A 62,552-nucleotide genomic window follows, 5' to 3' on the forward strand; every position below is an offset into this window, starting at 1 on the left:
TCCCCTTACTCCACATCCCCTCCAACATACATAGCCTGATCTTAGGAAGTCATTTTCTCAATTGAGGTTTCTTCCTCTCAAATAACTCTAGCCTGTGTCAAGTTGATATAAAATAAGCCAGAACACATGTGTGTAACATCAATGATTAAAGAAGAAGTTATAAATTTGAGAGGGAGGGGGCATGAGAGGATACAAGGGAAGAGAGAAGAATGGAAATGGCACCAATAAATTATTCATGTATGAAATTTTCAAAAAAAATCAAATAAAAAAGAGAAATTAGTCACAATCCCCTCTTTGGTACTCTGAATTTATGACTGCTTTCAAGATTACCTGTCTATGTAAGCTTTTCATATGATCCTTTTAATTTTCCCACCTTGGCATTAGTTCTGACAGTGATGAGCTTTGTCTTCCATTTGCTTCTGATGCTTGCTTAATTTGTAGGGAATCCAGGAATGCAAAACACAGGATTTCTTTTCAAAGAAAAAGATGTATAACCTATTTTCTGCTGAAAGGGCTGGGAATGGAGGAGGCTGATAGCCTAAGCAACCCTTGCACTATCTGTAAGGCCAGGCCATACCTGGGTTCCCTCAAGCTCCCCAAAACCAGAACCAGAGGTGACGAATAGTCTAGGTGACCTTTGAACTATCTGTATGACCAACGACTTCCTCAAGCGCCTAAAAGAAGAACCAGGTGTAGCTTATGGTCTAGATGACCTCTGTACGAGTTTCATGACAAAGACCACGCCAGATCCTCCCCTAGGCCCTTAAGACAGCACATGCGACCTATCTTTCGAAACCATCTTCATGAAAGAAGTGACATGTACTTTGAGAAGAGTTTCAATGTAATTAGGCCCGATTGTGCACTTGGGATTGTGTCACACCAGGAGACCTCCCAGACTGTACTTAAATATGCCTAAAATAAACTGCCCAGGGTCAGACTCCAGAAGTTCGAACCAATACCTGCTGCTGAGCCGTGTGGAACCGGATTTCCTTCCTGCCTCACTTGGATTGTTACACTGCTGGTTGTGATATTTGCAGAGATCCCCCCCCCCACACACACACCTTCTGTTCAGCTGACTGTGTGTGTGTGTGTGTATGTGAGTGTGTGTGAGTGTGTGCTGGGTGTATTCTATGCCTATTGCCTTGGGTTTCTGAAATACAAGCTGAGTCACACTTTCTAGTATCACCCCACGCTCTGCATGTCTTAGCGTGCTTGTGTGAAACGCTGAAGGGTTTTCTTAAGGCGGTGTTTCACCTTCAGCTTCAGGGTGCCCTATGCACGCGCCTTTCACAGTATCTGCTGACTCAGTGGTAGCTTCAGTTTTTATTGTCTGGTCCAACTTTAGCCTCAGAAGGGCCTTGGAGACAGGACCCTCTCCGGGATCACACCCCTCTGCAACATTGAAATATCACCAATGGCCTTGACCTAGGACCATTTCCTATTTCACACTAAAAGTGACAGAGTTGGAGTGTTGCTCTCTACAAGATGGTTGAAGGATTCTCTTCTTTAAGGGAGAAGTGTCTGTCCTCCCCTTGACTTCTGGGTAATCATTGACCCTGCAACCTCAGCTCTCCTGTGCAGGAAGTCATGTTTTGGGTGGTAATACAGGTTTCGGCGCTGTTAGGATAGAGCGGGGCTCCTTAGGGCACATGTGTCCCAGCGAATCCAGAAATCTCTTCTCAGAGTTTTCTTGAGGCCATTTTTGGAATTATACTTTAGGGAACTACTGCAGTGGTCTGCATGTGGATCAGATGTTCTTCCAGATACAGAAAGGTTCAGAATGGTTTAAAAGAGAGAGCCAAAAGGGCTATGTTCAGGAAGGGACTGAGGAACTATGACAGAGTCAGGGGACAGATGCAAAGGTGCCACAGTCAACACAGCCTCTATCTTCTCCTTGGGAAGGAAGCTAACTCTGGCGGGGATTTACCAAAGGTCCCAAAAATGTACACAAAGAACTAACTATAGGGGGCTTTCTCAAGACACTAACACAAGTTATAAAGATAACAGTGGTGGTCAGCTGGTCACTCAGGACAGGCCAGCTGAGGGTCTTCCAAAAATAGAGTGTGAAGAACAATAGATGTGGTCTCTGGCTGGATCAAGGATTTCCTCACTAGGGCACCGTGGGCTGAGAGCTGTAGCCCTCACCCTAGTGAACTTTAAGTCCCTGTACATACGTTTCTGTCTTATATGTTTACAAGCTGAATTCTGGAAAAACAGGTTTTCAAGAAAAAAAAAACATCTCCTTCATGGAAGTGTCCATCCTGGAAGAAGCAAGAGAGAAGGGGAGAGTGGGCAGAGGGGAGATGTAAGCGCCTTGCCTGCTGGGATTGGGGCCATTGCGGCTGAGCTCACAATTTTCCTAAAGAGTTTATTTCTGTTTCTTTGTTTGTTGTAATTAAAATCTTGACTACACGGTCAACTCTTGTAGTGCATCTTGTCTGAATTAGTCTCTTTGGGGAACATGAGAACAGAGAGAGCTGCTGAGGTCAAGACTAGAGAACACTGAGACTATCGTCATTCTGTCCGTGTTCATTGTTCATTGTTGGGTATGTCCAAAGTCCCCATTAGCGTCTCAAAGCATGCTGGAATTCAGCACATATACAGGCCAAGCTATTCCCACAGGAGTGGTTTCCCCGCTGGTGGTGACCTCTCCATCTCTCTGAGGAAGATGGGCTTATCAGTAGTTCAAGACTCAGACACTGATTTGATTCCCCCCAGTCCCCCCACCATAAAAAAAACATTTCACTTATTTTGCAAATTGAAAGCAAACTTTTTTTTTCCTGGTTTCTACCCACCCCAGACACACAGCTCTCCAGCCTCGGTGATGAGGAAACTCTGAATTACAAACACCTGCAGTGGAAAAGCCTTGCCCTGGCTGCTAAAAGCTTCCAGGGCTCCACCGCTTCCTCCTCATCTCTCCGTGTCTCCTTTGGATGGCTCCTCCACCTTCATAGCTCGGAGCTCAGTCCAGAAAGCCACTTCCTTGTTTTTCAGCTTCCTGGCTTGCTGAATGGTGTCTCCAATCTGCAGGTACCCTTCCTTCTGGTCATACTCTGGCCAGTGTGGCAATCCCTCCCCATTGGGGTTCCTGAGAACAGAGTCAAACAGAGGGCCTTAAAGCTGCTGTGTGGTCCTCACATTTCTCTGAGGGTTCTGGGAATTTCTTGGCCAATCACTGCTGAGAGGTCATATAGCCCCAGAGACACTTCCCATCTTCCGGGGGCAGCCTGCCCATTCTTAGGGAATTCTCCCTGTCAGAACACTATGGCTGCTGCTTTGGTCACTCAGACTTTAGAAACTACCCCTTCCCATTTGGAGTCTTCCCAGCACCCCACATCGCCCACCAAGCCTGCTCCATCTTTTTCATCCGCCTCACCCTTTTCGAGCAAAATTGCCCCAGAGCTTCATTATCGTCTTGCTGAGGTTGATCTCCTCCTCCGAGGCACCCTCTGAGGGGAAGAAGACAAGAGTCCCTTCTTGACCATGGTGAAGTTCATGGGCAGTGGGAGCATAGGTTGGGAGTGTTTAGAGATACAGTCTGCACTTTTGCCTGCTGACGGACGCGCAATCCGCGTTTGCAGAAGAGTTGGACTGAGTGTTCTATTTAAGCCTGGAAATCTGAGTCTGGGACTCACAAATGGGCGTGTAGTCTGTCCACGAGCTGGCTACCTTTATTTCTCGTGGTGACCTGTTTTTCCCTCCCTACTCAAGGCACAGGATGTTCTCGTGGTTTCATAGATTTTGAAATATACCTGAACTATTAGTGTTCTAAAGTGACACCTAGTAGGAGATACTCGGAGAGGCTAGTGTCCTCTGAATAGCTGTGATGTGAGTCACGGGTCACCTACACACATGTCTTTTCTTATCTCTGCCTATATATCAAAATACCAAAAGTTTAGAATTTTTAATAATAGTATTTAAAGAAAACTTCTCACAAATATCCAGCATGTGTAAGTGACCCTACCCAAGTTTAATGACAGCATTAAGTCTCTCTTCTCTCACACTCTATAAGCTCAGGTGATTAGGAAATAAAAGAGCGGCATTCTTGCCTGAGGCCGAGCTGTGTAGATGACCCTCCACTTGGCCTACTGATACCATGGGTTAGGCTCATGAGCGTGACCACTTTGCCTAGGAGTATACCTTCCTGTGCGCCTGTTAGAGGGAACTGCTTGTGATAACTACATCTTTGCTGTGGTTTGCATGTAAAATGTCCTTGTTGGGTTTGCGTGTTAGAACACTAGGCCCCCAAATGGTGGCACTGTTTGGGAAGGCTGTGGAGCTTTTAGGGGGTAGGTCACTGGGGGTGAGCATTGAGATTTATAGCCCAGATCCACTCACTCCCTACAGCTCCTCTGCTTCTTAAGTCCTATGTCATGTGACCAGCTAATGTTATGCCCCAGCCACCGTGCTTTTCTCGCCATGGTGGACTGTGGCCCTTTGAAACAGTGAGTGGGAACAATCCCATTCTCCTGAAGTTGCTTCGGTCAGGTATTTTGCCATGGAAATGTAAAAAGAAACTAACAATCCTATTAGGAAATGGGGATTTGGAGAAGAGACACTTAAGGCCACCAAACCAGGTCTAGAACCCAAAGCTCCTAACTTGAAGTTCAAGCCAACAGAGAGGTGTTACCTTTCAGAAATGGTGTCCCCCAAACAGAGTACACTTCATCACCATGGTCTGCTATCACCATCTTGGGTCTCATGTCAGACACGAAACTTGGACGATAATTAAATTCATACACGTAGGTGGGGGCTCCAGCATCTAAGAAGACATGGGTTCATGTACAGTACATGTTACCAGACTCACGTAGGTGATATAAAGTCCTCTGCCTGTGCAGGAAATCCCCCAGATTCACAGCTGGAGGAAAACAGAACCTTAGGGGATCCTAGGGACTTGCTTGGTGGGGCTGCTGGGGGAGAGTAACTGGGATTTGAACAAGTTTTCACTGCGAGTGAGTGAGCACAGTTGAGGCGGTGTGTGTGTGCATGCATTTCAGTGATGACACCCTGTGCTCCTTCATCCTGAGCAGACCTGCACCTGGTACGCATCTTCTGTCAGCCTGGTTTGGAGCACCCCCAGTGTTTTTCTTGATCATCCAGAAAAGGGGGATGCAAACCCACTCTGCCTGAATATGAGGACATTTGAATGCAAGACCGTGAAGACAGCGAACACTCTGTCTTATAGGCTTCATGAATCCTTGAAACTTGGGATTCTTATTTGAGACATGCTTGGCTAGGAGTGTTAAGACCTTCGGGAATGAAGGGAAAGTGAGCTTGCCTCTCCCCTTTGCCTTCTTCTCTCACCCCCAAAGATATCATGTCTTAGGTCTATGGCAGCATTGCTCCTGCCCAGTGGATCATTGTGTCAGCTAGTTACTCCTACCTATGTACTAACCCCTAGATCCCAGGAAACTCAGTACCAGTGGCCATAGTAGGTCAGAGATACCCACAGAGGAGTGAGTGACTCTGGGAAGAGAAGGATAAGGCCCTGAGCCACAGTAGTAGAACAATCTCACTCCTTTGCCTTGCTTGCATTCAGTGAGAATCTTGGCAAATATAGGAAAAAAAAAAAGAAAAAAGAAAAATTTCCCTCATAATTTCACCACTGACAGTCCCTTGATGTTTTAGTACAGACCCTTCTGTCTATAAAACTGGGAAGATATTATCCAAGACATCTTGTAACGTACTGTAATCATTTTTCATATTATTAAATATTCATCTCTACAATGGTAGGCAATTGTGTCACTTTAGCATGAAGACACAGAGTGCTTTAGTTAATTGCCTTCTCAGCCTCCACTGCTGTCCCGAGACTTAGCAAGAATTGCTTTGAACAAGCATCCCTCCGTGGGCTGTGATCCACTTCTGAAGCAGTCACTTCAAGGTCACGCACAAGAAGAGTCGCCTAGCCTCAAAGACTGAAATGACTGTGGAAGGAAGCCAGAGGCCCTGCACTTTGTGGATGAGAACATTTTAGTCAGTGTGATTGGTTTTCAGCCTGTTACCTAAGACCCTGAGGGGAGATCAGTAACATTTGCGAAATTATAAAACTAGTCTTCAGTGGAAAGCCGGACAGAGACACTTGGGTAACAACAGTCAGGGACAGTTTAAGAGGTAGAAGTACATATACAGACACACAAATGCTCACCTACAAAGACACATATATACACATGCACAATCACAGACACACACATAGATAGACACACACACCCCAAACACACACGTACATACATATACACATTTACAACCAAATACAAACACACATACACAAAACATACTCATATACATATATGTACACACATATATGCACATACACACATGTGCTACACTAATGGGGAAGGTCTAGTCTCAGTATGGACAGGTGTCATCAGACCTGCTGAACATTGCAGAGAAGAAAGCAGAGAGAAGGTGACATCTTCTCTCCTGGAGCTTTTTCTGCCCCTGAAATTTTGCCCAGGACTCCAGGATGTTCTCATTTGGATGTTCAGACTTACATCTGGGGTTCCCCAAAGCCTCTGAACTTCTGAACTAGACCCAGAAGCACACCATTGGTTTCGGTGGTCCCGAGGCTTTCTACCTTGTGGAGGTCACTTTGCCAAAACCCCAGAGTCTCCATTCTGTTTTGGCCCCAGACTTCTTGGCCTTCATAGTCCCACAAGTCTATCCCCCCAGCATACCCCTTCTCAATTATCTACCTGTCTATCAGTTATCTTTCTCCTATTATCCAGTCTCTTGTCAGGCTTTGCCAAGCTCTCTATGTTTGATTTAATCTCTGTATATAGCAGCATAGCTTCAGATGCGGAGCCCTAAGAAGATTCTTTTTTTTTCTCTCTCTCTTTTTTTTTTTTTTTTTTTTTTTGGTTTTTCGAGACAGGTTTTCTCTGTAGCTTTGGTGCCCGTCCCAGAACTAGCTCTTGTAGACCAGGCTGGCCTCGAATTCCCAGATATCTGCCTGCCTCTGCCTCCCGAGTGCTGGGATTAAAGGCGTGCGCCACCACCGCCCGGCCCCTGAGAAGATTCTGCTGTGCCTCATACACACCATTGTTGACAGGCAGGTCAGCTCCAGCATCTTTGCATGGGCTCTGTCTATGGCTATGGGTTACCTTGACCCTGTGTGCAACAGGTCTAAGTGGCAAGGAACTAACTCACTGAATAGCTTTCCACTGATGGCAAGGGTGTTACAGTGGATATGAGTAGCTCCTTTGCTACTTAGATGGGATAACCCTGAGGTGTGTCCTCTACATGATTCTAAGAGCCCAGTTCCATCCATCCACAGTAGACACATGCTTGGCAGTGGATCATTGGCTGGCCTCCTTCAAGTATCATATCCTTACCTCCTTAGGAGTGTTTACTGAGATTAACTCCCAATTGGCGACTTGCATTTGTGTCCTGTTCTAGAGATACATGTGAAACAGCACAATGTTGACCACGCCCCACATCACCTCTGGGCCATATGGAATGAGTCTCTGAGTCCTGACCCTCAGCAGTTTCCACATCTAACTGTATTGGGGAGTCAGTGACCCTCTTTTGTACAGCCCCCGGGACTCACCTCTATGATAGCGGGCCACAATCACGGATGGCACAGCAAATAACACGTCTCCCATCATATCTAAAAAGAGGTTTTTATTTTTGTTGGGGCAGTGTGATCCTCCCAGATATTTCTCAATGGCCACTGGAGTCAGTTCCTTAGAGATGTTCTGAAATACATCAAGAAAGAGCCCACCCCCACCAACGAGCGATGTCATTTTCTCAGCCCATTGAGAAGACTTCAATTGACTATGACCAACTTCAATGCTATGCTAATCCTTACTCTGGGATGGGAACTCCAGATTCCAGCTTTCTTTACCCTACCATTTAATTCACCTGTGACTGAGGGCAAGCTCCCAGCCCTTCCTTGAATTCAACTTTTCTCCACGATTGCCCTTGTACTTACAGTAAGTGGGTAGGACTTCCATAGGAGGGACGTGGCTGTCTTCTGGTCCAGTTTGCCTTCAGAGAGTGGATAGCCCATCATCTGTTAAAGAAATAGTCAGTCATCTATAAATTTTCGAAATTAATCGGGATAACCAAATAGACTAATCAGTCAACCAAACTGAAGCACAATGAAGGTGTTTACAGGCCTTGGTGTTCATGGGTTTTGAGGAATTAGACAATAATAGTTAGCTTGATGGACTTTTCCAGAAAGTGAATGAATGCAAAAGAGAGATTAAAAACAAGGTTAGCCGGAGGTGACTGTGTGTGCATGTACACGTGTGTGCAGTGTGTGAATGTGTGTGTAAGTGCGTTTGTGTGTGGGTGTCTGTTTATGAAGCTGGAATATGCACAGATTCTCTATGCAATGAGGGAAAAATTAAGAGCATGTATTTAGAAGCTAAGAACTGAGGGACAGAGGGCACAAGACATCCCACCACTCATTTCATAAGTAACCACTATGACATTTGATAATCTCTGAAAACCTGTATCAAGAACTACAGAACTCTTACCATGTGTCAACGTGTGCAAGCCTCTGCAGCCAGAGACAAGCTACCATCAACATGGCTGTAGAAGCATGACCTAGCCCCCTGCCATGCTTACTTGAGGAACTCAGTGTTGCCAGAAGAAAACCTGGGGCTGAGAAGATTGCCCTGATCTCTGCTAAAGCGTCTACCATAGAGAGTTCACAGTTAAAAATCTTTACGATGTCCTTGAGATATTAATGCCTCAATGAAAACAGTTTCCTCAAGGACCAGGGAGCGATTTGGGGAGATTGCTCTTGTTCTTGCTACTAGGTTTTTTTTTTTTTTTTTTTTTGGAAAGAAACATCCCTAACTTTGGTAAGCGCTCAACTTCAGTTTCCAGCTGAGTCCTTCCATGAAGAGAAGGAGGTTTCTCCTGCAGGTGGGTGCAGACTAACTCTTCTCTATCTAGCTCACCCTTCCTATCACAGTGGCTCTTTGAGAACATCACAGCATTGAAACCTCTTCACTACTGGCGCCAGGGATCAGAGTTAACTTTGTACATGAACTTTCCCCTAGCGTGTTCGTACTATGAAATGAACCCTATCGTTCTACTTGAATGTATATTTCTCATTGTTTATTTTTAACTCAAGAAAATCCCATTTTTCTTTTGCATGTCAGTTTTCACTTAATGTGAAACCAGTCTTTCCTGGTCTTGGTTAGTGTGCCCGTGGCAATCCCGGACATGTGAGTTCACCATCAAGGTGGAAGCTGCTGCGCCCCAGCCTGACTCCTGCCCTCCAGCTTCCTCTCCTTTCTAGGCATCCCTAGTTATCCCATCTGGACAACTGCCATTCCTTCTTGGCCTTGGGGCTAAGATCAAGAGCAATCTGGACAATTCTCATCACTACAGATCTCTCACTCAGCTTTTCAGGGTTCTTTAGGAAATGCAAAAAAAAAAAAAAAAATCAGAGCAGAGCTCCGAGGACTGCACTCCCCAGGGTACAGTTGGACTTGGAGAATGTTTCCATGGAAATGTTCACTTGTGACCATGGGAACAGCTTCCTTTGATTCAAAGAAAGGCTCAGGAAAGGGAGAAGTCCTGGTCACAGGTGATGATGGATTCTGGGATTAAGTCCGTGGGATCACTACTTTCTCACCGTGGGAATAAACCAGCCAAACTCTTGCTTGTTGATCCCCACGATGTAGGGCACGGTGTTGAAATTCTTCTCAGCCAGAATCTCTTCCGGTGCCTTTGGCAGAAGCACCCCATCAATCACAGTGGTCAGGAAGGGGTAGCTCTGGAGAACAAAGCGGCCCGTGGTTAGTTGCTTCACAGAACACCCGTGCTCCCTTTGCCATCTGTCTTGAGGGTCAAGCACATACTATCAAACTACATAAGCATGGGCAGTGGCCGCAGATGCTCAAAGAGGGGATAGAACTCTGACCTGTGGGTGTCTCTGGTAAGGCGATGGGGCAGTGGTAAGTTCTGGAATACTTGTGTATACATAATGAAACTCTGTAGAGATGGGATCCACGTTGAAACATGAAGTTCTCTGGTGCTCTGTTTAAAGGCTTATTTTCATTTTAGTTAAGTGCATGCGTTTGTGTGGAGGCATGTGCAGACAAGTGCAGGTGCCCACATAGGTCAGAAGAGGCTGACCTATGACCTATGACCTATGACCCTGAAGCTGGAGTTACAGGTGGTTGGGAGCCACCCAACACTGTGGCTAGGAACAGAAGTCAGGTCCTTGCAGCACTAGCAAATGCTCTTGATCTTAAGCCATCTCTTTAGCCCTCTCACTGATGTCTGATGATGTCACATACATAACATTTTGACTGTCACTTGCCATGGAAGCCCATTTGTGGCTTTTTTTACTCCTGGCACCCTGTCAGCACTCAGAACATTTGGGATTGTGGAGCAGAGAGCTAGTTAGAAGCAGATCACTCTGCACTGCCATGGGAAAGGCGCCTTGAGGAAGGGCTTAACCTGCTCCTGACCCCGAGGAACATAACTGTAGGTTTCTCTGGCTTCGTTTGCACAACCGTATTGTCTACTACTTGTTTCTAATATTCTTCCTCATGTCATGAACTCACAGATTCAACCTCTTTCTCCTTTTTTTTTTTTTGCAGCTTCATCAGATGTTACAGGTGTCATATTGACATTTGGTAGAACAGCCTAACCTACATGTCTCTTCTTGTGGATCTAATGCATTGCTGACATTGTCACCTAACTCATATCCAATAGTCCTACAACCGAAACCTGAAGGGGGCTCACTTCACACACACACACACACACACACACACACACACACACACACACACACACACACAATGCACATTGTAGCACTGGTGTGTTTAGTTACACCTTCTTCCATACTCTCTAGCTTTTTAAACAAGAAATCAGTGAGAGCACCAAAGTGCGGGAAATGATGTAGCAAGCCCACCGGGGAGGAGCATTTCCTCATGAGGGAGATGGAGGAAGCAGCACACTGCTTTGATTTAAGATGGAATTCGGGTACCACAGGCCTCAGACATTCACCACTCCCTGCCTCGCCTGTGAGCAGGCACAAAGTACTTCGAGTTTATTTGGGCACTTAGAAACACATTTTTACAAATAGCTCAACCCATAAGCACAGAATCCACGATGAAGACAGACCAACTCCACCCGTCTGTCTATATTGAAATGTGAGCTGTCTCCCCATGAAGACAAAACCCCCTTACTTTCAAGATGCCTGCTGCGAGACACAGAAGGCCATGACATCCATCAGACTATACTGTCAGACATTTTGATTTTATGTTTTATGCTTGATGAAAAATATCTGAAAGATTAGGTGGAGCCTGGTTTACACGTTGCCAGCTGGGAAGCTGGCTGTGAGTTTGGTTAAATGCCTGGCCTAGAGCTGTGGTATGGTGGGACCCACATGAAGTGAACAACTGAACAGGCAATGCGCTTGTCCCTGGAAAGAGCTCAGTAGGCACTAGGGATCATTTTCACTGGCAGAGTTATTTTTCTCCGTTGGGTCATTATGGCACAACTCTTTTGTGCCATATTACTAGCTCCAGGTTCTGTGCACAGTATTTCCCTCCTTGGAGAACAGATGGAGCTGGAAGATGCCTAGACTGAAGCTCATGGTTCCAAGGACCTAGCCCCACTCTGAAAGGATGAACGAATGACTGGTTAGGCCTCGCTGTACGAGGTTCAATAAAACAAAACAGACCCACCCCAAAGATCCAGAATCTAAACCATGCACGTTAACAGTAACAAGTAGGTTCTGAGTGCAACTATTACTGCCTTAGACAAAGTGTAGAATGCAGAGAGGCTGATGAAGGAGGTTGCAGGGAAGCAGGTGATACGAATGGTGCAGGTGCTCTTCTCTTTGGCAGTGGACTTTGGTAATGAAGAGAGCCGAAAGGTGAAGAAGGACTGGGGTTTCCAAACAGTGGACAGGGCACATGGACACATAGTAGAGGTGTCACTATGTAGGGCTATCCCCAGAAACACTGAGAAGCTTGGGTGTGGACGAGTGTGAGCCCTAGGGAGAGGGTCACAGGGCAATCACATTTTCTGCACAGTATCTGGCAACTCACAAGCGCCCAGATCAGGCATATTTTGAACAAAGATGTTTCCAGGGGAGGCAAGAGGATGCATGCTATAAACAGGTCTGATTTTAAGAAAGGAGGTGGCATATTTCGGCTTGTGCTGTGCAGGGTAAATCGGATGATACTGTGACATGGGGCAGGAGGGAAAGTGGACAGAGAAAATAGAAAAGGGCCAGAAGACAATAGTGAGGGTCCTTTTGAAGGTAGCATCTTCAGAGGGGACATCAGCAACAGTAGGAATCAGAGGGATTGCTATGGGGATCAGCGATGCTGGTGGCTATGTCATGACGTCCAGACTCCTTGCCAGCTTTGGTTAGAAGAGAGGGGCATTCTTCCTTCTTCTCTATCTTTACTCTAGAGCTTCCATCAGCAAATCCTGTCAATTATCCCTGCAAATATATCCCATCACAAGTGCTTCTTGCCACCCTTCTGCCGAGGCCTTGGTAGTTCCCAGGATCTTTTTCTTGGTAGGCTGCGGTGCAGCCCTCCTGCATGGTCTCTGTGCCTGCCTGGTCCTTGCCTTCTGCCTGTTTCCACTTTGTCATCAGCGGATACTGGTAAAATCTAAGTCCACATCACTCTTTTCTATTCGCTCTGATGCATGCAACCTTAGAAGGTTTCAGGAAGGTCCAGAGTGCTATCTGCTTCACTGCTGTATCCCAGCCACTGAACTGCTTCTTGCCTCACAGTAAAACCTTGATAAATGACTGAAAAAATTTCAAACCATCCTACAGGATCTTTAGTGAATGGCTGGGATACCCAGGGATAGAGCATAGAACTGGACCGTAGACAGTACACAGCAAATGTCACAAGACAATGGTCACTGCTAGGAGGTGGGAGTGCAGGACAAGGTGGGAGGGCAAAGTTGAAGTTTCTGCTGAGTCCTCTGTGAAGTCTCCTAAGATCCTTACCCAAACATCTTTGCCCCTTGACAGTGGAAGGTTCTTGTGTACTCTCCTTTTACAGGACCATATTATGAGCAGGGAAGGTGAGTGAGAAGGGAGTTACCTGAGCCCAGTAGACTGGATTATTTATTGGGCACACTCTGTAAGAACTGTGAAGAACAGCTCTGTTTGTGATTTTCCTGGGTACACTACTCTGGCAAGGAACCACCTCCTCTGGGCCTCTGCAGCATGCCCACAGAACAGGACTGACATTTCACACGGGGAACTCTTGCCTTCATAGTTAATTGAAGCTTAGTACCTATCATGGAAAGGTAGGGATCCTTACCTCTCTGGGATCTCCAAGCAAATCAAGAGCAAAGAATTTCTGTGAAGACAAAGGCAGAAGATATGGTGAGCAGGTGTCCCTCTCAAAAGACCAACCTCTAGCTACACTCTAGAGTAGAAAAAAGATAGAAATTAGGAAAAATATTTGCAACGTTCTATTTCATAAAATTAATTAACCAACTCTTAGACAAATTGTAGCACTTCTGAGAACCTCTGTGCGTAGTATCTCCAGCCCTAAAATTTAGGATGGTTGTTACTTTTGTGAAGAGAAAAATGCTTAATTTCTTACAACACATCCACCTATAATAAGTGATTGTTTTGATAAAGCTGGGGCACGGTTAAGCATTTTTTTCAACAAGTTATTTCTAGACATTTGATTTATTTCACAATAAAAATATCTAGCTTGTATCAGAAAGCTGACACTGTCCCCGAAAGGCCCCTACATAGTTTGTTTGGGGCGTAAAGACCCCTGCATCTTGGCCAGCAGTGTGGAGGCCACCGGGATAGAAACACCTACCATTTTCAGTGTCGTGGCCAAGAGCTCCTCCTCCGTCTTCTCACGCAGACACTGAACTATACCGACGGATGTGGTGGTCTCACACCCTGCAGCAATGGCGACTTGCTGCAGAGACCACAGGCAACGCGAGAGTTAAATGACATCATCACTGCTCTCCATGAATACAGAGAGAGGGACTCTATCTCAGGACTGCTGTTGTGGGATGTGGCTGCGGAAAGTGCTCTAGGCCAGCAGGTGAAGTTGCTGGACTGAGCAGCATTGCCCCTGTTACCAGCTTGGACTGTGACATGAGTCGCTTACACATTTGTGTCTTGGTGGCCATTTCTCTGATAACATGGGTATGCTTATCTGAAAGCTGACCATTTTAAGAATGACGGTGTGCAATGGTCGCTAAAAAAAAGTACAGAATCCCAAATTCTGCCTTTTGATTTCATACCCCATTGACACAAAGAATATCAAAGCAAAAAAAACCAGTCTTTCCCCTGCTAAATCACAGGACAAAGCTACTCCTCTTGAGCCAAGAGAAAGTTTGTAATCTCAGTGGCGGATGTAGCACCCGTGTGACCTGGGAGTGAACTGGCTAGAGGAGGAGGCACAAGAGGTGGTATGCACAGGCTAGGTGTGAGATCAAAAGCAAGAGACCCTTGACTCACTCTGTTCTCTGCTCGTTCTGTCTGTTTGGCACAGCAGCCCTCCCTCACTCTCATACAGGATTCCCCTCTGCACCGGACGTTTGCCTGTGCTGCTCCTTCTTGGGCTATCCTTTGCTCACCAGGTAAATATATCTCTTCTTTCTGATCTTTCTGCTTACCTATTGGTCACATTCTCACTAAACATTCCTTTCGGATTCACGTGGTTTCATCAGATTTGGTTATTCTCTTTCCTTTGGGCATCTTCTCATTGATGAAATGGTGCCATTTGTTTGATTACACAATTAAAAAAATTAATCTCTTTTTTAAGAATTGGATGCTTTCTAGGTTACAAAGTACATAGGTATATCCACTATATATATGAACAAATGAACCAATGCATGAATGTGCTGGGAACCAGTCCTGGCTGCCAGGGCCTCAGGGAGGAATCATCCCAAGTCCATAACTGCTTGCAGAGCACTGGAACCCAGGCTCCGACAGAGATGTACTGTAATGACAGGCCACCAGTCACGTCACTGTCCAGTGTAGCACTCTGCCTTGTTACACTGGAACCAGTGCGCTCAGGGGACATTGCACTGAGCTGAAGGCCATTGTCTGGAGCTTGAGTCTCAGCGGCCCCGATTACTCGGTTCTTGGAGAGCTTAAACTGGGCTACCCAGGTGACCTACCTCAGCCCCACGCCTGGTATTCTCCCTGAAGAGACATGGAGTGAGGGCCACACCACTCTCAGAAATGGCCCTGTGGAAGAGGTTCTTGGTCAGGGGAGATAATACCTGGAAAGGAAGAGGAGGAGAATTAGTACTCAAGGGAGATGGCCAGTGACTTGCTCATCTTGTAAGGTTCCCTCCTCTTGCAGACTTTGGTTCTCACTGAGGTTACAGCTCCTTACCTGTCTCTGATCGCTTCCCAGCTTTCCTTGGAGCCAGGGACAGAGTAGGGAGTATGTGGCATGCACCTACTATGATAGTTAAAAACACCGGAAGGAAAGGCTTTGCTGTTCCTAGCTACAAATTCTGTGTCAGGGTCTCTATTACTCAGAAAGTGTCCTAGGGAAAATGATCATGAGCATCCATAGAGAACTTTAAAGACATTTCCTTGGTGAATATACTTCTCTGTGGCTATAAGGACAGATATTTAGAATGCAGTTAGGGGAGCATGCTGGTTTAGTAAAGTGATATCTGTGGCTTTTCCTTCAAGATTACTAGCCCTGGGAAGTTGGCTAGGTTTCCAGTACCAGACATGATTTCCCTTTTGTTAAGAAGGTCTTAACAGGGCAGCAGAGACACAGGTCTTTAATTCCAGCACTCGGAAGGAAGGCAAAAGCAGACAAATCTCTAAGTTCAAGGCTAGCCTGGTCTACCAAGTGAGTTCCAAGACAACCAGAGTTACACAGAGAAACTCTGTCTTGCAATAACAAACCAACCAACCAACCAAGTTCTTAAGTACAAAAAGAGAGCCAAAATTTCTCTTTTCAACAACAGATAGAGACAACTACAGAAAACTACAGGCAATCAAAATGCAGGCATGTGGAGCCCAGGGGATATATCTACAAAACAACTCTGGTGTTTAAAACGAGGGACCAGTGCCTAGACGGGGTGGAAAGATGGAAGATTGGGGAGTTTGCTGTGAGACTGCATCTTCTAGCAAAGTCAGAAACAACCCCTGTAATGTCTCATCCTAAACATGAGCTGAACAAGGACAACAGTAGAGATGCCAAAGTGGATGGGAAAAGCCTATGAGGGTTCAACCCTACACAAAGAGCTACCAGAAACTAAGGAATTCTGAGAGGGAGAGAGACAGTCTTCCACGAGGACCAGTACATCAACTGACTAGCCAGCCTTCCTTTCAGGGAGTCAGCCTTGAAAATAGACATACAAGTAACATTATAAGGAATGAGCAGGTTGAGTTTAGGAATGGACTTGTATATACATGTACATATATGCATGTAAAAACAATGAGAAAAGAGGGCATTAATTTGAACACTTATGTTTTTTTCTATTTTAGATTGTGAGCCTAGGCTTTAATGTCTGAGCCTCCTCTCTAGCCCAGCCATTAATTTGAAAGAGAGCAAAGTGGGGAGGGAGAAAAGGGAAGGAAGAAGTGATGTGATTTTATTATGATCCCAAAAAGCAAAATAAGTAATAAAAACCAATTTGAAAAAAATATATTTAAATAAATCTTCTATTTAAAAAGAATTTCTTAAAAAGAAAACTCACAGCACTGACAAGTTCAAGCCAGACCAGGTCTGAGCACAGAGAAGAGGAAGTGGGTACAGTGTCCCACCCTAATCAAGAGGCTATTCACCGTGGAAAGCTGCTGGAAGGGACACCAGATATATATCAAGTGCATGTCCGGCACACTCAAAGGCAGTTGGCCAGCAAAGAATGGATGGCATGATTTTGTGTGTGCTTTTTATTGATGTTTTTTTTGGGGGGGAGTGTTCTTCACATTTTTGTTTCATTTTGTTTTTGCTTGTTTGTTTTGATTTTTTTCTTTTGAGAAAAAAACATAGAGTTGGGAAGGGAGGGAGGTGAGGATTTCTGGGGAGAACTGGGGTAGGGGAAAGAATAGGATCAACATATATTGTGTTAAAATATTTTATAAAAACCAATAAGTAGAAAATAAATAAAATAAAAGTAAAGAAAATTCATAGTGTATTGATTTAGTATAAAATGAGAGCCCACCAAAGTTTCTAATATCGTAATACTGCGTAATAAACAATGTTTTATGGTTACCATAGGACACTATGCTGTTGTAAAAGCAAGTATTAAGGAAAGGCTTTTAGTATCTGGGGAGTGTTCCTGACAGTCTAATAGTGAAGAAAATTGTTCTTTAAAAGTTATGTGATACATACAAGAGACAGAATAAACACAGCCCTGGGAGACAGGGAGAATTGTAGGAGAAGACAAGGGAAATACAGGTTAGGACGTCACAGTGACCGTGCCCAGATAGGGGGAATCATGGATGACTTGTTTCTCCTTCAGCATTATTTGTTCTTTTTCCTTTTTTTTTCATCTACTTTAAAAACATAAAATATTATCCTGTGGGTATTTGACTATGAAATCAATACATGTTTAAAAGATAATGGGGCTGATCTACCTAATTCTGGGCTGATTGGAGGGTTTTGAGCAGCCCCAGGAGCCTTCTAGAGCATCCTTCAATGTGTACCCATCTATAAGCCAGCAAAACCACTCTCACTTGTAGGTGTGACAGCCTTCTCCTTTCCTAGCCCTCTCTGTTACATTTTCTGCTCTTTCTCTCTCTCTCACTGACTTCCCCTATAGCACAGTGCCTTAGGCCCAGAGACTGCTGCCCACCCTCCTAGGCACAAACAAGCCACAGGACAACCTCGGAGGAAGCTACTTTCAGTGCTAAACTCTCTACCTGTGAGTCTGGTTTCCAGGGGGAACAGGGACCTTCTAGTGAGCACTAGCACCTGTTTATTGATATATCACACCTACCCCCATGTCAGGGGAGTGGCAAAGCTAAAATGATTAGAAAGAGGAGAGAGAACACAATCGAGATGACTAGGAACACCATGGTCACAGGCTCAGCTGGAACACCATGGTCACGGGCTCAGCTGGAACACCATGGTCACGGGCTCAGCTGGAACACCATGGTCACAGGCTCAGCTGGAACACCATGGCCACAGGCTCAGCTGGAACACCATGGTCACAGGCTCAGCTGGACGTTCTTTTGGCTTCAGGACACAAAACGGAGCTCTGAGCTTCTTGGGAGCTCCTGGTATTTATTTCTACACTGACTGCTGCTGAGCCAGGAGTTAGGGTCAGTCTCAATGCAGGTCTTGCTGGCCAAAGTGCCTGTGGCTGGGTTGAATGGTCTTCAAGGGGACCCATCAGCACCCACACCAACCCTGGACATGAGGCTTGGTGCCAGCAATACTTACAAGGACAGAGACACTCTCTCCTCCTGCTGACTCGCCAAAGAGGGTCACAGAGCCTGGGTCCCCCCCGAAGTTAGCAATGTTGTCCTGGACCCACTGGAGGGCAGCTACTTGGTCGAAGTGACCCCAGTTCCCTCTGCTGTGTTCATCTCCTGTGCTGGAAGAGAAGGGTGAGAGCAGGAGTCAGAGACGCCGTAGCTGGGCTATGATGGGTCGAGAGCCATGGCTACGGGAGGACCATCCCTCGATGTTTTATATGCTAAAGGTTTGGTCTTCCATGGGGCAGCACTGGGAGGTGGTCCAGCCTTTAAGAGGGGGAGTCCATTGTTAGGTGACTGGTCTATTGAGGGCACTTGGATGAACTTAGTTCTGGCAGCGTTCTAGTTAGTTCTTATGAAAAGGTTATAGACGACCACGCCTGCACCTACGTGCTCTCTGATTTCCTGATAACCCCTTTGCCACAATACTCGCTGCCCTAATATGACACTGCCCAGATGTCTTTGTTACAGCTGATACCAGGCTGCTTGAACTTTTAACCTTTGAAGCTGTGTGATAAATAAACCTCATTTAAAAATTTACATTTATTTTATTCTTAATTGTGTGTGTGTGTCTTCGTGCGTGTGCACACATGCATGTCTGTGCTTGTGAGGATGCTACTGTCTGTAAGAAGTCAGAAGCATGTGATTTCCCTGGAGCTAGAGTCACAGGCCACTGTCAGCTTCCCAATGTGAGGGCTAAGAATTGAACTTGGGTCCTCTGTAAGCTCAGTACTCACTCCTACTCAATGAGCCATCTCTGCAGCCCAACCCCAGCTTTTACAAAAGAGTAAGCTTCAGGTATTTGTTATACCTGTGGAAAGCAGCCTGATGCAGAAATTTGGTACAAAAGAGCTGGTCTGCTGATACCACTGTACCAGGAAACGTGAAAGTGACTTTGGGAAGATTCTAAAGGGTTCGCAGGAGCAGGCTGGTCAGCCTGAAGTGTGGGATGTGGAGTGCTATAGATGACTCAGGAGTGAATTCTGAAAAAGAACACTCTGTGCATCTTTGCAGAGAAGGGGAGAAAGCCATGCGCATGCCCTAAAGCTTTACATAAAAACGATGGAGGACTTGACATGGTGGAAACAATTTCTAAATAGCAAAGCCTTCAGGACACAGTGTGGGCGTTATTGGCTGATGGTAGTGAGATTTTCAGTGACGCTGAAGGTCAAGGGGAAACAGACTAGAAATATATTAGAAATTATCCTGTGGTTAGAGAAGGATCAGAGAGAAAGCAATTAGGGATAGACCCAAGAAATCACTCGCTAAAGGGATGAGCAGGAGGTTGATAATAGGTTAGCTGGAAAAAGACTTTGGGGCCATCCATTATAGACACACAGGCCTTCCAAGACATGATGAATTCAAGAAAAAAAACTCAAGACCTCTCCTTGAACTTCCTACCCAAAGCTGTCTCAAAGTTTTACTCCCAGCTGGCAGAATCTCCAGCCATAAGAACTATAAACACACTCGTTAGGAAGGTGGGAGTCCTCTGTGGATGCGTGTTTTATACAAGCACTTTGGCCCAATGTGGAGTAACCACTGTGTGAAAGAAGCAGAGAGGAAACTAAATGATCACTACAGTAACTTAGGCCAGAGACACAGGGCTTTGATTTTGGTTGGAGTTAGGAATCAATGAATACCTGAGTTATGAACGTATTTAGAGGGTGGAGCTAGGAAGTTTTACTGGCCATGTAGCTATAGGGTATGAAATAAAATTGAGTCTGGACTTTATTATGAACAATCAAAAGTATAAAACTGAATACAGCTTCACAGGGGGCCTTATGTAAACAGGAAGCTAAATGTAGTGGTCTCTGAGTTGTCAAGGGCTCACACTGGCGCTGTGAGGCAGTCCTGGTTAGACATCCAGGGAAACAGGAGGACATAGTTAAAGATGCTATCTTGGCTTCAAAGGAGAGGTGGGTACCTTGGTTACTGTTCTGTTTCTGTGGAGAGATGCTATGATCAAGGCAACTTATAAAAGAAAAATATAATTGGGCGCTTGCTTACAGTTTCAGAGGACCAGTTGCTATCATAGTGGGAAGCAGGACAGCAGGCAGATAGTCATGGCACTGAAGCAGTAACTTATACCATATTAACAAGCAGAAGACACACACACACACACACACACACACACACACACGGAAAGAGAGAGAGAGAGAGAGAAAAAGAGAGAGAGAGAGAGAGACAGAGAGAGAGAGATTGATTGATTCATGGGCTTTTGAAACCTTAAAGATCACCCCCAGTGACACACCTCCTTCAATGGACCACACCTCCTAATCCTCCCCCAAAAAGTTCCACTAACTGGGGACCAAGCATTTAAATGTATGAGCCTATGAGAGCCATTTCTCATTCCAACCACCATAGTGGGGAATTCTGGGAATTACTGGACAGGGAAAGGGAGGCATCCAGAGGCTTGAGGATGGGGAGAGAAGGAACAAAAAAGGACTGAACACGAGCAACCAAGGAGGTAGAAGGTGGCCAGGGAGGGGGAGGGTCGCTAAATCGGTGGAAGAAGGCCAGGGAGGTGGAGGGCAGCCAAGGAGGTGGAAGGCAGCAGGGAGGTGGAGGGTGGCCAAGGAGGCGGAAGGCGGCCAAGGTCAGAAGAAAGGAGCTCAAAAGCTCAGAAGCACAGGTGCTCACTTGGCAGCTGCTGAGGGTTCAGAAAGTTGTACTGGGGAGAGTAGGGGACATTGGTGTCTTCAATACACACAGCCTGCCAGGCATGGGTGGAGGGGAGAAAGGGAGAGAGAAGGTGGAGGGACCACTTGTGGCAGGCTGAATGAAACAGAAAGTAGAGAAACCGAACCTAGGGAAAGAGACCTGGTACCTTAAGGGATGATGTCTTCGTTCCTGAGGTAGAAGCCTAGAACAACCAGCGGAGAGGCAGACCAGAACCATCTTCCAGCTCCTCAGTCTCCTCAGCGGTGGCTGAGGTTCAGCTAGACTACTTAGCAACCATCTCAGGATTGCATGGAATATGCAGAAAAGGATCCTAGAGCAGGAAACCTGGTCCTGATCTCACAGTTGATGGAGACTCTAGCCTGGACTCCTGCATGTGCCAGCCGCTAAGGAGGAAGTGAGCGGTGTGTCCTCTACCACCCTCCAGGGCACACTGCTCCCTGGGTCAGATCCTCTGACGGCTTCCATCCCCCCCCACCCCAGACACTCTTTCCTTAACAAACAAGCGTTCTCTGAACTCCTTTGTGCCTCCTGTCCTAGGAGGAGACTTGCAACACTGAACTTCTTAGAGACTGCTGTAGGCAATGCTGTGTGCTTGGCCACAAAGGTGAAAGGAGACACGTGATTTAGAACTAAATAAGAGTTGGCTTTGGAAGATGGGTGAGTTTAGAAAAGGCTGTCCAGGCAGAGGTAACAGTATACATAAAAATCCAGAGCAAAGGCAAAAAGTGTGGTGAGGAAAGAGAAGACAGGACAGAGTCCAGCCTCAAGAAACACAAACGCTTTAAGGAATGCAGATGAATGACCAGGCATGGGTCCTACTGTCCTGATTGGTGTTCATGTAATGGGAAAAAGGTCCAATATCTTACCTGAAGAATCCCAAGATGCCCAGGCGGTATTGAATGGCTACCACCACCACTTTTTCATGGGTAGACAGGGCCAGTCCATCAAAAGTGGATGCCCCACCAGACAGTAAACCGCCTCCGTGGATCCACACCATCACCTGGACAGGCATCAAGAAACCATTCAGGTTATAAGAAGTAGAGAAGTAACGACATTTGATGACCTAACTAATTCTTGCTTATGACTAAGGAAGCCATTATCCAAGCCCACGAGTGTCTATCATGGCTACAACAGGCCTCTCCTTCCCAACTCTCTCAGCCAGGTCCCAGACCACAATTCCATTCAATGCAGCCTAGGTATTCATTGTGTAACCCTTCTCTCCAGTCTCAAGGACCGTGTAATTTACAGGTTCTTCCAAACAAGAATGTTGTTATGGGAACAGCAAAAGTCAAGGATGTCATTTTCTCCCCAGGACACCACCCATCTCACACCTGGACATAGCAAAGGACAGAGCTTACATTTTGACTGTACCTCAGTTCACTGGTAAGCTAACTTTCCCTGTGACTGAAGAAGTATCTCAAGAAGCACACATGTCCCCAGTGGTGCCCCTTCTTGAGGTGTCTCTCCTTAGCCCTCCTCAGACCTTCCCATCTCCTAAACCCATCTATCCTTCCAAGAAGTCTTTAGATACTGACTTTATCTGAAAGGCCACTGCCCATCTGGTGCTGCCGTATGAATTAAAGATCATGAGAAAAGGGGGTAGGTACAATTTCTGATTAATGGCTCCAGACATCACATTTCAAGGAAGAACTGAAAGAATAAAATTCTATAACATTGCTAATAAAATATAAAAGAACCCACAAACTGTGAACTAATTACTGTTCAGGGTACTTTAAAATACCCTATCCATGTAACAGGCAGACAACCTGCTTGAAGTTCCACAGCTCATGAGAGGTGGAGATAAGACTTGACTCAAGTCCTGACTCTTGTAGCCCACAGCTGCAGTTCAGTGAGGTAGCTGTTGGGGCTTCGAGGGCAAAGGGCAGATGCTTTGACTGCCTTGTGTATCCAGGACTGAAGCATGGCTTGAATGTCAACACTGCATGCTCACATGGAATGGTGCCCATGAGAAGAAACAGAGGTCCAAAAAGTTAGAAATAGCCCGGGTCTCTCATCTTCTCAAAGGCACACCCAGGATTAATCCTGACTCTGTTCTCTGGGACCTGTGTCCATAGTTGGAACATGTCCTGCCTTTAGACTCCCACAGCCCATTTCTCCTCCTCCTGGGCCCCTACCACCTCGAGGGAAGGACTGAGGAATGGTCATCTCAGAGGGAAGGCTGAGGGCAGAGGCTGGTGGGCTGTGACAAAAGGAAGAAGCTACTATGAAGTCTTTGGCCCGAAAGATCACTTTCTCCAAGAAGACCTCTGTCCTGTGCCTTGTAACTAGCAGCCTGTCCCATCTCTGGGCCTTTGTTTATATGAAAATGCTGACTCACTGGGTCAGTGGTCCTTGCCAAAGGCAACTAAGGAGAGAAACAGATTAAAGTGACATCCCAGATGTTTGGCAAAGGGGAAAGCTGGGGGGATTGCTCCAGTCTGCATCCCACACACCTTCGTCATGGGACCACGAGAGTTTTCACAGACGGATCTTGGTGTACTTGAAAGGTCACACACTTGTTTGATTTCCAAGTCCATGTTAAAAGATGTGGTTTGAAGGTCTGGGGACCCAAGTTCTCGGTCCATTAACCCTAATTTATAGCTTCCCTCCATCTTTGTTTTAGTTGCTCTTTATATAAAATTGGGACTAGGTGAGTGCTGGGTTGTAGATCCTTTCCACTTCTGGCTTTAATGGAAATTATGTCTTAATTCCTCAGGGATCAGATTCTTAAACAGAAATGAAGACAACCATCATTGCTTTCCTAACCTTAACGTGAGAAAACACAGACTAATTGGGAGATACTTACGGATACACTGCAGTCTCCCACATATGCCTAGTACCTGAATAATTTTCCTGCAGTCAAGGGAAGTCAGAGGTCTGGCTAACAATACCTGTACATCAAGCATCCTTCACCCCCTCTAAACTGCCTTAGAAAATCCGGGATGCTGAAGCCCCAGGGTGCCGACTTCCATTGCTTACCGGCAGCTTGCTTTTGCTGGTCAAGTCAGCAGGGGAGTAAATATTTAAGTAAAGGCAGTCTTCAGAATACTCAAGAGGAACATCTTCTAGTTGGTTGGCGAAGACGGCAGAGAGCACTGGTCCCACCCCTGTAATTTGGGAGCACCTGAGACGGGGAGAAAGAGCTTTGAGATTCAGACAAAGCCCAGGAAGGGCTTTCTACTGGGTGGTTTAAACTCACAAATTGAATTGTTATTACCAGACTTGAGACAATAACGTGGACGGGAAGCTATCTGGGAGTCCTGGCAAGAATCCTGGAACCCCACAGAAACCATGCAGAAGCAGGGGCACTCATTACAGTCACACAGCAGATCCAAGGGGGACCTAGCATCAACTCTAGGCCTTATTTTTGTAATGAAATAGCCATCATGTCTGTACAGGTCACTGTAGGGGGATGGGTACCCATAAGATCCAATGAGTCAGAATCTCCAGCATCTGCCTCACACAGGCACTGAGGTGGCCCAGTCTCACTTCCAGCTGTTCTTACTGCAAGAGGCCTCTGCCTCCTCCATGTAGCGAAGTTATGGTTGATAGCCTTGCCTGGCCACTGGGACGTATTTTCAGGCTTGAATCCCTGGGGAAGCAAGGTTGTGCAGTCCTGGAATTTTCCTCATATATGCTCTGTTGCCATCTATCTCATCTGGAGAGCCTCGGGACCTACAGCAAGCCTGGATCAGCGTGCCCTGCACTGCTGAGATGGATACAGCTGTCCTTGGCTTACGGAACACGGCATCCACCCTACTCTTGGAGAGTTCAGGTATGAAATCAGCTGCAGAGACTGGTAGAACCTTGGGCCTTCAATGTGTAGATATTGTACAGTGACCACGAGCATTCAGAGCAACATAACCTCAAGAAATATACAAAATAGAGCACCTGAGACAGTCCCCACAATGACAGGGACACGGGATCTCTCAGAACTCTGACTCGTTTCAAACAGTGTTTCTCTGTTTGTTTTAAGGAAGAAAAATAGACTTTAAGGGAATATAAAGACATGATTCATAAGTTCATCGTAAAAGTTTTATTTGGAAAGAAGTTGTCTATAGAGAAATATTTCTAATTGCTTGTTGTAGCAGATACAGTTTTTTGCTGTATGATAGAAATGTAATATTGAGACTAAATGTTAAAAAAAAAATCCAACGGGGACGCTGAAGCTGAAAACTACAATGAATGAGGTGAAAAATGGACCAACAACAAAGGCAGCAGACGGCAGAGCAGTGCTTAAAGATTGGCCTTTTCATGCTTCTGTTTTGTCATTTTTATAGCACTAAAGGCTTTTGAATTTTCCAAGCAAACAGTTTACCGCTGAGCTATAACCACCGCCCTCGCACAGTGAGAAAAGAATGCGGATGAAGGAAGAAAACCCATGAGACCCATTAGGAGCATCAAAAGAGGAAGCACAGAGGTTGTTAGAGACAATGGACAAAGACCAAGAGCAGGGGCACTTATTCACAAACAGAGACAGTTTCAGCCTGGAGGGAGCTGCTAAGATTCAAAGGTCACTAGTTCCATCCAACCCAATAAAATCACCTATGACATATTATAAACAAACTCAACAATCAAAGGCAAATGAAAACAAACAGTAAGAAAAAGCAAACAGCACACAGAGGAGTTCTCATATGCCTGGACAAACAAAAGGGAAGGACCTTATTGCTGCCAGCTCTGCCTCACATGAACTGCTAGAGTTTCCCAGATAGAAGCCACGTAACAGGAAGTGTAACCTTTGCTTGCGGGAGACACAGAAACGATTCCAACTGCGTTAGCACTATCATCACGTTAAGTATTCACACCTGTCTTTAAACTGACCAAACTATTTTACTTAGTAAAAATCATATCTACTGAATTTGGTGATAATATGCAAGATAGAAATGTAACATCAAAAACTCAAAATGTCAGGAAAGAGTTGAAATTTAAAGTGTGAGTTGTCTTCGTTGTCAAGAGGCAGGGTCCTCTCAGGTTAATACTGTAAGCACAGGTGTTTGCTGATAACTATGCAGCTACTACAAAGCCAAAGCTTATCTTGGGGGCAATGAAAAAAAGTCAAAGGATCAAGGGATACCCCTTGAGAAAACCATCTGACTATAAAGGAAGACAGTGGGGTGGAGAGATGGCTCAGCCATTAAAGGCTAGGCTCACAACCAAAAATAAAGGAAGACAGCGAGAGGGAGGACAGGGAAGGGATGTGTAAAAGCTAGGCGCCTTACCTGAGAGGCTGCCTGGGCTTTCAGGCCTTTGGGGCTCAGCTGCAACACTCCCAGCATCTCACCCCCAACACTAGCAGCTTCATCCACAAAAGGTTCAAGACAGGAGAGGTACAAAAGGTGCCTTGTCTTCCTATCAGCAATTTTATCTAACGAGTGAATCGCTAACCATTATAGAACACCACACAATCCATTTTCTTGCTTTGCAATTATTCTATGTGTGTGTGTGTTTGTATGTATGTGTGTATGTATGTGTGTGTGTGTGTGCCTCTTTCTCTGTCTCTCTCTGTTTCTGTCTCTCCTAGAATAAAACTCTAGGGGATCTTTATTGTGTTCACGGATACATTATCAGAACCTAGAATATGTCTGGATATAACAGTTGCTCAACAGATACATTTTGATCAAAGATTCTAGAGCACTCTGACAGGCGTGGAATGTCTTTGAGATCTTACAGTATGTTAATACATAAACAAAGTGCAATCAGTCAGACAGCCTTCTCAACTCTTTCCTACAGCTCTCTGAGGCAGATACCCTATTGAAAGAGACCCAGGCCCTCCCCAGTGACTTACATAGGAGGGTAGGAGGTGGCATTCTTCACGAAGCTCCAGGGCTCGGCGGGCTGTGGTGGAGCAAACCTCAGAGATCCAAGAGGGGGCTTGGCAAAGGGAACTCCCAGGAAGACGGCCACAGGCTGTGCGAATCCTTCTAAGCTGACATACTTCCCCAGGACTTTGCCATGAACAGTATCCACCACGGGTGGTGAGGACAGGTGCTCTGATGACCATGGAACAGAAATAAAAATGTACCAAAAGGGATATCTTGTTTTTTGCTTTTAGGTATGTAGCCATGAATAAGCTACCATAGCTATGTAGGCATCAATCGTTTCTAATATAAAATTAGGGTGAGAAAAGCCATCCTTCCCAGTTCAGTGGGATGTCAGAGGGGTAAACCCGAACGGAAAGCAGGAAAGCATCCATCCCATGGAGGTCAGGAGATAGCTCAGTCAGTGAAATGTCTGATGTTGGTGTTGGACGCTGGGTGAGATGAATGCGAGGTGGGCCCTTGTTACTTCATACTTATGTTCCTTACCACTGAACGGACCAAGAAAGGAACAAGTGTCAGTAAGAGAGTGAGGCAGAGGGATTGTGAGACAGGAGGAGGAAGAGAAGCAGAGGTAGAGGAGTTGGCACCATTTTTAGGAGCTTGTGGGCTGCCCTCACCTCAGCTCTGAGTAATTAAATCAGATAGTGGTAGGTTAAAAGAACTTGGTACTGGAGATGGCTGTGGTACAGGCTCTGGAATCGTTGGACCCTGTGAGTGACAGCATCTCTAGATCTGCCAGGCTTTGTGTTTTAAAGCCTTAAATACAGAAAGCAGAACCCATGCTTATTGCAGGACAACTCACAACTTCAGTATACATTTGTGCCATTTGAGGGGCTGAGAAAGTAAGACTCATTGGACATGTGGTACCCCAGCAACAGGGCCAAATTGTGCACTATTTATTTCTGAATCAAAAGCTTGGCCATCAAAGCACATCTAGATTTTGTCTCCTTTCTGGCCCAGAGACACTGTGGCAGATCTGAAAATGAACATAAGGCAGAATGAGAACAAACAAATCTGGAATAGAGCAGTCTCTTGGTGCTGGAAGAAAACCAGAAGAAAACTCTAGAAGCCTCACCCCAATTCCATCTTCAGGAAAACCGTTCATGATTCTTCTAATCCCTCGGTTTCCTCGTCAGTAGCATGGTGATATTAGAGCCCCCTTAGCAAGGCTTCTCTGGGAAGTAACGCCAAGCGATGAGTGCACATCCGGCAAATGCTCTGTATGCTTACCTCCATCTGACATGAGTTGTAACCTTTGAACTCCTTTTTATATCTCCCATCCCAATTGTTCATCTTCCACCCTGGCTACTGGCTTCTACCCGCTTCATGTTCAGAAGAGCATCACTGAGCTAACAGAGGCCACATTTAGTGATTTTGGCTCAGATGTTGCCTCTTTCAGCCCCTCTTGCACTTCCCCCTGGACTTCTATGCTGCTTCTCCCTTCCTTCTGCCACCACTTTGGTAGGTGTTCTCAGTTGCGACTGTTTTCATGTTTTGGATTGGGCATTGTTACTACTTTGGAACCTGGTTTCCTATAAAGACCTTCTTGGGCCATTGACTATGCTTTGGTAAGACCAATTTTGAATTACTATTTTGTTCTGACCACACACTTGAGTGGAGATGTTGATGTATTATCTGTATTCAATGGGGGCCACTGAAGGATGGGAAAACAGAATCATGTCATGTTCTGGGAAGGCTGCTCTGAGATATTGGTCCCACCCAGGAGCCGTATAGGACAACATACGATCCATGGCTGTCATCAAGAGTAGCAATCAGGACAGAGGGTCATGCTGGATTTTTATAGTGCCGCACCAAGTGGCACCAAGACAGGAATGGAGCTGCAGGAGTTGGAGGAATGATTGTTTTCTCCCCAAGAATGGAGCCCACAGGATAGACAGCAGCCTGGTTAGGTGACTGCGTTGAGAATTACCAGGAAAATATTCTTGACTCCAGAATGGTCCCTGCTGTTTACTTGTCTACTAAGCAAACCTTAGTCCCTTAGCTAGGGATTTGCTATCCTTCCTATCATGCACCTGTATATTCCAGGACTCCCCTCCCCTTCCCACGGACTCCACTTAGCAGCATTTGTAGCCCATTTTTCCTTCCCGGACAGGACGTGTATTTTGGCATCTGAGTCTCTCAAGACTCCTCTCTTTCACTTATATAACTCCTTTCCACCTTCCCTTAGTTACAAGTCCCAGCTCCCATGGTGATCTGAAGACCTCACTTCCTCCTCCAATTCCTTGTAGCTCCTTCCTGTTCCCTCTCCCATCTAGGTGTGTCTATGGTCCTTCCCCTACAAGGTCAGGCCCCTGTGCCTAAGGGCTACCTCTGTTCATCCTCTTACCTAGCTTACAGCTAAGCCAACACCTCTTGCAAATTGAAGAACAAATTATCTTTTCTATAGCCATTGGCTCTTAACATGTTGACTTGACCATATTTCAAGCTTTTATTAATATAACCCATCTAAATCATAACCTATTTAAATCCATCCATATTTTGGTGCTTCTAGCCTAGGCATCATGCTAAAAACATGCTAGAAACAACTACCTATTTCATCTCCACTACAGTCCAGGGAGGAAGGTACTATTGTTTTTTTATAGTCCAGATTCAGAACCCAGGCACTGCATAGTTCTATTCAAAAGGCACAGAGTTGAGCTAGACTCTATCAAGTCCTGCACTCTGAGCACTGCTCTGTCCGATGTTGTTAAAACTCTGTTGAGTTTTCTACCTCCACATCTGACCAGGGCTGGAGTAAGACAACTTGGGGCTCCCTTAACTCCTTATGTTGAGGCAGGGGGGTTGCTCATGGGCTTCCTGGCACCTGCAGTTGGGGTATCACGGTGTTTTTCCTTCCTGCATCTCTGTGATGGGCAGAGCTTGCTGAGCTTTGGTGCTCTGAGCCCATGTCAAAGTGCAGCTGGTGAGCACTGGTGCAGAACAGAAGCTTTCATGCATCCTCTGATACCCATCTCTACCTACCTCATCCTAGGCCCCGGAGCTTCAAATGCGCCCCCAGGGTCTGTGTATTAGAACAACTCACCAAAAGCCACGCAGGGGTTGAGGGATGCCAGGACCAGAGCAAAGAGCCACATGGTGGAAGGCCAGCTGCCCTGGGGCCCTGTGAGTTGGTCTCGAAGCTCTACCGGTAGAGTATGCATATCCCTCTCAGATGGTGAGGTCTTGTGACCTCAGTTATTTATGCGCAGTCCTGTTGTCTAATCGTGAGATGAAAGGTGCTCTAACTGTTCCACAGAGTTCCCAGGGGTCCGATGGCAACTCAGGCCACACTCAGCCTGAGTTCAAGCTCTTATAATTGGTTCCAGAGTCAACTATCAGATTACGGATGATCTCAAACTGGTCCACCAACTTCTTACATAAAGTCTCTCCCCGTAACTCTCTAAGGTTAGAAGTCCTTAAAGGTGGGTTCAACAAATGGCACCTTCAGGCCGGGCTCAGCTTTGGCCTGAGACCCCCAGAAGGCTGGAAATCTTAGAGGAACTCACAGCTCCTGAGCTGCTGTCCTGGGAGTTTAGAACAAGTCTGCAATGTCCCTGTGCTAGTGGGTCAAAGAATTCTGTGTTCTCAAGTGTGCGAAGTGAAGCTAAATTTCACACAGTTCTCCTTTTGATGCCTAAATTATTTTTCATGTGTTAGGAGCTGTGAACCCCCAGATCCTGAATTTCTTGTAAACAATTTGTTTTTCCCTGATCTGAGGGCCTACAGCTGCTCTGAGCACAAGACCCTCAGGAGTTCCTGATGGCAGGGGAATGGTTTCTGGTGTGTTTGGCTGGGGCATGGCTATCCCTGTATAAGCTGCCCCTGAACACAATAAAGGGTGCGTTCTTGGGGCATTCCTGTTTCAAGGATGACCCGTATCTCTCTGTGTCTGAGAGTCTTTGTGTGTTTCAATCTCCAGCCCCTTGCCTGGCTCACGAACTGTTAGGTAGCACATAGAGTACAAACGGGCGTGGTGCACCGCAGTCATGTCCCTGCCTGGTGTACAAACGGGCGTGGTTTGGCCTGGTGACATTGACTTCTATAATCAGAAAGAGTAATACTACTCTTTAGCATGTTTAGGAAGAATGTTCATATTTCAAAAAAAAAAAAAAACTCCATCTCTTCTGCAATCTGAAAAACTTCTTCTTAGGATGTAGGCTGTCTACACCTTTCCCTACTTCCACATGTTCCAGGGAAGACAGCAACACATTTGATATTGGTCTCTAGTTTTTGTTTTGTTTTGAGACTGGATCTCTGTAAGGGACTTGAACTCCTTCCCTAACTGACAATGGTTTTAAACTTTGGATTCTCTCGCCTCCACTTCCTAAGTGCTGATAGCACAGGTGTGTGACACCACACCCAAAGATTAGTTCTGTCTTATCTATGTATATAGGCTTCTGTTCTCACCCTGGTCTGTACCTTCTCAGCTAGAGTGTCAGCCTCCAGGAACCTCCTAGAGAAGAGTGTTCCTTTCTGCCTTTGCTGCCCTCTGCTGGACAATGGGAAATACTCAGGCCAATGAGAGTTGGTGGGTCAGGGGGAGCTTTCTGAGAAGAATATTTTGCAGTGATGGAAAATACAAATCATTGCTTGGTGAAGTGAGGAGGCTCTTTAGGGTTCCTGTGTCTGCAGGATTTAGGAGTGATTGAAGGAGGGGCTGGCCTTGGATACACCCCATCTCTTGAAAACCTGAATGCCTGAAGTCGCACTGAAAAATGAAAGGACCACTTCCAAAGTTGTTCATTACAGAGCATCTTCAATGCCAAGAACATTAAAGCAGCAATGTGGACAGCTTCAATAAACTTAGGGAATATGTATACCATTCAGTTCAGCGAGTGATCTTCAATAAGATGTTTGTCTCAGAAGCCCTGAAAGCTAAAAATAAAGTGCCCAGGTCCTATTCAGGAAGATTCCAGTCAGTTGGAATGGTCTCTGACTTGGCCATTGGGATTTTGGGAAAGCCCCAAAGCAATCTTTCAACTTGTACCTCATAGAAAAATCGTAAAATGAACAAGAAAACATATATTGGATGGTAAGTGTCGTTTATATCTGGACACCCAGTAGGACACCTGTGAAAAAGAGAACCATGTTCTATGCCTAGGGCTGTGAACAGCAACTACATGGCATGTCTACATGGGCTGCCCGGCTTTCCCTCATGTGTCTTGGTCTTCTTCCTAAGGCCATAAAACAGCCCTTGATTGCATGTAGGTGGGAGCATACGTACATCACACACCTTCATCTCCTCTCTGGAACTCCATTTTATACTATGTCCTGTTGGTCCCCTGTGGGCTGCCTTATCCTTCCACTAGAAGCCTGCGCCCCTCACCTGCAGTGGCTGAACCCTGGGCTATCTGGTCTCTCCCCTCCTGAGTATTTCCTGAAATTACAACAGCACTCAAGTTTGTCTTCAGAATGATGTGTGTGTGTGTGTGTGTGTGTATGTATCTTGCATGCAAAACTATCATGTAAGATCTATGTGACACTATGCCTCTGTAACCACATACTGAGGACTGCCGTGTCTTGCTGGTGAATGGACCCTATTTGTATTCTATGATGCTCCCGTTCCTCACAGTATCTGTTAACCAGATACTCACGTAGCCCTCACATCTTCTTTCACTATGTGTTTGGTACACCTGTCTCCTGCTTTCTCCCATCTCTGTCTTTTCCAGTGCGTCCCCACTGGGAGCGAATCTAACCACGCCTCCCCTCCCCCAGAGAAACTGTGCCGTTTTCTACTTGTGGAGTAGAGGTCTTGGTTGAGGTGTGGGGAACAGAATAGAGCTTTCAATCAGGAAGGAAGGGCTGCTGGCTTAGGACTTTTACATGGCTAGGGTGGGGCCAGGGGGAGCTTAGGAGGCTGGGATCTTATCCTGGCACCAAGGAAGGAAGTGCTCAGGCTTTCTAATCAGCGTCTCCAGATAAGGGGCTAGAGGGGAAGGCTCTGTGTGAGGCTTAAAAGCCACCAGCAGTCAAATCTCAGGAAGTGGACCCAGATTCCTTATTACTCAGCACATAACTGGGTTGCGCTTTAAATTCAAGTCTCAAGATCTTTGTTAGCTTTGTGTTTAAGGCATTTCTATTTAGTGGAATTATTCATAATGAGGATCTACTCATTATTTTTCTGAATGTTTATTTATTTCTTGCTCCTTTTGCCATGTTAGCTTCCTTTGAGAATGACAATTCCATTTTATCTCCAACACTGAGTTACTATGAAGACCTCTTTAAAAAAATTCCAATACCCAGCAACATAAAAAAATCTTTAGCAGTTGTCTCTTTTTCGATATCACACTTTTAGATACTATATGTTCTGTCTTAAAGCAGCTTCGTATAAATTACATAGTTAAAAATTGTATGTGACTATATGTTATTCTCTTCCATCTCTGACCTATTTTTTCCTGTTTTCTTCAGCCTGCTCACCTGCCCCTCACAGAGTCTCTCTCTGTACTCTCCCTTTCTACTACAAGTAGACCTTCGGTAGATGGGACCTGGTATCTGCTGACTCAGTGGCAGTATCTGGGGACAGTCTCTTCAACTCTGACCTAATCCCAATCTTAGGGAGAACTTGTGTCCCTAGTCTTAGGGTGGGGTCTTCTCAGCAATCCTGGCTCTTTCTGATACAGAAAGACATTATCATCACCCAAGACCATGTCCTCTACTCCACCAAGGGACATAGACCATCACAGCTTCCTTGGCCTCAGTGGGCCCTCACTGGGAAGACAGGATTCCATCCTTTTTCTGCAGAGGTTGTAGGATTTGTTTCTTCATGTAAAAGAGTTTGTGTAGTGTTGTGCGCTGGACCCTTAGAGCCAGGCTTGGTCTAGCCTTGCTATCTGCTGTCATTCTTGCTCATGAACACCTGGTGGAAGGCCATGGAGAAGAATCTGTGAATGATGCAATCTCCCCCTGGGGTTTGCAGTTGTGTGTGGGGGGGGTGTTATACTCCCACACTGGCCAAGAGGCCATTAGCAGTGCACTGTGACAATGTCACCGACTGGGTGGTAAATCATAAGGCAATAATTCACATTCCCACCTTCCCACCAATCAGCTGTCTTTCTTCAGATTCCAGCAACCATTCTCCAAACCTTTCCCTAAAAGGGGGTCTTTCTATGTCAGCATCTTTCCTCATCTTTCTGTCCCCAATGATGATAGATTCATCTGTGGCCCAAGACACAACTCCTGATTTGACTTCCAAAAGAAAATTTATTTTTCACAAATATTCCCCCTCCTTGGTCACTGCTCATCCCCCACTATCCAATCCTGCATTTTCCTCTGTAAGATCCGTCTTCCCTGAGCAACATCTTTTGTAGAATAGTCCCATCTTGGCTCTTTTGGTCCTGAGACTGGCAGAGAGCCCATTCATAGCTCAGTGTGTACTGTCTGAGGTGACTTCTTAGCCAGGAGCTCAGTCCAGAAAGCCACTTCCTCCCCTTTCAGTCTCTGGGCTTGTTGGGTGGTGGCTCCAATCTGCAGGTACCCTTCTTTCAGGTCATACTCTGGCCAGTGTGGCAACCCCTTCTCATTGGGGTTCCTGGGAACAGAATCAAAGAGAATTCCTCAGAAGGGCTATGTGGCCCTCCATTCCTCGGAGAGACTGACAACTTCTACAGAAAACGAGCTTACGTCTTTGTGACAGCCCATCGATTCTAGAAAACTCTGTAGAGTGCTATAGTCACACGGAATGGTCAGAGCTTTGTCACTGTGACTTCAGAAGTCATCCTTACCAACAGCTATGCCCAGCCACACCCTGTCTTCCCTTTCATATTTGTCATGAGCCTCACCCACTGCGTGCAAAGTTGGCCCAGAATTTCATCACCATCTTGCTGAGCTTGGTCTCCTCTTCTGAGGCGCCCTCTATGGGGAAGGGAAAAAATGGTTTTGTTACTCTAAGTGTGGACCAGATGGATGGAGCATCATCTGGGAGCTTGTGAGAAGTGGTCACTCTTCAACCATTCAGTCAAACGCTTCAGTGTGCAAAGATCCTGGCTCTTTACTGTGCACATTTGTGGGGAGAGACTGATAGACGATTCAGTAGTGGGAATGTGTGTACCATGAGGAGCTGCCTTTCCCTCCTTCCTCAGTCTCCAAATGTCACATAGCAGGGTGTCCTCTGTTCTGGAGAGTTGCTTCTGGGTCTTCTCTCAGTCACTCAGACACAGTATTATCCACAGGCTCTAAGAGATGTCAGAACTACAGTGGACTAAGGAGTATTCCAACCAGGAGAAGCCATGTGGTGGGTCATGAGCCTGTGCAAGTCCTGAGAGGTAAGGCTCTGAAGACATTTGTGAAAGGCTTTCTTTAAATATCACTCTGTTTGACTGGGAAGATGGCTTAGTAAGTCAAGGCACTTGCCACCAAACATGAGAATCTGAGTTCTATTACTACAACTCACAGTAGAAGCCAGGGAACTATTCTCATAAGGTGTTTGCTGATCTACACACACACACACACACACACACACACACACACACACACACACAATAATAAATATATCATATATTCCCTGGGAAATTACCACCTAATCTCCCTAGGAAAGGGAAATAGAATAGATAGTTATGGAAGGATGAGGGCACAGACTGGAACAAAAGGATCAAGTGAAAAAAGGGAGAAAAGAAGGGGAAGAGGACATGGAAGGAAATATGAGCAAATGCAGTTAAATTGAGGGCTATTTGAGAGATATGAAAGCCTAATACAGTAGAAAAGTCCTAAAATATATAAGAATATATAAAACATATAAGAATCAAATATAAATGAAATTACTGATAAGGGGAGACAGAGCCCCATCTGGCCATTTCTTGTCACTAAGTGAAGCTTACATTATTGGGATTGGGTTACATCTAATTGAGATATTGGTCAGAGAGGTCCCATGGGAAATCCCAAATGGCCCAGGCTATAAGTTGCTCTCCACAGACTGATTTGTGGCTCCACTGTTGAAGACATCACCTATACAATGCATTGAACCTGGATAAGTCAAGCAGGTGCCTCCAAGAGACTTTACCCCTACATTGTAGGGCCTTTGGTATAGGAAGGTACTCCAGACACTTCCAGAGGAGCAATGGAAACACCAAGCCAGTCACTATCCCTTTGATCTACAATGGTGTCCTGCCTGCAAGATGACATAAGGCTTGTGGAAGCAACCAACCAACACCTGATTTGACTTAAGGCCCATGACAGGAGGTGGGACCTATGCCTGACACTGTTGGAATGATTAAGAACCTAAGAATACATAGCCCAGGGACATAGGGCAAAGCCAAATAATAGTACTGTTGTAAGAAATCAATCAATAAATAAATAAGAATTAAAATGTAGCAACAACATGACTCCTAATGACATTCTGCTATACTCATAGAGCAACAGCTTGCTCAGCTATTGCCAAAGAGGCTTTCTTCTGCTGACGATGGGAACACACACAGGGACCTACAGACAGACATTAAGCAGAGGCTGTTTTGTGGGAAATCAAATTGTGGTATTCTAGTCCTAGACGGGGCCTTGTGGGTGATCCACCACCTCTCTTGATGGTGCCACAGGTCAGATTCAGAGAATGACCATGACTGGGACACGTCAGTCATCTTTCATGTGTGTTAGAACAGGAGAAAGGTTGGGAACTGCCTAATGTAGGTCAGTGGTGCTGTAGAGGGCCAGGAAATTAGCACAGGAGAGAAGGAGAAATTGTTGAAGGTCCCCAAACCAAGACTGGAACCCAGTCCTCCTGATACCAGGGTCACACCCGATATAAATCCATTACCTTTTAAAAACGGAGCCCCGAATACAGAGAATATTTCATCACCGTGATCTCCCAACACCGTCTTGGGTCTCGTGTCAGATATGAAGCTTGGGCGGTACTGAAACTCATACATGTAGGTAGGAACTCCAGCATCTGGGGAGACATGGATTCGTGCAAAGTTTATGTTACCAGAGGGACCCCTGGGTGGCACTGAGGCTTCCATCCCTGAAGGAAACTACTGGTTCCTAGAATGGGACAGAGGCAGCTTCTGAAAAGCCCAGTGACTTGCTTGTGGTTGCACGGCTATGTGAGGTGGCCTGGGATCTGAGCCAGGTGTCTGTGGAATGCAGAATGAGCGGAAGGAATGCAGACAGTGACGCTGGGGTGTGTTCAGTGAGAATACACAGTGCCTGCTCACTCTGAGGAAACCCGCACCTGGTCGGCCTGGTTTGGAGCATCCCCAGTGTTTCCCTCAGTCATTCAGTGGAACCATGCAAATCCAAGTTACTTGTTGAGATATGAGGGTATTTAAACACAATCACATATAAATATAAACAAAGAGGAAATCTGCCTTTGGGTTTAAGGAAAATTTGATGGACATAGGGCATCACTGCAAGTGATTCTCGTGGTAGTCATAATGTGGAAGTCTTATGAAAGCACACAAGAAAAACAAAGGTTTCAAAGCATGTAAGAAAACCAACCAGTCATTTGAAATGGGGCAAGAGAGGGAGGCAGAAAGAGGGTATTTAAAAAACCATCAGAAACCATCTGAAGTGATTGGCGTTAGTAAGTCCTTGCCTATCAATAATCCCCTTCAATATAAATTCTCCAGTAAAGGGGCATGCAGAGATTGAATAGGTTTTTAAAAGACCCGAGTTTCTGTGGTCTTAAAACAAACCTCTACAATGTTTTAAGATCTACACAAGTTGCATATAAGGGGAAATTAGATATGATACACAAAGAGGAACCACCTCAATCCTCTTCCTGACCCTGGATTTTTATTCTTTTTGTTGACTTAATTTTTTTTTTTAGTTGTTGCAAAAAAAAAAAATTTCCGCCTCCTCCCTGTTTCCCATTTCCCTCCCCCTCCTTGAACACATCGCCCCCTCCTCCCACTCCTCTACCCCTCTCCCCCTCCCCCCACTCCATTCCCCCTCCCTCTCGAGAATGAAGAGCAGTCCAGATTCCCTGCCCTGCGGGAAGTCCAAGGTCCTCCCACTTCTATCCAGGACCAGGAAGGTGAGCATCCAAACAGGCTAGGCTCCCACAAAGCCAGTTCATGTATTAGGATCGAAACCTAGTGCCATTATCCTTGGCTTCTCATCAGCCTTCATTGTCCACCACGTTCAGAAAGTCCAGTTTCATCCCATGCTTATTCAGTCTTGACTTAATTTTGTAAGAAATTGTTTTATGTAACCCAGGCTGGCATCGAACTCCCTATGTAGCCAAAGGAAATCTAACCTTCCTTCCGCACCTCCCAAGTACTGAAATTACACACATGAACCACTGGGTCTGACTTCTTTGGTATTCACAGCTGAACTGAGGGCATCCTGAATTCTAGCCAGGCACTCTACTAACTGAGCATCATCCTAGTGTAGCAAACTATGTGTGTGCTTGTATACGTATGTGTATGTATGTGGATATGCATGTGCATATGTGTGTGTGTGTGTGTGTGTATGCATGCATGACTGAGAAGTGGGCAAGTCAGAGACTTGTTATTGAGTCCACATCCTCCCATTCAACATATAAGACTCACCTCTGAGTCCACGGGCCATGAGAACAGATGGGATACCAAAAAATACATCTCCAAACAGGTCCAGGAGACGGTCTTTCTTTTTGACAGGGTCATCTGTTTGCCCTAAATACTTCTCAATGGCTGCTGGAATCATATTCTCAGAGATGTTCTGAAACAGATCAGAAAGGGACCACTCGCACCTGGTAATCACTGAGGCTTCTGCAGACAGTTAAGAAGACATCACTGCTCATGAGCCACTTGGGCTCTGTGCCAAACCAGTTGGTTATGCCAGGGAGGATTCTCTAGATCCACTTAGGATATGGCATTAAGTCTGGCGGCCAGGCACCTGAAAATTGTGCCTCCAATTGGCCGTTGTGGAAAAGATCTTTTTGCCTCGTACCACAAGGCAGCTTGGCAACTGTTGTCTAGGGAATGCAATCTCTAGCTGTTTCTAGAGAAAAATGGTTGCTCTGTCTCCTGTGGAGAGAAGTAAACCTTCAGGTATCTTCCCCTATTCTCTAAGGGAAAGACACCTTTTGCACCCTAGCAAATAATGTTAGAATAAATTATTCCTAGGAAATGAGATGAAAAAAGACACAGCTTCTGGGATTTTCTCATCAGCAATTATTTTGTTTTTGATTTACAGAACCCAGAATGTCTACCTGGTGATCTACTGAAAACGGAAGCCTATGCATCAGAAAAGCAGGGGACCTGCAATCCGTGATTACCACAGTGCCCTCCTATCTGATAAGCCTCCTAACTACTAGGCCTTTGGCCTCCAATGTATACATCTGATGGTCTTTGTTCGTCGTGGAATCTTTTCTGAGTATAAAGCTCTCCAAATAAATCTTTCTCCTGGCAACTTGTCCTGGACCCCTCGCTTTGGTTTTTGACTGGGAAACAGCGAATGTCAGTTTATTACACCCGGGTGTGCAGTGGAAGAGTAGAGAGGTAGGGGGTGAACCGCAGCCACCACGACTGTTTACAGCCATTGAATCTGTCTGTGGTTAAAGCAAGACACTGACCTTTGCTTCCCAACCAATTCCCATGATTCCCTAGAGCCTTACAAGGGCAGAGCGGAACTTCCACAGGAGGGAACGGGCCGTTTCCTCATCCATTTTGTCTTCAGAGAAGAGCTCACCCATCATCTGTTAAACAAATGGCAAAACAGTTGGGGTTCCCGGAAAATGAAGAGGAACTCAACAGATCAACCAAACAAACCAAATGGACAAAGACTCTTGGTGTGCGAGGGGTGATAATAGATATGGGAGTATGTGATTCTGAAAAATAAAGTCAGCAAACAGAGCAAATGGAGCTACACGAATAAATCTAAGCAATGCAGAGAAGCCAATCAAGAGAGTGTATTTATTCCACTGGGAGGCAGAACGTTCCTCCAGGTGGTGGAGCATTCAGGCCAGGGTCATAGAGAAGCCAGGGGCTCAAGAACAGGGGACACAGGTCAAGCCTCTTTAGACTCAGGTGACAGGGGAAGCCAAACCAAGTGTTATATTTGTATGCCTGTCTCCCTGTGATGGCTCCTGAAGTCTTCTGTGTGAGAGGTACAGAATTCTGGGATGTGCACTCAGAGCTTTGGTCTGGTTTCAGCATGTCTCCTAGCTCACATCTCAGGCTGATGCCAAGACTCCAAGTTGCCTGCTTGAGAGAGCTCAGAATTATCAATGGAAAGCTTGGTGGTGGGTGATAGGAAATGGTGCAAGATGGACCTTGGCGGGTGGATCCAAACCAGCCTGGTGAGGGACAACAAGCCATGCAGGCAGAGCTTGGGTCAGGTTATGTGAGCCGTTTTCTAAGGAAAGATAGTGGGTGAAGGGAAGAGAGGAGAGAGAAAGGTGGTAGTATGGAGTGGCCTCTGTTGCAGGGAGGGGGAGGGGAGAGAGAGGAGAGGAGAGGAGAGGAGAGGAGAGAGAGAGAGAGAGAGAGAGAGAGAGAGAGAGAGAGAGAGAGAGAGAGAGAGAGAGAGAAGAGAGGAGAGAGAGAGAGGGGGGGGGTAGGAGTGTGACAGCTGGGAACAAGGAAGAGAAAGAGAAAGAAGAGGAAGAAGTAGGAGGAGAACCACCTTTTAAAGGGACTGGTACTGCCTGCCATGCAGGGGTGATGCACTTTGCCAGGTCCCCAAGGGTCAGGGCCAGGTAGCTTGGATGCTAACAGTGGGCAGACAGGCCCTGAGCCCTTCTTTGGTAGTTACTTTAGAATGATTCCAATTTCTAATCCCTCCTCTGCCCCATGTGATGTAAATTGGCACTCTGACTGGCTTCATCAGGGGCTGTCAATGCAAACTTAACTTGAAAAGTTTTAAGCTTCTTTGAAATGTAGTCAAAGCTGTGTGTATAACCCTTGATCAGAGCAGGGAGGAAGATGCTCGATCCCCTATGGAGTGTATGTAAGCGGTCTATACAGTCTCACCATTGGAATGATCCAGCCAAACTCTTGCTTATTGATGCCCACCATGTAGGGGACAGTGTTGAAGCTCTTCTCAGCCAGGATCTCTTCTGGAGTCTTTGACAGGAACACTCCATCAACCACAGTGGACAGGGAGCTATTTTCCTGGGGAAAATAGAAATATAGTGCTTATGAATACCGTAACATACGTTTCCCCCATTTATCTCCTCGTTGCCGGTCTGAGAGTTTGCCAAGCATAAACCTCTTTCGCTTTGACCACAGAAAACAAATGTCCTAAGATCAATGGTTGAGAGGAGGAGTCTTCAAGCTCAGAACTGTGAGTGGCGGTCATCAGTGGGCAATGTGATGGCGGGAGGAAATTGAGAAGGGAACTCTATTAATGAGACCATCTGCATCTGTCTATCCATATCTAAATCTGGGTGCTTTGGGGAATATGCTTGGCTTTAAGGCATTGAACTTATTCCTCGGGGTGCCTTGTTCCTATTTGGAGAAATAAAAGACCACAACAAGCGCCAGCCCAACAATAGTGAATACCACCTGGGTGCAATTACTGCCACCTCACAAAAGCTGAGTAGTGAAGAGGGCTTGCTCTAGGATCTGACAGAAGGAGCTGAAGGAAGGGGACATGCTGGCTACAGGAAGCTGGGCTTTTGATGTCTGGAGTGGAATCTTTGCAAGAACACTGTGTTCAATGGAGAGAAGAGCGGGCACTTGTCAGCAGTGGGGAGGGAATGGATCAGTGACAGAGGAGACTGTGCACAGGGCTAATCCCAGGAAAGTTACAGAGGCCTGGGCTTTGGGGGGGGCTTCTCTGGGAGAGTATTAGAGAGAGGACCACAGGGTGGGATTTTTTCCATATGTGACCCATTTTTATTTACATTTGACTAAAATTTGTTGAATAACATGCTACATTTTCATTATCCATTCTTCTGCTGATAGACATGTGATTCCATTTCTTTGACATTATGAACAGTGAAGCAATAAATGGACGTGTGCAGGCAGAAAAACAACAAAAAATTGTTTGAAAACTTTCATAATAAAACTTATTTCTTTGTAATGTATTATATATATATATATAATCTTTAAGAGCCTAGGGTCACCTGAGAAGGGAGTCACAACTAGAGAATTGTAGAGATCACATTGGCTTGTGGGCATGTAGGTGGAGGAATGTTTTCTTTGCCTAATGTGGGCAGCTCCATCCCCTGGGAAGGCATCCTAAGCTATATAGGAAAGTTAGCTAAGCATGGGCCTTCCCGTGAGCCCGCCAGCAGCCTTCTTCCATGGGTTCCGCTGGACTGACTTCCTTGACTGATCAGGTCTGCTTGAATTCCTGCCATGACTCCTGTCAATGATGAACTGTGGCCTAGACGTGTAACACAAATAAACCCTTTCCTCCACCAAACTGCTTTGGATTCAAGTGCTTTAATTACAGCCACAGAAAGGAAAATAAAACAGAAATATATAAGGCACCTTTCTGCCACTTAGGGCTTTTGTGGGTACTACCTCAATGGAGGTAAGGGAATGATTCCTGTGAGCAAAGTCAGGCTTGTCAGAAGGGAAAGGGCGGGGTCTAACTTGTATTCTCAGGGAGGAATGACATGAGAAGGAAAGGTAGAGGCAGAAAACTTCCAGGAGAGAGACGTAAGGACCAGCATAGATCAGCACCTGGGATTCTAAGCAAGACTCTGATACCAGCAATTGTGAGGCCCACAGGAAGGGCCACTGTTGCCCAGGAATACTGATAGCTGTACTTCCAGGCCAAGTGCTTTGCCTTTTTGAGAAGCCAGAGGCATCGTTCCCTCTTCTGCTTATCTCATGCTCCACAGCTTGCTTGTCAATACGTCCAGTGAGAAGTTCCTTCCCAACGATCTGCACCCCAGCCACGTCTCATCATTCCACTGCTCTGTCCCTGAAGGGACCCACAGGATCCCTGCAGTGCAGTCTTCCTACCCACTCTCCTGGGCCTTCCCTGCCCCCTTGGTTGTACAACGCATTTCTACATTTTACTCAGTGTTATGGCTTATACCTGTAATACCGACATTTGCGGGGCTGAGGTAGGAGGGTCACAAATTTCTAGGCTACACAGTAGGGCATTGGAATCAAAACAATTAAAAACAGGACATTAAAAAAAAACACTGCTCAGAGCTCACTGATCATCCCTCTCACGGTGAGTCATAATTCAACCTTTTTACCTGAAACTGTGCCTCCTACCTCTGTGGCTTCCTCACATCCTCTACCCTAAATTTCTCCCACTGCGGGTCTAGGGAGGCACAGACCATGGTCTGTTTCATTGTTTTAGCTCAGCTGTGAATCAGCTCCCATCACACAGTAAAATCTGACTGAAAGACTCACATTTCATCCTCACAGGGTCTTCAGGGAATGCCTGTGATCTCCAGGGAGGGAGAGAGAACAAGACTGTAGATGCTCACAGCTAATGACAATAGACATGGGCCAGTGCTGGGAGGTGGCGGGGCAGGAGGGAGGAGGCTGTGGGTACTGTCTGTTTGTTTCCTGGGTCATGTGTGGATGTGGTGTCCTCACAGCTGAATGTCTTAGGCTCCTCTCTGCAGAACACCAGCCCTGTACTGTAGCTGGTTATCTCAGCTTCCTGATCCTGGAGGTTTAGTGCAGTTTTCTCCCAGCAGGCCATCTGGTCGTGAGAACCATGAGCAGAGCTGGACCCAGGGGGATAAAGTTGCTGACTGAGAGCCCTGTAGAGGGAGTCAGGTAGCCCTACCTCTGGTCCATTTGCCTGTTTTAACTGGCCAGTGACTTCTCTTGGAGCCTAGGGGAAAGCCTTCATCCATAGTTAACTAGAATATAATACTTTCAAGACTCAACATCAGTAACCCAGAAAAAGCTCCTTACCTCTCCGTGGTCTCCATTGTCATCCACGTCAAAAGGATTCTATGAATACAATGGTAAAGAATGCATTGAGAAACTAACCCCTACAAAAGGTTGCCCTCTGATCTGCACCCTGGGGTACCACTTTATCCCATCTGAGTCTTACATGGGATTCTTAAGTGTGAACACAGAGTATAACAGGATGGGAATACTGAATAAGGCCTCCACAGCTCCTGATCCAGGCGTGACATGAGCCTTCTGCTCCTAACTTTATAGTTGCTTGAAGAATCTGTTCAGGGGTTATATTTAGGAACATATATGTATATACAAGCAAACCTATGAATGTAATTACAATTGGTGGGAAAAAGGCCATACATTTTAATGAGAGCATGGAAAGGTATATGGAGGAGCTTAGAAGGAGGAAAGGGAAGGAAGGAATAGACTGAAATTATAATCTCAAAAATAAAGCAGAAAGTCGATTTCCTAAAGATGCATACTAGCATATGTCAAAAGAATTTCCATGATATTTGTTTAAAATAAATACTAATAAAAATGACAAAGAGAAAAATACTGTGTTCAGGAATTCTTGGAGAGTACTTAAATCTTGCTTAACAAAATGTGGGTGCCCTAAAGTTCAGTTATCCTTTTTTTCTGCACATCCCTTCCTTTGTTGTGTCAATAATATTTCAGTGTTTATAATGCTGCATGTTAGCCATTGGTTCTCTCATATAAGGGGAAGTCACTGTTAGGAACCCTTCATTGTGGATTGAATCTTTTCCAGCCAGGGAAGCAATATCTGTGTATATGTGCATTGTGCATGTATGTGTGTTGCATGTTTGTGTGTGTGTGTGTGTGTGAGAGAGAGAGAGAGAGAGAGAGAAAGAGAGAGAGAGAGAGAGAGAGAGAGAGAGAGAGAGAGAGAGAGAGAGAGATGGCAGAGAATAATCATAGGAGCATGTCTCCAAGATCTCAAATAGTCTCAGATTGTGCTGGAACCTTAGGTCTCTGAGTTTCTGAAAATCATCAGCTATTCCTGCGTCATCTGGTTGTCCTATCCACATAGGACCTGAAATATTGGATGGCTTCTTGTATTAGCAAATAACTCTTTTAAGTCTATAAACATCTTGTGTTCCTTTTCTGAACTTTATGACCAAAGCCCCAAGGCCATATCAACATCCCATGATATTCAGAAAGAACACAAGGCTAGAACTTGCCTAAGAGAACCACCAGTGATTTGGAGTGACCATGATTCATATAGAAAAGGCAAGGGATCAGATTACTACTGGGCTTTATACCAACTCCTCTTTCACAAAAGCGGCAGTCCTCACGGTCCTGAATGGAGGAAGAGGAAGCCCACATAATGGGAGAGAATTTTTACCAGCCTGACATTAGGAAAAGTATTCAAATTATTTAAGAAACCTCCAAAAATAGTGAGTCTACAAAACAAATGACTCATTCAAAAATGAGCCTGGGACCTGAATGGCAAGGAGAGAGAGAGAGAGAGAGAGAGAGAGAGAGAGAGAGAGAGAGAGAGAATTTCTAAGAAATATCTTAAAAAATGTTTGTCTTTAGGTAAATGAAAATCCAAAAAACATTGATATTTCATTTTACACCAGTCAGAATAGGAAATATTCAAAGAATAACTAAGACTAATTGATGGAGAGAATGTGGGGAGAAAAGAATCCATTCCTATTGGTGAGATTTCAAACTGTTGCAACCAGTATGGGAGTGAGTGTGGAGAATTCCCAAAAAACTAAATATAAACCTCCATATGATCTTGCTATACCCCTACTTAGCATATGCCCAGAGGACTTGAGTTCCTACTGCAAACTCTGTCAGCCATGTTCATTACTGCTCTGGTGACACTAGCCAGGATAGGACACAATCTAAATGTCCTTCAGCTGGCAAATGCATACTGAAAATGTGGTACATATATACTATAGAATACTATCCTGCTGTAAAGAAAAATGAACTCATCAACTTTGTAGGTAAATGGGTGGAGCTAGACACGATCACATTGAATGAGTTAGTGCAGATGCAGAAAGACAAATGTCACATCTTTCTCACTGGAGGATCCTAGTTCTGAATCCTCAGATGTGAATATATAATTTGGAGTAACCACAAAAACCAGGACAGTCAAGCAGGATAGGGGATTTGGGAAAGGAATAGAGAAGGGAATAGCAGGGTACAAGTGATCTGGTCAGGGAAATAGGAAAGACAGGGCATCTAGGGAGGGGGAAAGAAGTAAATATGGGAGAAAGGGGGTGGGTCAAGGGGAAGAGCAAGATAAAAATAAACTAAAGAGAAAATGGGAGAGGAGGGAGTTTAATACAGAAGAACGTTGGAGGAAGGTAAATTAAGAATAAGGACATCTGAAAAAGTCACAAAAATTATACTATTAACTATTTATCCTCCCAGTCTTATAAAACATTCTGTATATAAATTATAAAAAATTCTGTGTGTAAATACACATGTGTAATTTTAATAATGTTTCTCTCATCTGGGCTGCTAGTGCTTTCTTAAAGACTATCCAACAAAAACTTCAATATCAGACATGAGAAGACCTCTTTTGAGTTGTTGGTCATGGACATCCAAGAGACTCCCAGAACATAGAACCTATAGCTGTTGCTCCTGGTTGCCCCCCAGAGGTGGAAGGTAAACCCCTATTGCTGAAGACACCATGCACTTCAGACACAGGGCCCAGAGGCCTCTGGTCTGGATCTGACCTGAATGCCTCTTTCTGAGGATTAACTTTTATGGTACCCAAAGGTGCCATGCAAACTTCCAAAGGAGGAAGGCAACCAACAGTCCCACCCAGCTATGATTCCTATGAACCACATAAACAACCATCGTGGCAAAACAGCCCTAAGGATGCAGTAGTGGCACACAGGTGTTGGCAGTAATCAACAGCTCTCTAATTGGACTTATCACTTGCTTTAAAGGAGGGAGCTGTGCCTGGTACTGAAAAACCGGCTAACTACTCATTCAGTACTCATGAATCATGATTATTGGGGGAGAGTCTACAACTGCAACTTCATTAAACCAGCATGAGCCCCAACAGCAATTTATAAACATGTGTCCTTATACCCACAAACAAATGTAATCCTCATAGTTCATCATGAAAACTTCATTATCTTTGCAATAGATGGAGATCACTACAGAAAATCACAAAAAAATCAAAGGCAGAGTTCTGGGGCCTAGTCTCAATAGCTACATCTACAAAACACTCCTGCATTCCAGGCTCAGGAACATTGTAGGCGAGAGTTCAGAAAGATTTTGAGAGTAAGAGGATTAGGGAGTTTGCTGTGAGATAGTATATCGTAGTAATGCAAGAAGATACACTCATAGAATCTCACTAACATGATTGTCCAAACATGGGCTCGACAAAGACTATAGCCACAGACCCAGCAAAGTGGATGACAAAATCCTATGAGGGCTAAACACTACTTGCCACCGAGGAAAGTTGGGAGCAGGAGAGGTGGTCTTCTACAGGAACAGTATGCCAAGTTGTTGAACAGTTAAAAATGTGAGCCTAGAAACCATACATGGAAGTAAAACATATGGACTAAGGAAGTTATATTTAGGAATATATATTTATATGCATGTATTCATTCATTAACAAATGAAAAAGAAAAGGCAATGAGGAATATGAATGAGGAGGAGCATATAGGAGGATTTGAAGAGAGAAAAGGAAGGGAAAATATAATTATATTAAACTCAAATGTAACTCTGATGTGTATATACCTGATTTAAGTTACTAGCTATGTTTTCAGGAATCTGGAATGTCTTATTGAATAAAGAATGTGACAAGAACGTTTGAAAAGCTAGTTTAGAATATTTCCATGCAATTCTTCACCATGGAATATATTATTAGACTATATTGACCTTTTGACATTTGATGTGTTTTATAACAAGAAATAAACTTCCCAGTTTGGATGAGGAGGCCGACACTCTATCTGAGAGCTGAGAAATTACCCTTAGAGTTTATCCAGGGCAAGAACAACAGAATAGATGGAGGTTAGGTTCAAGGACTCAGAATGGAGGCAACTGGAATGGACACATGTACCAAATTCAGTGCGATCTCCAAGAGCTCATTCTCTGTCTTCTGGCGCAGGCAGTGAACCATGACAGCTGAGGTGGTGGTTTTACACCCAGAAACAGTGGCAATTAGCTGAAAAAGACCACAGGCAATAGCAGAGGTCAAGAGCAATGATTATATCCTCCCTCTATGTAGACTGTGAATTCTAGACTGTACCCAATCTTCTTCTTTGTCTTGTCCTCCCTGTCCTCTTCCTTCTTCTTCTCTCTCCCTCTCCCACCAACTCCCTCTTGTTTCCTTTCATTCACCTTATTTATTTTTGCTTGTTTTTGTGATAGGGTCTCACTAAGTATCCGTAACTGGCCCAGGACTTAGACAAGCGTGACCTCAGTTTTGGCTCAGTGCTTCTACTGCGGCTTCCCCAGGTACTTGAATTATAGTCATGCATCGTCATATTTGGCTTGCACACCCAGTCTCTTACTGTTAGAGACAGTTTGTAATGTCTCTAAGTCAACAGTTCTCAACTTGTTGATTGTACCCTTTGGGTCAATTTGTAGCAATGAAAGTACATCCTGCACATCAGATATTTACATTATGATTCACATCAGTAGCAAAATTAGGGTTATGAAGTAGCAATGAAAATAATTTCATGCCTGAGGGGGTCACCACAACATGAAGAGCTATATTAAAGGATTACAGCATAAAGAGGGTTAAGAGCCGTTCCTCTAAATTACCAGATGTAGATAGTGGATCCCACAGAATATTGCCTTTATTACTAATTGGAAGAATGACGTGTCCTGTTTACATAATCAATATTTGTACCCCATGTACAAATAATGGGTACAGAGTCCAGGCCAAGTACCATGTACACACACACACACACACACACACACACACACACACACACTGGCATAATGTTCTTTAACTTGAATGCCTCTAGGGGGCAATTAGAAATAAAGAATAACTTTGATTGGTTTTAAATACTACCTTTTCCACTCACTAAATAGTTGCTCTCAGATGAGCTACAGAAACTCTTCCTGTTTCTTTTTCTGGGCAGAATCACAAGGTATCTCAGTAACACGACTCACATAAAGGGACTTCAGAACTCGCAGCCCAAAGCAGACTTTCTGCCAAACCATTCTTCCTGTTAGAACTGTTTGCTTTCCTAAGCTGCACCTCACAGCCAGAAAGGCCAGTGAGGACCCAAGGGAAGCTCAGAAAAGGGTGCAGGAGTTGTCTAGGTTAGAACCTACTTCAGTCACAGACCGGGTGTTCTTCTTAACCAGGCCTTCAGTGAGGGCCACGCCACTCTCAGAAATGGCTCTATGGAAGAGGTTCTTGGCCAGAGGAGACAGCACCTGACAGGGGAGAGGAGATTTTATGTTTATAAGATGGGTGTCCTGGTTAACATCAAATTGAAAACAGATCCAGAATCACCGAGAGATAAACCTCTAAGCAAAGCTGCAAGGGAACTTCTATAGCAGATAGATATAGAAGTTGGAAGCCGCATCACAACGGCAGCAGTGTTCTGTGCCCTGTAACTAGCAGTCTGCGCAATCTCTGGGCTTCTGTTTACATGGGAGTGCTGACTCACTGGGTCATCAGCTCCTGCCAAAGGCAACAGGGGAGAAAAACAAACTATAACTAAGTCCCAGATGTTTGACCAAAGCCAAAGGGGATTGCCCCGTCTGCCTCTCACACACACTTGTCATGGTTCAGTGCAAGTTTCTGAGGATGAATTCTGCTGTACTTGGAGAGATACCACACTTGTTTGATTTCCTAACCCATGCTGACAGACATGGCTTTGAAGATCTGAGTCCCCAGTGAGCTATGCATTTGCATTCACTTCTGATCTGCATTCTCTCAATGGATTCTATGTGACCAGTCACCTCAGCTGTTGCCGTCCCTGCCATGATAACTGCATCTTTAAACTCTGAGTCCAAAGACACTCTTCCTTAAGTTGTTCTTGTTGGTCATTTTGTCACAGCAAGGAGAAAAAGTAACTAATACTATGAATCATGACACTCTCGTCTTTTAGGATCCCCTCTACTTTCTCCTCTTTCCTGGTCACGCACATAGTAACCCTGGTGCTCCACAGACATGACTGCTTCTCATCTGTCCTAGCCCAATTCCTTGGCAGATCTTTGTTTAGACATGCCCCCAAGAGCAGCTCTGTCTGATGTGACTGGAGTTCAGAGTTAGAATCTGAATCGAATGGAAACACGCTACAAGTACCTATCAGGAGAAATCCAACCTTCTGGAAAGACAATGCCAACATAAAGCTTGGCAATACCTGACCATACAAACTTCTCTCTGTTGTCCAGAATTATCCTAAGACTAAAGATTGTGGAAGCCTGTGAGAATTTCTCAGGAAGCTCATGCATTTTTCACGTGGTAAAAAATGGAATTACTCCAAGGTATCGTTATCATAAAATTCAGTAGTTAGGACTCATTCTTACAACACAATATTGTGAATTAGAGAAAGGTAGTAATGGGGAAGAGGGCTTACCATTAAGGAAATTATTTATGTTATGTTATATAGAGATAAAAAATAAAAGAGATTGCAGATGAAGGATAGATAAATGCATGCATGATAAATAAATAAAAAGAATGATATATATCATCTATTATACACATATGTATAATAAGAAAAGACTAAAAAAATAATGTGACAACACTCAAGTGATAGTCCCTTGGTATGTCATTATGGATGATTTTACTCTTCATTGGGCATTTTAGAGATTTCTTTTTCCTTTACTTAAAAATTCTTCCTTGAGAAATCAAGTATGAAACCAGTGCTAGTTCCATTGCTGAATTTCTCCTCAACTTTGTGGAAGCTAAGGTTTCTTACAGCTACCAGAACATCTTGCAATTTCCCTCACTGTTCCTATGGCTCAATTCCAAGCACCAGTAAGACCCTTCACAAGCCCAACCTATGCCTGCTTCCTCCTCTCTAGTCTTCCCCATTGAGGCTTCCATATCTCCTCCTTCATATCTTTAATCCCTCACATCCCTAAGATAGCCTGTGCTGCCTTCTTAACCTCAAGGAAAGTCCCATTCTAACCTTTGGCTTTGAATTTCCTTAATTCATAGATGTGGCTTCAACTCAAGCAAGGAGCCTTGGTTCAGCACATTGCTCCGCTCCTCCTATTTGTAGTCAATTCCTATCACTGCATCCCAGGGGAGACCTAATGCTAAAATTATTAGGAAAGAAAAAGGTATCCATCAAGTGAGAATAGAAGCTGGAGATTTTTATGGCTCCAGGACAAAAAAAAATCAAATAGTAAGCTTATGAGCAAAAGAGAGTTAACTGCATCTGAAGCTATCCACCATCTGGTGCTGTGCAAGAGTCAACCTGAACATACGTATTGGATGCAAAGGTTTTATGCTAGACTGATTGCTTTGCAAAAGGTCCCCATAATGGACATATCAAACCCCAGTAAGAGATCTGATGCCAACAATACTTACAAGAACAGAGACACTGATACCTCCTGCTGACTCTCCAAAGATGGTCACAGAGCCTGGGTTCCCTCCAAAATTTGCAATGTTGTCCTGGACCCAGCGTAGTGCAGCCACCTGGTCCAAGTGACCCCAGTTCCCAGGGCTGTGTTCATCACCTGTGCTGCAAGATGACAGGGTGTAATGGGGGGTATAGATGCCATGGCAGGGCTCTCAAGAGCTTGGAAGGCCTGGGGAGGTTCAATTAACTTCAAAATCAGGCTGGATGCTGCACCTTTGACATGGGTAACTTTACTAGGCTGTCATCTCTATAGCATTGCTTTATGTGGGGCTCCACACACATCTTCTAGCAACTATGTGCTGCACTGAGCTTCCATGATGCACCCAACATTGCCCTAATATCTATAGTATATCCCATTACAAGACAGACAAAATCTCCGACTATGTACAACTCATACTGCAGAGCTGAATCAAGTAGACTAAAAGGAAGAACTTCAGCTGATGGAGAAAGACAATGTGGACAGTGTGGGGCTGTAGGGTGGTGTTTCAATCGGAAAACCTACCTGAAACAGTAGCATTGTGAAAGAGGAAGAAAGTAGTACATGGGTCTCATTAGTAATTGCAAAAGGAATTTTAGCTAGGAGAAGCAGCAGATCAGGGGGACTAGATGTGTAAATATAAGAAGTATGAGATGAAGGTCTATTGGAGACTTTGCAGGATCTTCCTTATCATTGTGAGTGGGGACCACTGTTCAGAGACATGGTAGGACGCTGTCATTGTCTCACAGAACACTCAGGCCACTGGTTGGAGCAGCTATTGTGTTCAAACTACAGATTTAGAACCACCACTGATTATAGAAACTGTACATGTCAGAGACATCGGGCTTTGGTCATGGTAACTGTGGAAGGTAAGAGTGGCTGCCCAGTCCAGTGCTTGGTTCTGATCTTGACAGTGACAGTCAGTACAAGCAGTGAAAGAATCTGAAAAGATGGGGCCAAGTTCATGGTGATTATGTCATTATGTGCCACCCCTGAGTGGGATCTCTGTAGCCTTCTTAGAACCTTGTTTAGTTTCCCAGTTCAGCTTTTTGTTGTGAGAAGCAAGACTGTATCTCATCACTCATAACTGCCCTTTTCGTGTGATCTCTTCTGCATGCAAAAATCTGATTTCTGTTCTCCTATGTTGCTTTTCTGGCCAAGGCCTCACTCACATTATAGGTCTTCTCCCCAATATTGGACTTGGACTCTCCCAAACTGTTTTCAATAAATCAGTATTCTTATATCTACCCAGCTTCAGTATTTGTTTGTTAATAGAAAGAAAACCAAAGCAAAGGCTAATATGCAAAGAGGAAATGTAGTATCTTACCTGAGTAATCCCCAAATACCAAGGCGATATTGAATAGTTACCACCACGACATTCTCATGGGCAGAGAGAGCTAGTCCATCATACGGTGATGCTCCACCTGCCATCAATCCACCTCCATGAATCCACACCATCACCTGGACAACAAAACAGCCACACAAGCAGTACATTGAAGACTGGGGAAGACTGCCAAGTTCATCTTAATTGGTTGCCTGTATCTAGGCTGGGGCTCCAGCTCACTGCTGAGATTAAGAAAATGTTTTGATGTTTAATCTTTTCAGAGGAAAAGCTGGGATTTATACTCAGACATTGTGGATTCAGAACCTGTCATCATAGCTATTGGTGTATCTCCTGTTACCATGATCTCAAGTCCCCATTGGATCCCTGCAACCTCCAAGGGAGATGGAATCATGGGTATCTAAGAGAGAAGGCTGAGTCCAAGGTGGTGTCTTGAAGAGGTTATGATATATCTATGTAGAGCAGTTGGAATGGTCTTGAAAGCATAGCTGTGTGGGAATAGCCTTAATATTTCCTTTATCTGACTTCATTTGATGGTTTAGCACCTGAACCTTTTGGTCCATGTGGGGTTAAGGAAAACCTCCGAAGGTTTTACCTCATGGCCTACCCAGGTTCTACCACTTCTTATTCCAACAATTGTTGTTGGCTTCCTGATAAAGGGTCTCAAAGGTCCAAGGATTAGTGGAATTGATAGCAATTACTGACTCCTCCCAGAATGTCAGGAACAGAAATGCAAGTTCTCAGTGTGCACGAAGTCATTGCAGGCTCAGATCAACCTCAGGCATCTGTGGCTATTCACACTTTACAGATGAGGAACTGGAGGCAGAGAGAGGATTGTTGGCTACCCCAAGGTCACACAGCCATGAAGATCATGTTAGGCAGAGCTTAAACCAAGTAGATAATCAGCAACATCCTGGGTCCCTTTCCAGCGAGAAGGCCGGATATGAGTGCCTCCTGGGATGCTCACTAAGAGATGCTGTAAAGAATGATGTCGCTGAGACTTTCCCCTATCTCTCTGTGACTACTAGTAGAGGTAACATCAAATCTTAGCATTTGTATCTACAACTCCCCCAATCCTGGGTTTCATGAAGAGGGCTTCTGGGAAATGTGTTGGGTGCTGACCTGTTACAACCCAGGGATTATCTTTTCCAGAAAACTCTCTCCTAACCTTGTGACTGGTATATTGCAACCTTGCACTGTGTTTCTATATGAAAGGCAGACTCACTTTGCCATTAAACTCTGCCAAAGATAGCTAGACATGGAAAGGGTCTACAATAAAATCCCAGGCTGCTGTCTTCAGGCAGGAAACACATTTCTAAGATTGGCCCAGCATCCTCTCTCCCTACTCCATGGGACAGAAGAAATTTTCATCTGGCAATGAAAGTTGTTACAGGGGACCTGAGTACAAAGCCACCACACATCTCCCCTGAGACCCCATCTAAGAGCACACACGTAATAACCAGGAGACCCAAGCTTGCGAGCATCCCTTCCATGTCCTCTTTTTCCCATCAGGACCCGAGTTTCTCCACCTGCTTCATGTTGGGTTTTTCACTTTCCCCCCAAGATTCTTCTGAACTGTAACTATTTTGGAAATCATGGCTTAACTGCCACAGGGATAATCCTCTCTGAGATAAGATTAGCCATTCTTTTCCTTCCATCCTATGGTGACTTGGGAAAGTACATGTCAGCTGTAGAGTGATCTCTACCTATGTCTGACATCACCAGGAAACCATGCAGGTGTAAACCTGAAGGAAGCTCTGTTGCCGGAGTCACTCCCTGCCTGTGTGCCCTTGACCACTGTCGCCTTCATCCCCTTCTAATCCCAGGAAGGTCTACAGGCTCACACTGAAAGTCTGGACCAGTGGTCCTGGCACTTACAGGCAATCGGATGTTTTTTCTCAAGTCGGCAGGGGTGTATATATTCAGGTAGAGACAGTCTTCCGAAAACTTGAGAGGAATGCTCTCCTTCCTGTTGGTGAAGAGCTCCGAGAGCACCTGCCCTCCAACTGCATCCTGGGAGCACCTGGAGGGGAGAGAACATCTCAGAGTCTAGCAACAGACTGTGCATGTCATCTGGGCCTGGCCACACACTGAGAGGTTTGAGCCTAGAAAAGATGCTCCTGTTACTTTACTGGAGTCATTGCCATTGATGAGAGGTGGCAACCACAGTTATCCTAGGGTCTCTCAGTTCTATGAAGGGAACACACTTAGCACCTCACTTCTCCCTGGAGATTACGGGATGTCCTGGACCAAGGAGAAAAGTGATTATATGGTGGCCTGCCCTAGGAGATGTCACTTCCTGTGGTGCCTGGACAAATCTTTGATCTCCTGGGCTTTGTATGGTGGTCTCTAGTTGACCGTGTTCCTCCACCAGGTTCACACGCTGTAGCTCTCAGAAGATGTCCATCCACCAAGACAAGCAGCTGCAATGACAGGCAGCTTTTGAAGGTTGAGGTGGGGCAGGGCATCTTTGTGAGAGAACCTCAGGCTAACTAAATTCTTGTCTGGTCTCAGACATGCTGTGCTGGGTGACCTAAGGTGAGTTCTTTTTCTGTTCTGGCTCCGAGCTTCCAGGTCCAGGTGGCATGAGTGAAGTTTCTGACGATCTTGCTGCCTCACCTGCCAAGGTTCAACATCCTCCTAATTCAACAACCACTATTGGCCTCTTGATAAAGGGTCTTAAAAAGAACAATGCAGCATGGAATTGATAGCAGCTACCGAGTGTTTGCAGAATATCAGGAACAGATTCAAGTTCTCCATGCATATGAAGCCATTTCAGAGTCAGCTCAGCCTCAAGCGTCTATTATTATTATTTATTTATTTATTATAAATTTTATTATTAGTCTTTTATTAATATTAATAAATATTATTATGTACAGGCAAGTAATTGAAGGCACAGGGAAGATTGACAACTGTCCCAAGGACACATAGCGAGGATGATCATATTAGGTAGCACTTATACTTCATGTAGGTTATCAGAAACATTCTGGGTCCCTTTGCAATGAGAAGGCTGGATGTCCCCATCCTTGTTGTGCAGAAGTGAGGCTGTGCATGTCACACAAACTGCAGAATTAGAATAGCTGGGACACCTAAGCCTCTATTCAGGGTAATGATCCTTACATCACTGAGAGTTAGTGCAGAATATTCATTAAAATATAAATTCAAATGTCAAAGGAGGAAACATGAGTTCATGTTCACCAATTTTTAGAAAATGAAGTATAAAGATAAAGATTCCAATTATTATTGTTATGTCTCAGTTTGTTTACTCAATGCACACAGAAAAATTTCACCAAGTAAGCCATGGCATGGGTAATGGTCCAGGAATGGAGGTTTCTATGTTTGCAAAGGGAGAACTCTACAGAATCTGGTGGTTTCTAGAGACAAAAGTACCTAAAATTCATATTTTTGATAGGATTGTTACTTTTGGAAACTTATCCCAAAATATTCATGAGTATGGGTAATGGTTTAGCTAGTGAGAATTCATCAAATTTTATTTATAGTTAAGAAAACCAAAGAACTTTAATGAGCCTATATGGAAGATAGGGTAAATAAATAATGCTTCAGTACCCAATTAAGCACAGCTAGTAAGTATTCAGCTGCTGTATATATGGTCTGAAATGATAGAGATGCTTATGGACGTGTCACGCTGTCACCCAAACTCACTGTACTGTCATCTCTTTTTAAAGCAGGGTATACGCAGACAAAAGACTGGGAAGCATGATCTCAGCTGCTAACAGCAGTTCTCTCTGAGCTGTTGAATTGCACGACTTTAACTTTCCTTCACTTCTGTGTATCACCCTACTTTTTGTAATATTTGTGTCTTGTTTTGCAAACATACTATAAACATAGCTAATACTATCGTAGAAGGAAAGAACAGAATGCCAAGAAGACAGTCAGGAGTGGGATACTGCAAATCCCCAGAGGCACCTTCCTGGGGACACAAATACTGTCTGAGCTGACTTGTAGGTGTCTGAAGTTCCCTGTGGTGGCTGCGAGGCCATCTGTAATTCCTGGGCATGTTCACTCGAGTGCAACGGTGGTGTGACACACCCTTGGTTATTGCTTAGCTTGTGAGTACGAGGAAAGGTGGACCTAGTTGTGAGAATGGCAGCCCTGTTCACTGTTCTCCTCACCCACAAGTCTGCATCCACCTCACTCCTGAGCAACGCCAAGGTTCAAATTCAGTGCATATGGCTTCTTCTAGGCTCCCTCACCGGATCGATTACTGTTTTCCAAACCATTTAGCATATTCTAGTGTATTAAGTACTTGATGTACTAATCCACAAGTTTCTCATTTTCTCTCTCCACCAATAGGATAAAATTTCTAAGGTATGCATTTCTTTCCTCCTAAAGTTTCTGAAAACTCAGAACCTTCCTCATTTGACTCAGGTTCTGAACAAGTTATGTGTCAAATAAAAGGCTTGGGAAATTATGAAAGTTACTTAGTAACTAGATCATTTTTGAGGAGCACAGTATTCTTAGGTGCATCAGTAACTGCTGCTAACACAGCTAGTCAGAGGCTTGCCTTGAAACCATCCTGGAGCACCCGAGATAGACGTTCCCCTGAAATTGGCCCTACTCCAGAGGCTTACATAGGAGGGTAGGAGGTGGCATTCTTCACGAAGCTCCAGGGTTCTGCAGGCTCTGGTGGAGCAAACCTCAGGGATCCAAGAGGGGGTTTGGCAAAGGGGACTCCCAGGAAGACAGCCACAGGCTGTGCAAATCCTTCTAAGCTGACGTACTTCCCCAGGACTTTGCCATGAACAGTGTTCACAATGGGTGGTGAGGATGGGTGCCCTGCTGGACAAGAAAACATGAGGGCACATCAGAGGGGAAAGATAAAACCAATACTGATGGTTGGTTTATCACTTTTAGACTGTGTCATTGAAACATCCAAGGTCCCATTTCATTATTACATGATAAATATTACATTACATATGATAAAGAAAAATATCTTTGTCTAAGAAGGTCAACTGAAAAGTAAACTCATTGGAGGCATAAAAGTATCCAATCTAAGCCACTACAGCAAGACAGTAACGGCACCATTTTGTGCTTGTCCTGTATACATGCTCACCCACTTTGTCCCACAGATTTCCCAACATGCATCTCAATATGTATAATCCAGAAGAACTTACCCCAAACTGTGCAAACAGCAAGAGAAGCCAAGAACAGGGCACAGAGCCACATGGCGGAAGGACAAGAACTCTGGAGGCAGGAAGGTGCCTGCTGCTCAAAGAGAAAGTATTGTTCCCGTCTCTTTGCTGTAGGCCTGCCTCTAGCCCAGCTAGCACAAATATATAAATCTGTTTCTCCTCCAGAGAACTTTTTGTGTGTGTTCTGATTTCCAAGCCACACCCACTAAGAGTTTGTCCTTCTTTATCTAGAGTCCAGGACTCTCAGATTACAGGTAGCCAAGAACTCAGGCAACAACAACTTCTTTTTTTTTTTTTTACGAACAAAACAGTCTCTTTATTAAAATTAAATTTTCTTAATTTTTAACTGGCATACACAATGTGATGTTTAATTATGGCATTTCAAGCAAAGTTTGCTCTTGTTGCTTTTCTTTCCACCTCTTGGCCCCCATCTGCCTGCTGCAACTTCCTATGTAAGCATTTCTAACTGTAACACTCGAACTACAGCACAACTTGAACTTCCCAGGACAGTCACTAGCCAGCAGATGTCTGCAGGCAGTGAGCAGCCTTGGTTTAGGATTCTCACTACAAACCTGAGAATTGTGAGCGCTCTACTTTCCCAGAGTTGCTCAGCTAGGGAATTAACACAATCCCAGCTTCTTTAGACCGCTGTTTCCTAGCAGCTATGGAAGGTATCTAATCTCGCTCTTTTTTTTTATTGAGTTTTATTGAACTCTACATTTTTCTCTGCTCCCTTCCCTGCCTCCCCCTTCCCCTTCAACCCTCTCCCAAGGTCCCCATGCTCCCAATTTACTTAGGAGATCTTGTCCTTTTCTACTTCTTATGTAGGATAGATCTATGTATGTCTCTCTTAGGGTCCTCATTGTTGTCTAGGTTCTCTGAGACTGTGCTAATCTCACTCTTAAAGAAGAGCCAGTTTCCAGGGGCGGAGTCCACAATGGCAGAGCAAGCATGGTAGCTAGCAGGATGAAAGCTGGAAGCAGAGAAATGATGAGAATCTCTGCGTTGTCAAATCCTCCCTGAGTGACACATTTCCCCTAACAAGGCTGCGCCCCCTAAAAACCTTCAAACTGCACCACCAACCGGGGATAAAGTGTTCAAATGCCGGAATCTATGGGAACATTTTTCATGCAAACCACTTCAATGTTCTTACACTAAATAAATTCCATGTACCACAGTATTTTACACTAATCACCTATCTATGCATTTATTTATGAATTCTTTCTTTCTGTAAGATTTTACCTATTTTTATTTTATATGAAACAGGTATGTTTGCCTGCATGTATGTCTACACACCACATGCCTGTAACGGTCACGGAGGCTAGAAGAGGGCATCAGGACACCTGGGAATGGAGTTAAGGCTTGTGAATCAACATGTGGATCCTGGAAATGGAACAGGGGTCCTCTAGAAAAGTAGCCATTCCTCTTAAATGCTGAACCAATTCCGTGGCCCTTATCTGTGAATTCTTTAGAATTTCCAAAATGCTTGGCATTTACAGCCACAGGAATGCTCCCAAGAGGAGAGAGAGAGAGAGATCAAATATGTACAGTTTGATTTTGGATTGAATAACAGTCTTGTTTCTGTTCTCATCCACAGTGGCCCAGGAGCCTTGCAGAGAAGCTTTTGTTTCTACTACAGTGCTGCCCTCTGCTGGACGGTTGGAAATTTTGTGGTGAAGAGTGGTGTGATTAGAAAGCTTTGCAGGACTCTAAGGAATCAGGTCAAGCACATTTTGGGGAACTGGAAAGGGCAGTCGTGGGTGAAGAGTAGTGAGTTGAGACAGGAGTAGTAAATAAAATAAGGCTTAAAAAGGAAAAAGAAGTAAATTGCTTGTGGATGAAGAGGTTGGCTCAGTGGTTAAGAGCCAGACCTCTAATGCATTACACAGGGTCTAAGTTCTACACCCAGCACCCATGTTGGGCAACTCACAACTACATGTTACTCTAACTCCAGGGAATCTGACACCCTCTTTCTGCCTCCAAGGGCACCAAGGGCACTCACATTCTCTCTCTCTCTCTCTCTCTCTCTCTCTCTCTCTCTCTCTCTCTCTCTCTCTCACACACACACACACACACACACATTGAGTATCGGTTGTGCCTGGTACCTTCCTTTTACTTTAACTTATTTAGACCTCAGTGTATTTGTATTTACATTGCTTTGGAAGCATCACTGATGCTCACACAATGCACAAACATCCGTGCTCCACAGGTACTGAAAGCAGTTTTCTTACATGTGTTCTTGAGCTTTGTTTGTGAGGGGCAGGGCATGCCTTGTAAGCAGGTCCAACATGTCTTAGGAAGGGACATTGGCCAGAGTGCTCTTGTGGTTAAGGAGGGAGAGTTTGCATGTTTTGCTGGTACCAAAATAAGAACCTGTCTTGGTCACTGACTTTTCTAGAGAAGTGGGAACGGGATGAAGGAGTAGGGAGATCAAAGCCAAAAGCAGTCAAGTATCAAAAGTGGAGTCAGACTCATTAGATGTTACATCACTATGTGGCAAGAGGGTAATAGAACACTATTTGGAACAGCCTTGACATTTCCCAATTCTTAGATAACAAAACACTTAATTTCTTCAGTTTTATAATTATGCTGTTGTTTATAATTTTGAAAATCCATCATTACATGAATCTAACTGACTTAGTTGCTTTCTCATCTTTCCAAAAACTTCGTTATCCTCTAGAAATAGCACATGACCTCTCTCCAGCATGGCCTCCCTTACATCTAGGGATATCTCTCTTTGGATGGACTGTCTAGCTGATTTATCACCACTGACTTCATGATCAAGAGCATCATAATTCACGATGGCAGAAGCCCATTTATTAATATGTTTTCTCCATATGGTTCCTCCCAGCCTGCTGTAGTAGAGGTCACTGGATATATCATCACTATGCTTGAAAGCACGTTAAACACACACACAAGCTCATAAAAAATATATTACAGAAGTGGCACCGAATAGATCCCACAAAGGATGCATATGAGTATGGAAGGTGAGAGAAAAAGATAAAGTTATACTTCAAATAGGAATGCTGGGGCCACATGACTCAGACTTTTTCAGACTTCTCTTGCTCTGTGCAGATGCTCTTGTGAACATAGAAGTCCCACAAATGTTGTTCTGGGCATTACATGTGCACATTAGCAAATAAGTTAACTCACAAATGCAACATCTATAACTGCAGATATTTATAAATATTTGAAATGAGATATTTAAAACAATATTTTAAGTAACATTATATGCATGCATATATCTGTCATATGTGTGTGGATGTCCATGGAGGCCTGAAGAGGCTATGGGATTTCTTGGAGCTGAAGTTAGGTGGTTATGAGCTGCCCAATGTGAGTGCTAAGAACTGAACTCAGGTTCTCTGAATGTGAAGCAAGCTTTCTTAATGGCTGAGCCATCTGAAATAAGCTATTCAAAAATATAAAGTTGAGCTCATTGAATAGAGGTTGACTGCGACCAAGGGTAAACAAACCAAGGACAGAGAGGAACAGGACAGCACAGGTTGTGGAGTAGAGAGAGGGTGAAGTGTGACCATACATCTCAAATCAAAATTTCCAAAGGTCTCAAGGACTTCCTCCACCACACCACTCCACAATGATACTGCAAGGATGGATGGCCATAGAGAGGCCGGCACTAAGGGATGCAAACCTGTGAACAGAGACACAGACCTGCATACCTATGAACAGAGACACAGACCTGCATACCTGTGAACAGAGACACATACCTGCATACCTGTGAACACATACCTGTGACCAGAGACACATCAGACCAGGTCAGTGTGTGACACATCAAGCCTGCAGCACAGATTCTCTGAGTGCCTGTCTGTCTCAGGCTAAAAGAGCCACCAGGGAAAGACCCCTTCTTTCCCCCACTAGTGCTGAAGGAATTGCTGACTGCCGAGAGGCAAGCAAGGCCTGGAGACAGAGCGGGCAGGGAGACTTGGTATCAGCAGAGGCAGTGGACAAGGTAATGGAAATGGGTGGGCACAATGGACATGGACACATGAGCCTGAAACTGATCCCTGGGCTCTAGGGAGGGTCCTTTCACTGCCTACACACGAGAGACATAAACTCGGAAGGTAAAGTACAGAACTCAGCAGAGCTGTGGCAGAACTCAATACAAAAGGCACCTTGTCTAAACTCCATTAGGAATCTGTGTACTCCCAAATCAAGTTTGGCAGGTTTGAGCTGGAGCTGCATGACAATCACAGGTAGAGAGGGAATTCAAAAGCTGTCCATTTTTATTTTTCATATCTTCTTCCTTCCTTCCTTCCTTCCTTCCTTCCTTCCTTCCTTCCTTCCTTCCTTCCTTCCTTCCTTTCCCTCCCTCCTCCTCCTCCTCCTCCTCCTCCTCCTTCCTCTTCTTCTTCTTCTTCTTCTTCTTCTTCTTCTTCTTCTTCTTCTTCTTCTTCTTCTTCTTCTTCTTCTTCTTCTTCTTCTTCTTCTTCTTCTTCTTCTTCTTTTTTCTACTGTGTGTTCCTGGCTGGCCTAACACTCACTATGTTGACCAGGCTAGCCTTAAACTCTGCCTGCCTCAACCTCTTGAGTCCTGGGATTAGGTGCCCTTATTTTGACACAACTCTAGAGTCAGGGCCCCTCCCACATGGAACTACCAACACAGAGAACATAATGCACTAACCAGGGAGTGAGCCCTAGTCTAAGTATCTTTCCTGGTATTGTCATATAGCCACAGATGGGCCAGCATGGCCAACAGCTTTGGCAGTATTGGTCCCATGTTTGGTGGCAGGTTCATAAGGTCCGACCAGGTGGTGTTTCTTCTTTTACAACCCTTCTAGAACCATTCTACTACTGGGTCGTAGACATTCAGTCAAGAGTCAGTTGGAATGTCCACGATTTACCCTATTATACCCTCAGCACGGTTAAAGATAAACTACTATCAGTTAATCTCATTGGCTATCAATGGCA

At 44.9% G+C, this 62,552-nt stretch overlaps 2 protein-coding genes across 4 annotated transcripts; both read right to left on the reverse strand.

The window, feature by feature from the left end:
* Positions 1–2,910: 2,910 nt before the first annotated feature.
* Positions 2,911–29,969, reverse strand: LOC142852270 (liver carboxylesterase 1-like). Its single transcript, XM_075976889.1, has 14 exons — positions 29,918–29,969; positions 26,841–27,045; positions 24,035–24,179; positions 21,922–22,055; positions 18,339–18,492; positions 15,100–15,204; positions 13,782–13,886; positions 13,266–13,304; positions 9,593–9,733; positions 7,931–8,011; positions 7,547–7,694; positions 4,631–4,762; positions 3,377–3,449; positions 2,911–3,088 (listed from the first exon to the last, which is right to left on the reverse strand). Exons 1-14 carry the CDS (start codon positions 29,967–29,969, stop codon positions 2,911–2,913), a joined length of 1,692 nt encoding a protein of 563 aa, XP_075833004.1.
* Positions 29,970–34,060: 4,091 nt separating this feature from the next.
* On the reverse strand, positions 34,061–57,736 carry LOC142852269 (carboxylesterase 1C-like). 3 transcript variants are annotated; one of them, XM_075976888.1, is made up of 14 exons: positions 57,609–57,736; positions 57,066–57,273; positions 54,352–54,496; positions 52,459–52,592; positions 51,103–51,256; positions 48,888–48,992; positions 47,662–47,766; positions 43,620–43,658; positions 40,797–40,895; positions 39,398–39,478; positions 38,352–38,499; positions 36,617–36,748; positions 34,653–34,725; positions 34,061–34,402 (listed from the first exon to the last, which is right to left on the reverse strand). In XM_075976888.1, exons 1-14 carry the CDS (start codon positions 57,658–57,660, stop codon positions 34,231–34,233), a joined length of 1,647 nt encoding a protein of 548 aa, XP_075833003.1. In that variant the 5' UTR covers positions 57,661–57,736; the 3' UTR covers positions 34,061–34,230. The 3 variants fall into 3 exon arrangements, with proteins under 3 accessions (XP_075833003.1, XP_075833001.1, XP_075833002.1); XM_075976886.1 differs by having other exon boundaries at positions 40,755–40,895; XM_075976887.1 differs by having other exon boundaries at positions 40,755–40,895; positions 57,066–57,270; positions 57,609–57,720.
* Positions 57,737–62,552: the final 4,816 nt, after the last annotated feature.

Source organism: Microtus pennsylvanicus, chromosome 6 (assembly GCF_037038515.1).
Source record: "Microtus pennsylvanicus isolate mMicPen1 chromosome 6, mMicPen1.hap1, whole genome shotgun sequence".
NCBI classification, from domain to species: Eukaryota; Metazoa; Chordata; class Mammalia; order Rodentia; family Cricetidae; genus Microtus; species Microtus pennsylvanicus.

What these genes read in the sequence shown, in the direction of transcription:
- LOC142852270 (XM_075976889.1), bottom strand. Translation starts at nt 29,969, where the DNA reads ATGTGGCTCTTTGCTCTGGTCCTGGCATCCCTCAACCCCTGCGTGGCT. An exon ending in ATACCAGGCGTGGGGCTGAG is followed by an intron (nt 13,887 to 15,099) that starts GTAGGTCACCTG and finishes TGGTCTCTGCAG; the next exon opens with CAAGTCGCCATTGCTGCAGG. An exon ending in TGTGGCCCGCTATCATAGAG is followed by an intron (nt 4,763 to 7,546) that starts GTGAGTCCCGGG and finishes ATGTCTTCTTAG; the next exon opens with ATGCTGGAGCCCCCACCTAC.
- LOC142852269 (XM_075976886.1), bottom strand. Translation starts at nt 57,660, where the DNA reads ATGTGGCTCTGTGCCCTGTTCTTGGCTTCTCTTGCTGTTTGCACAGTT. An exon ending in ACAATGGAGACCACGGAGAG is followed by an intron (nt 40,896 to 43,619) that starts GTAAGGAGCTTT and finishes TATTTTCCCCAG; the next exon opens with GAAAATAGCTCCCTGTCCAC. An exon ending in CGGGGCTCCGTTTTTAAAAG is followed by an intron (nt 34,726 to 36,616) that starts GTAATGGATTTA and finishes CCTTCCCCATAG; the next exon opens with AGGGCGCCTCAGAAGAGGAG.